Below are 50,620 nucleotides of genomic sequence, written 5' to 3' on the forward strand. Positions count from 1 at the left end.
TCCCCATTCAACAGACTTAATGCTTACAAGACTTTACACCAGTAAGTCAAATGAGAGAAATAAATGCTGGCAGAAATAGCAATTGAGAGGGGACTGTCTGTATTTCACACATCACAGGGCACCTTTTGTGCAGGAAGGAAAGGGCTTGTGACGCCTCACTCACCACAATCCATCTCACTGCAGATGGGCCAGGTGCTGTCTGCGATACCTCCTTCCTCACAGAAATCAAACGTGGCTCCAGTTTGTGACAGCTCACACTCACCAGCAGCTCTGTCCCCTGCCCGCCAAGCCTGCAGCAAGCAAATAACCGCAGGCTCGGGCTGTGGATGCTGCAGCACTAATGCCCCACTACAGGAACCAAAGCCTCCTTCCTTTTCCCTTTCACCCTTCAGTGTGCCCCCAGAGGCAGTGCCCCCATTGCTCTCTCATTTTATCTCCTGTGGAGGAGCTTGGATGTGGGTTTCCTCCTGTTCCTTCCCCTTGCTTGCTCCTCCTGTTGGCTTCCCCCTGAGCAGTCATGCACGTTACTGCAGCCATCAAGGAGGAGATGATGCTGTAGAAGTCAGAACATAATCCCATGTACCTTTTAGCTTTGCAGATAAGCATTTTCATTCCACCTTGAAGGGGAAAACTCTGCCAGGATGTCCTGAACAAGGAAGCCTAACTCATCTGAAAATAAATCTAAATCTCTTTAGTCATGGAAGAGCAAAATCCCTCCCTCCAATGGATTTGTTCCCCCTGAGGAGCTGACGGTGCTCAAGGCAGAGCCCACAGTACTGCAGAGCAGGCTGGCAGTGAGGTCCTGTGAGCTCCAGGGCTACAAGTCCGCTTGGGGCCATGGCCATGTGGGGAAGCTCAGCCTTATGTGATGGGCACCATGGAGGAATGGGCTGAACTACTGCAGATTCCACAGTTCATGGGGGCTTCCCAGATTGCTTCACTCACTAGCAGACCAGTCCCAAAAAAATGCTGTAACATTCGTGCCCATGGCTGTGACTTGCACCCTCCTGTCCCTGGCTGCAGGCTCTCACTCCTTCCCTACCACACAGCTATAGTTTTCTCCACCAGCTTTCCCCATCAGCTCTCCATGGATAAGAATGCAAACCAGAAGACCCACATGAGAGTTGGGAAGGATGGGGATGAGCAGAGGTGTCTCCCAACTGGGATGAACATGTTCCATCAGGTCTTCAGGACGCAGGGAGCCAGCAGCAGCAAGTGCTCCTGGCCCATCACCCCTGCAGCAGCAGCACTCCAGGCAATGCCAAGTGGATACACTGGATCAGCACTGATTGGGAAGGTAATTTCTCATGAATCCAGTCCTCACATCTATCCCTTCCCTGCAGTTTCTCATGCTGCTTCAGGAACTCTTCCTCAAGCTATTTTTAGTACCTGGTTACATCACTGCCAGCTTTTGCTGCTTTGAAACAGGCAGCGGCTGCAAACATCCAGGCATCAGCAACCATGAGCTGTAAGGCTGTAAGGATGGGAGCTTCATCACTCAGCCAGCAGACAACAAGGCTGCCCTCACCAGCTGCTGGATGGAGCCTGGTTTGGGAGAGCAAACACAGGGCATCTCAATCGTGTCCAATAGGGAGGAGGAGCACCCTGCTGCAAGAGCCTCAGCTTCCCCCGGGATCGGGGCATGCTTTCTGACAGCACTGCCATTGCCTAGCTGTGCAATACCAAGCAAGTTAATTAATCCTCTGTGCTTCTTGTCTTTCCAAAGAGAGAGTTTATGCTGACCTAGTTCTTATAGAGAAATTTGCAAAGGGTTTCAATGCCCATGATGAGCAAGTCGCACCAAAGGCACTAATTATGCCAGCTGTTCCCAGAACCCAGAGACCACTGCCGAGCCAAAACAAGAACATCACAGCTCTGGAGCAAGTAAAAGAGAGAGCTGCTACTGCAGGGAAGTCATGATTTCCAGCCTGGCAACTGGCTCCTGCTTTTGGGCAAGAGCAATTCACGTGCTGACTGGCCACGTGGAAAGGTGGCTCAGCTTGTAAGGTGGCACAAGCAGCCACGTGGCAAAGAGGAAGCTTTGCCTGGCACCTCTTTGCAAAGAGGACATGGGGGGCCCTGCAGCCCCTGGGTGGACTGCTGTGGGCAGCTTGCCCAGGGCAAGCTATACAGGCCTGGGGCAGCAAGGAGAAGCAGGGGATCTCCATCGAGCCCTCAGCATGCCAGAGAGGCTGCAAATGCTTGGCATGCCTCCCCAGGCATGCTGACACTGTCACCGTGTCTACCAGCACCTCTGGGGCCCCGCAGGGGCTGCCTAAGCCACAACAGGTTTTAACCTCTCTCCTCCCCACCTCTCCATCTCAGAACTTCCCTGGTAGCCAGCTACAGAAACCTATGCCAGAGCCATTGGCAGAAATTAGGAAATAAGGGGATCCAAGCTCGCAGCACCCTTGCCCAGGGGCATCCCATCCCTAAAGCCACCCTGTGCCCTCTTCCTGCAACCCAGCTGGACAAAATCCCTCTCCCAGAAGCATCTGGCCAGAACAAGGGCTGGAGCTCTTAAGGAGGAAATTCTAAGTTAAATTCCTTCCTCCCGAGTCATTCGCAGAAGGGAACAGCATGTTCTCCCAGCACAGAGATGACGTCTTGCTGGCCTCCTGCTGCTCTCCAGCTGCCTGTCACCACGGGGCTAAGGCTCTCCCAGCAAGGCAGCAGGAGGGGTTGGCTTATGGAGAAGGACTGGAGGGTGCATCATGGTGCCTCTGCCCAGGGAAGGGCTGGCAGGGGGTGCATTGTCAGCGGCATGGGGCAAACACCTCACCAGAAAAGCTCAGCATCCCCCAAAGGGGAGAGGATATAGAAAGTCATCAGAGAATTGCAAAGATCCTCTCCATCTCTCAAGGGAAAAGGAATAACAGGAGATTGCGGATTATGTGTGAGCCCAGCATAAAGCAATTATCACAAAATCATAGAATAATAGAATTTCCCTGAGGAAGGGACCCACAAGGATCATCGAGTCCAACTCCTGACCCTGCACAGGAAAGTCACACCATGTGCCCGAGAGCATTGTCCTAACACTTTGTTATCTCTGGCAGCTTTGGTGCCATTACTACTTCCCTTGGAAGCCTGTTTCAGTGCCCAACCACCCTCTGGGTGAAGCACCTTTTCCTAATATCCAACCTAAACCTCACCTGACACAGTTCCATGCCATTCCCTTGGGTTCTGTCACTGGTCATGATAGAGAAGACATCAGTGCCTGCCCCTCTGCTTCCCGTCGAGAGGCAGCTGTAGATCACAATGAAGTCCCCCCAGTCTCCTCTTCAGTTAATAGTGAGGGCTCAATAATCAAACCCAGAATTAAGCAGAACTGAAGCCTCATCTGGTGCAAACAGCTACAGCCATATGAAGGCTGTGAGCCCCATCCCAATTCGTACCGAATTCTTCTGCAGGAATACTGAAATGGTTAAAGCAGCCCAAGGAATCTTTTAGTTCTGTATTTACACTGAGCTGCTTAAAAAGTAAACACGGCGTAAGGGTGTGCAGGCTTGCCAGCAGCTGTCACTGACCTCAAAATCAAAGATGTTGTGGGCTGATCCAAAGTAGGGCAGGCTTCAAAAGCTGAGTGAGTGCAGCAGCCGTGCCGGAGATGGGAGGAACGTGAGCTGTGTCTGGCATGGAGTAGGGCAGCTGCCCCCCTTCCTAGGCCAATCTGTCAGATGGGTCATGGAGATTATGAAGTTTTCTGAAAAAAATATTCCTGATGATTTTCTCTGTCTCTCATCTCAGAGATGAGGCAAATGCTGCCCTGATCTGGGCAATCTGTGTAGGGATTATTAAACCAAACTGTATCTGGGCCAAGGTTAATGAAAGAGTCTGCAAAATCCTCCTGGCTGCTGTGTTTTGGTTCCCTCATTGCAAGCGCCTTGGCTCTGTGCTGGTGGGGAGGCACAAGGCCGGTAGCATGCACCATGTGTCTGGGAGCCGAGGGGGCTGGCCCTGGCTTTCCCATCCTTGGGAAGCTGACAAGAGGCTCGCTTCATGCTTGCTTGTGAAGCCCGTGGCACACCTCTGCTGACAACTGGCAGGGACTGTTGTCACCTGTTATCACCGTCACCCCACAGGGACACAGTTCGTGTGGCTCAGCCAGGACTGCAGCCCTCTCAAAGCAGCTCCAGTCCTGCTTGCCCTATCCCCAGGCTTTTGGAGCACAGCTTGTGCCACCCTGCCATGGCCAGTGCCACAGAAGCAATCCACAGCCAATCAACTTCACAGACAGGGCACCTGTGTCACGTGCAGGTATCCATCCAGGAGAGTTTTCCTTACCCCCTGCAGAGTCCCAAATCCTCCATCTCTACTTGGGCAGCTTCAAGACAGCCTCACTCCTGTGGGCTGTCCTGGGGAGGATGGGGAAACATGCTCATGCTCTTTCCCCTCTTATTTTAGGTGAACAGAAGTTCTTCAAAGTGTGAATTTGTGGTTCTTCATTTTCCTGCTTTTCTTATCACTGAGGGCTTTGGAAAGGGCAAAGTGGGGACATCACAACATGAGCTCACACATCCCTGCCCTGACGACTCCTTATCACTGAAGCAGTTTCCAGCATCTCAGTTAAAACAAGTAAGTCTCTGAGCATCAATGCAAAGCAAAACTAGAAACAATGGCACAGCAGTCACAAAAGCAATAAGGTTTTCTGCTTCTACCAGCTTGAGGCTGCCCAGATCCTGCTGCCTAAATCTGCCAGGAAACTCAGGCTCTCCAGTCACAACCACTTCCCCAGGGCTCTCACCAGGGCGCTTCCCTTCCAGAGCCAGCACCTTAATAAATACTGATTGTTCCCATCAAATTTCTCTCACACTGGCTGGTGACGCCAGCCCTGCTGGCAAGTGATCAATTCCCTACTCACTGAGTCATGCAAATTCATCAAAAATCACCCCAGATCCATGGAGACAGGCTCCTCAAAGTGTCGTAGGAGGTTCAAGGCAGAGCTTCAGTGGTGGTCCATGGCCTGGAGATGCAGCCCCATGCTTGGAATATCAGCCACCTACCCTCATCCTGCATGGCAGGACCATGAGGAACTACTGCACTTGAGATAAGCAGAGCCCATACCCCATCTTTTGTCTCTTCAACATCCTCCCTTCAATAAGGCAAAATTATCTGTTTACTTAAGAGCAAGGGTAATTAACCACCCAAATGATGACCGAGGAATGTGAGAGTCACAATAGTCCCTATTATGGAATAGATCCACTAAATGGAGATCATTGTTCTTCATGGCCTTAAAAACCTGGTAGCACACTCCAGAACCTTCACCCACTGTGACGGGCATCAAAAACCCACAGGGAACTGGTATCCCTCAAGGGCAGCACTGGGAAACAAGGCCAGCTGGTCCACGCTCTCTGTGGCAGGACTGGAGCAGGGCAAAGCCACCAGCTTGCCAACATTTCTGTTCAACACAGGAATCGGTGCTCAAGGTTTCCCAACCCGGAACATCACAGTACTAATTTGAATGCTGTAAATATTTGACTTTCATCTGCAATTGAACCTCGCCTGCCTGCAGCTGAGAGTAATTTCTCAGTAAATAGCTGACTTCACTGCGCCTCGGGCTGGGAACTGCATCACCAGCCCCCAAACTCTGCAGAGACTGCTACCAAGCAGACATCCCTGGCACCACAGTACTCACTGTCAAGATCAGCTCAATCCCTGCCATCATTTTCAATGTCCTTAACTTCCCAGGTGTGGATTTGTATGGAGGACAAGGAGGCCAAAGGCCCCATTATCTCTGCTGACTCTGCCATCCTATCAGAGCTGCGGGCTCTGTTCATCCTGCTCCCCACCTCGCAGCCATGCTGAGGATATTTATGTCACTGGGCCACACTTGTGAGATGCTGGTGGTGTCATTGAGCTGCATTTGGCGGACACAGCAGCCACCTGTGTTTACCCATTCCCGTCTCGTGCTGGCATGTACATGATTACAGCTTTCGGTTTGAGCCGCCCATCTATTTATATCAAACGCCTTTGAGCAATGTGCTGATGCTTCCTGGGAGTGTTGCTGTGCCAGGCCAGCCAGCCTGGCACCTACTCGTCAGAGATGGCTGCAGGGTGACTCGGTGCACCTACACGGCAAAAAAAGCTCCTGTGATGGTCTTCCTGCCATCTGTGACACATTTACAGGGCTCTGAAGCCACACTCGGGAAATATGCTGGATTCTGCTAACATGTGACTGAAGCATGGGACACCAAGTGACTGCATTGTCTCTGACTGGGATCTGCCATGCTGCCTAGCTGCTCACAGCTACTGTGGAGCAAGGTCACAGCCTGAATGGTTCTGCTCTGCAGTTCCAGGACAGTGGGAGTCCAGCAGTGGGGCCTGGCACACAGCAGTGGGATTTTGGGGTCAGCACTTGGAAGACAGAAGAGATGTGGTTGCGCAGAAGAAAGGGTTGCTGTGATGAGATTTGGTCAGAGGCACCCTTAGAGCTATTGCCATCAAAACTAAACGGAGGAGACAGCCCCAGACAAGCCCACCCGCCCACTCCCATTTCCAGAGCCATAACAAAATGTTACACAACCATGCCGGGAGGCTCTCTGCTGACGTCACACCTGGGCAAGAAATGGTGAGAGCTGGGCACATGTAATCAGGAGCAAACCCTATTTATAGCACCATATAATAAGCTACATCTGAGAGAGAAGATGAAAGGGAAGATGAGTCAACAGGGTAAACAGGAATGAACTTTCCTCCTAGCGGGGCAGTCAGTTCATGTAATGAGAGACATTACTGGGAGAGCTCTCCCCAGCAGCATTACTTCCAGTGGATAAAGGCTGACAGCCACATCTTGCTCAGGACACATCCAACTGCCACAGAGGCAGCCCTCAATGCGCCCCTGGGGAGGGAGGCAGGGGCTGGGCAGACCCAGCTATTGAGTTATGGTTCTTTAGCTTCATCCTGCTCATCAACTCCTGACTTCCTCCTTGCTGGAGGTGGGGAGAAGCTGGGGGCTTCAGCTCCCCCTGAGTAGCCCTGCCTTGTGCACCCATGCCATTTGCAATGCTCCTGTGGGGATTCTGTGTCCCCATCCAGCCATCAGGAGCTCACACACAGAGGGGGGATGTCTCAGGAGGACCACGTCTCAGGAGAGGGGATGTCCGCCCCTAATGCAGCATAACCAAAGTTAGCTCCAGAGAAAAGCAATCCTGAGCTTGGCCTGTGAACCAGCCATGTGCTCCAGTGAAGCAAGGGTTAGCCATTGGCAAGGGTCTCCTTGGACACAGCCCTGGGGACCACCAGGTCCCCTCCCCAGCTCAGCAAGCAGCGCCTGCCCAGCCCAGTCACTCACGCAGCCAGAGGCTTACACGATGCTATTTTTAGCCTACTCACTCAGCCTTTCATTCTAAAGCCACCCATGAGAAACATTTCCATTTTATCATGAAAACAGCTCTGCTGCAAAAATAAATTATGAGGACATCAAAGTACTAAAATAAAAGGGGAAAAGAAGGGCCTCCTTACACCAGGGAGCAAGGAGAGCAGAGGGGTGGCTCTGCTTCTTCCCAGCAGGATGGACACAAAGCAATCTCCTGAAGTTCTTTCAGAACAAAATAACAGTGTAGCAAATGAGAAAAGCATGTTAAAATGAGGGAGCTGCAGGGTGAGTGGATATGCTGGCAGCGATGCAGGGAGCCCTCACGGGACAGATGGATCTCCTCCATCCAGGCTGGGGTGGCTATGCATGGATTCCACCAGGTTGCATCCCCAGGTAAAGTCTGGCTGCACATCACCCCCGCTCTGGGTCCCCAAGAGCTAATGAGCACCAGCCCTTAGCTCCTTGCACCTTTCCAGGTCATGAGGAAGCTGCTCTAGTTAATGCCAGTACTTTTGCTAGCCCATGGTATCAGGAATGCAATGTTTGTGGGCGGTAAAATAGCTGTAGGTGTGCTGGAATCAGGGAGGGGTTGCAGCCAGCACTGCCATCCTACTGTGCCAACCAACAGCACGTGCCACCTCCCTCACCTGGCAAAAATGGGAACACCCCAAGTATGAGGTGAGGCTGGTGTCACCCCAACCTCCATACAGTCCCCCGTGCCTTGAACTGGAATGCTGGGGTATGTCCTGGAGACCCTCTGTGTTCTTTCCCCATCCACGAGACCCCAGGGAGCAGCTGCTGCACCACAAACCATGCAAGCCGGTCCCAGGCCCCAACTCCTGCCTGTACCACACACAGGGCAGGCAACAGAGATGCTCTTCTGCCCTCACAGCAGCCACAGGCAGCATAACCCTTAAATGAGGGCAGGGGACGAGCCAGGAGTCGGACCTCCATTTGACACCACAGTGTGTGAAACCCAAACCTCAACCCACAGTGTCCATTACCTAATTAATGGGTAATAATATGCCAGAGGAAATAAACCTTTCCCAGCTCAGTGGCAAAGGCTCTTGCAGGGCAGAGGAGGCAACTGCCCATGTCCCCCCGCACCACTATTCTCTTGTGCATACAACTGGGCAGGAGCAAGTTCTGGGTTCAACTGTGCTGGTTTCAGCAATTCAAAGCCTTCAGCCCTCCGCAAAAACCACAGGGGAATAAATCCCTAGAGGAGCAAAGCCCACTGCCTGGGCCCCCAGGACATCTACCACCACCCTCACAGCACCCAGGGCACAGCAGGGAGGGTGGACAGACAAAATTGGCTCTCAACTGCCAATGTTCTGGGGAGAAACCACAGAGAAGTCACTCCCCTGGGCTGGTGACGCACAGAGCAAAACCCAAACCCTCTGTCCCAGCACACTCACGACTCCTCCCGGCGTGGGGTCCTGCATGCCCTGAGCTAAGCAGGGACCATATAATTGTGGTTTATGAGACATCCCACTGTGCTGATGCTGGGGGAGGCGATGGTGTCCCACACAGGCTCGTGATCCCAGCAGATGTGAAATCACCTCCCTGCTGTGCAGCTCAATGGGGACCAGGCTGTGCTTGCTTCTGTCAGGGTGACTTAAGTCAAACATGTAATGATTTTCCAGGAAAAAGCTCTGTACTGCTCTCCCTCCACAGCCATCCGATGCTGGAGCCAGCCAATGGCTTCCCAAAGGAACTCACCTGCTCCAGGGTCCTCTATCCTGGGCAGCCAGGTAGAGGTGAGTCACTTATTTTTGGAAAATGTTGCAAATTTACCTGGATGGGAAGGGAATACCGAGTTACCCTGGCCCCCTCCTTCCCTCCCTCCCTTCCTTTATGCATCAGGGCTGGCACCCCTCAACTCTCTGCTCCTGTTAGCAATTAACTGTACTTGGTGGAAGGTCACTCCTCCGTCCAATTTTTCAAAGAAATGCCCTTAGGGGAAAATGCCCATGTGTCATGTTACTAACAATGACATCAGCCTATAGTCACTCCAGAGGAGTAGGCTGCAGTGACACAGGCATGGGCAGCCATCAGAGCAGCGTATGTAGTTCAGCCTTGCAAAATGTCTGTCTATGATGAGATGGTGAGGTGCTGCTGCAGCTTGGCTGGTATGTCTGCACAGCTCTCCTGGAGCCCTCTGCTTCGGGACTGTGCCCAAGAGAAACTGCCTTGGTTTTACTCTTCTTGCACTAAACAGACTTGGTATCTGGTTATCTTGAGAAGTTGGCATAGCCAGATGTACATGTGCTTTCTTTGGAGTACTGACCTGTACCAGTCGCCCGCAGAGCCATCCAGCCCTGTCATTGGCAGAGGTGCAGATCTGGGGATTGCGGGCAGCTCTGTTTGCTTTGGGTGTTGCACATGCTCCTGTATTCCTTGGTATCTGCTCCTGCAGCTCCAGCTGGATGCTTATGGGCGCAGCTCAACCAGCTACTCCTGAGGTCCTCACCTCCCCGGTGCCACATTCCCTTTTGCTCCAGTTTCAGATTATTTCAGACTATACTGGCTAAAAATATAGACAAGCAATTAATCCCTTTCCGCAAGGTGGGACACTCCCCCCTCTGCAGAAAACAGGTGAGGATGTGAAGCTGAACCATGCCAATGTAAAAAATTCTGAGCAAGTAAGGTCTGACTGGCAAGTCCTGACTGTCAAGGCAGCACATTTCTGCTAGTAAACACAGGGCTGAAGTTCACCCCTTCCCAAGATATGTCCTTGTTAGCTCAAAACCCTTTCAGCAGCTGGACCCCTGTCCTGCACAGCCAAGGCTCAGCTCCACCATTAACTCAGAAACAACAGTTTCTAGTACTTTATGACATGGGGCTTCTGTGGCACTTGGTGCTGGTACCCTGGTGTCCCACCATGCAAAGTTATTTCATCCTGTTGACAGTCATGTTATTAAGTGCTGACCTCAGAGGCAAAATTTCAGTTGGTTTTGACCACGGGAAAGCTGCAATGGGGCTGGAGCTGAGCGAGATCGAGCACCATCCCTAATGGGGAATGTCCCAGCAGCCACACAGAAGCAGCCCCAGAAAACCTGCTGGCTGGTCCCCCGTCCCTGTCCTGCCCCAGCAGACTCGATTGGGTCCCATCCTCTTCAACACGCTGCAGGGGCTTCCGTAAGTGTTTTGCGGCACCGAGAAGTCCCTCAGCTCCTGCTAGAGTTGACACTGGGGGCATTTCCCAGGTCCCCCTCAGAGCGTACAGAAACGTGCCGGAACAGGTTTGCAGCCCAGGACAGCCCGTGCTGTTCCCACAGCAGGTACGGATGTCACACTCCTCCCCGCTGCCCAAACAAACACATCGCCGCGCTCATTAATGCGGCTGCTTTTCGTATCCGGCTCCCTGCGGTCACACCTCCGTGGGCGGGTGCCAGCGGCACGGTGACACACCCGAGGCCTTTCAGTAGCCTTGTGGTGACGCTCAGCATCAATCGGAGGTGGCACTTTCTGCCACCTCGCATGGCAGCACGGGGAGCTGGAGCCTCCGCTGCAGCTCGGCTGCCTGCTCTGCACCACGGCGGCATTGCCGAGCTCAGGGCTCCCCTGCCTGCCTGGGGCACACAAAGGACCTGCAGCAGAAACACAGTTGAAGGGAATGTCCTGCAGCCGCAGCACCTGGACCCCTCCCCACAGCATGTCTGCTGCCAGGCCAGGGGTACCACCACCCCACATCCTCCTGAAGCCTTTGCAAGGGGGTCCCCAGGGTGTGCCGACCCCCAAGTTACTGCTACCGAGGCTGGTGACAAGTTACCAGTGCCAACATCCATGCTGGGGACAACAACAGCTGTTTAGGATATCATGAGAGACAGAGTGGTGGGAGGTGACACTTTGCTTCCTGCAGTTCTGGCCACACACATCAGTTTCGGGGGGTCTGTGTGTCTCCCCGCATGGCCCATTTGGGTCCCCAGCTGTCGAGCACAGTAGGCAAACACACAGACATATAAACCCCCTGTATAGCACACAAGCACATCCCCTCCCTGCAAGCACCCCAGGCCTGCCCACTCAGGATGCAGGTTGGACCTGGCTGCTGGCTCAGGGCTCAGCATGGAGTGAGGTTATCCTTTATTGCACAATGCTGGAGCACAGCGGGTTTCCTCCCGCCTGCTGCCCTGAATTTCACCCCTCCCTCCCAGGCCTGCCCCAGCTCCTCCAGCTCCAGCTCACTGGCGTCCCCGGCTCTATTTTAGCGCACGAGACCAGTTGTTTCCCTGTCAGACGTTCATGTTTTCATTTAACTCACTTTCAGCTTCCCAGATTAGCACGGACAGGCTCCTGCACTGTTTGCCTTGGAAGAAGATGCATTGCCACAAATTATTTTTGATTCAAGTAAACAAAACCTCTCTTTTTTCAACCCCCCTCCTCTTTGATGTTGGTGGCTAATTTCAGTGCCCAGAGAAGTGAGCGCAAGGGCGCTGGCCAGGGCCCAGCACAAGGCACCGGGGACACCGTGGGCTCCCTGCCCTGCCACTTCTGCAAAGCTAGCAAAGGCTCGGCCCTGCTGCAAAGGGCTGCTTGTGCCCCCAAGCCCCAAAACAGCCCCAAACTGTAGTATCACTCCAACAGCAGCACCTACAGCTCTGGTTTCCGTACCTACTGGCCAGTGGCACAGCAGCTGGTGCAGCACCAGCCTGCTCCGTACCTCCTGTCCTACTGCTGGATGTGCCTGTTGGTGCCAGGACAAGGGCCAGGCTCACCACTGGCACACTGCAGATCACTGCATCATTTCCCTCACCCAGCATGCCATCACAGGCATTTCCCAATCTGGAGCAGCTGGGGAGAGAGACGGGCAGGCAGATACGTGGCTGCCACTGCCACCAGGCATCACACAGCCTGGCCAGGGGAAACCACACCTTGGAACTGGCGTGAAATGTGCCAGCTTGACATTGCTGCCCTGTGATGGGTATGAGCACAGGAGGCCATGCTGTGAGGGGACATCACCTGTTCCCAGCAGGTACATGCAGTTGCAAAAGCAGGGATTTGTCCCAGTTTGGCTGTTACAACTGGCAAAACCAAGAGATTAACCAGTATAACAATTTCTTCCTAACCTGGAGTGAACAGCACAGGTTCCTATTCCAAATCCCCACTTAGTTGTTCACCCTCTTCACCAGCCCTACCCTGTTACCTTCAGACAGTTTCTTTTGCTGCCTCCATCCCAAAGATCCTCTGCATTTGCAGCTGGGAGAACGCACAACTCCCTGGGGATGGGGAAGGTTGGCACAGGGGATCAGCAAAATCTGGGGTGTAGGTATTAAATTATAGGGTGCTGGGAGCCCACGCTTGGCAACCATGGAGCACCACAGGGGCTGCAGCAAGCCCTGGCTGGCACAGCACATCAGTGTGGGTGAGACCATGGGCAGGATGAGGCCGGGTAGGACCCCCACAGCAGCCCCTTGGGGCCAGGCCCTGCAGCTGTAACAGTGCCAGGGGATTTTTGGGTAACACGTTGGGCAAGGCCCCATGTCAGAGAAGGTGCATGGGGTAGTGTTTATCCAGCTGTTTCTGGAAACTGTTTTGCAATGGGACAGAGCCTCTGCACGCATTGGCATGCAGCTGCCTTGGGGGCACAGCCCTTACCAGCATGGCCAGCACGGTGGGGCCAGAGCAGCAGCTTTGCAGCCTGGTGCAGAGACCCACCCCTGCAGTGAGGTCAGCCCCTGACAGGGGACAGTGACCCCACCGTGCTCCACACCCTGCAACCCACCTCAATATAAATAGCATGGCTATTTATAGCTGGGACTGATGTTGATTTGGATCAAGTGGAAGATAACAAGGTTATTTTTAGGTTTATCTCTCAGCTTGTGAAGGGAAATAGGCTTTGCTGGCTCAGACAGGCGCTGCCCAACCTGTCGAGGCACAGACGGATTCCGGGACAAGTGACCCCAACGGCACGGTTGGAGAAGGGACACACTCCGGATACACGGAGGGCACAGAGGATGCAGTAGAAGACGCCTTGAGTCACTGCTCTCCATCGTGCCACCCTGCCTGCCACCTTCATCAAGGGAGCAGCAGCTCAGGCACCCCACAGCTCCAGAATCTCAGGTCTCAAAAAAACCAGAGCCCACCATGTCTGTGCCCCTCAAGCCCCTCCATCCCTCCTGACAGGGTGGGCAGGTGCCTAAAGGGATCCTGTCCCTCCTGGCATGGCCATGCCTCACTGGGACGGGACACTGGTGCCGTGCATACTTCTGCGAAGGAGGTTTCAAACCAAGAGCTCCAGCTTGGCAACATCCAATTGCCAAAACAGTTCCTTTAATTACAGAGTCCTGACACTGGGCTGAGCGGTATCTAAAAATATCAAAAATACTAACTGGCCCCATAAGGTGGCATTTAGCAGAGAGAGCCACCACAAAAACCAAACCAACAGCAAGGGAGGCTTTTCCCATTGGGAAAGCTCCTGGAGTCAACCACATTCTCCTCTAAAATGCTCCAGTGAAACCATAGCTTTGGAGCGGAGGCAGGCAGCTTCTCCATGGCTGCATAAACCCTTTGCTTCAGCTCCCTGCATGAACCCTGGAGACACAGGGTCCCAGCAGGACAAGGTCTGGGAGAAGCAAGAGGATGCCCCAGGTCAGGCCAGACTCACCGCCCAGGGTGCCAATGCCTGTAATGTCATAATATCTTCTATTTGCTTTTAGATTTTATATTTCCTTTCTGATTATGCAGAGGTGATTATATGATTGGGTTTGGCCACATCTAAAATGATTTCAGCAACAACTGCCTCAGGCAGTGACTTGTCTCATAAGCTGCCAGCCCTCCAGCTGAGACAGGGTAAAGCAGCGGGCAATTGCAAATAAAGTTTCAAAAAGGCAATTTCTGGGCAATTGTAACACCACATGGTGCCAGTCAGGCCAGCCTGTGACAACAGGATTGCTTTGCAAGTGCTTGGAGAGGTTTAACGGTCAGAATTTGGTCATGCTAAAGGCACACTGGCAGGGCTGCAGCGGGATGGGTGTCTGGCACCAGGTCTTGGGTGTCCTCAACTCTGGCATGGGACCTGGAATTACTTTGGGCAGATTTCTGAAGGACATGGGGATCATTAAGGATGGCAGGTAGTGCAGAGCCTGGAAATGGGGAACTAGCTCCTGCTGGTGACAAAGCTGGAGGAGTCACTCCAGCTGCAGTAATGGTCCCAGGAGACTGATACCCACCCCCGATGACTAAATCTTACACAAACTGCTCCTGATTTCCCTAAAAGAACTCTGAGAACCTCATTGCTGCTGGTATCTGGGAAGGAAACAGGGAGGCCCCGCTCTCACTACCCACCAACCTTTGTCCCTCCACAAAGGGAAGGGAGCAGGACACGAGCTGTCCTCAGCACAAGGAGAGGTGTGAGTATGGTGGGAGCAAGCTTTGACCATAAACACGCTGCAGAGGAACACCAGTGTCACATCCCTTCTCTGCAGCATGGGACTCAAGGGCACATCCCAGGAGAGATCCTGGTTGTGCTTCAGCTTTTGATTTATGGCAGCACTTATCAAGAAAGCTTGCTGTGCTCTTTAAAATGGGGAAAACACAGATAGGGCTGTACAAAGGTTTCTGCCACTCTTTCAGTCCCTCCCAGCACCACCGTTGAGAGGCTGGCATTTCCCAGTCTCCCTAAGGATTTGTGGTCCCCAGAGCAGTGTGATGTTCCCATCCCAGGAGCTGGCTGATGCCACTGCAGCAGTTTGCTCGCTTTCCTGGGGATGCCTCAGTTTCCTGAAGGAGCATGAATAACTCCAGCTGAACCCACTAGCACAGGCAATAACCTTCCTCGGGGTAGGAGCGACTCACAACTCCAATGCTGACACACAGAGTTTTCAATACATGGTCCCGCCTGTGCAGCCCTGAGCAGGCAGGAGGGTGGTGCCTGGGCACACTGCCTGCCAGCCCTTGGTGGCCTTTTGGACGCCAGCCTCCCTCTGTCAGCAGGGCAAGATATCAGGCTCCCTGCTTCCCTGCCTGGCATGAGATTGCACCCGGGAGATCTGGAACTGACCCCAAGCTGACCTTTGGCAGGCATCTCACTCACTCAATTAAAGGCAAACCGAGAGAGAGCAGTGTCCCAGGACTGTGGTGAAGTCAAGTGACAAGTGTTTGGTTTGTGGCATGCCCAGCACGAGGGCACGGTCACCTGGCTCCTGGGGACTGTGGGAATGACCTAAATAACAGCCTGAAATGGCTGAGGGACTTTTTGCAGGCAGCTACTCACTGCCTCATCTGATCCACCATTCCCAACCCAGCCCTGGACGCCTCTCAGGAGCTGGCTGCCTTTTACTGGTGGGCCACTGCATGGTGGGAAGGGCTGGAGGCAGTGGGAGGAGAGCACTCCTTTCCCATGGCACCCACCCAAAAGCAAGAGGCCAAGGCGAGCACCTGCCCCATCTCACAGCCCCTCAGTGCCAGCCACACACAGGTCACTCTCTGCAGCTGATGATGGCACCAGCTCTTGGTGCCCAGCACATGGAGATGGGGAGAGGGTTGCCCTATGCCACTCTGGTGACAGAGCACCCCAGTCCAGGGACAGCACATGTGTCAATGGCATCATGAGCATGTGGGCTTCATCCCTCACAGGCCAGGACGTCAGGCTCCTGCCAACGTTAGCAGCCTCTCCAGGGGTTGTTTTTCCAAATGCTGCCCATGCCCTGATGCCCTCTAAGCCACGGAAACCATGGACAGCATGTCAGACACACACCTCTTGGTCTGGCCCCTGGGTTTTGCAACTTTTCCCTGCCTTTCCCCCTACACACCACAAACAGTTTCACCTCAGGAAGCTCGATGCCCACACCCTGCATCCCTGTGCCTGCTCTGGAAACCACAAGCAGAAACACAGTGAAATCAGGGGTACACACAGACAAAATGCCTAAAGTCCAGTAAATATGGGTCTTGCTAGAAAGACGCTTGTTAGAACACACAGTGCTGTGCCTTACTCCTGTCCCCAGCTGCACCCCAGGACCAACGAGGAGAGGACCAAACTGGAAGTGGGGAGTAGGGAAGTGGCATTTGGCAGGTTTCAGAGCAGAGAGGAGCCCACATCTCAGTCCTGTCTGGCCAGGAACCTGAAGCTCCATGGGCAGGGTTCATGTGGGGCTCTACACAAGTGGGATGAGCTCAGCTGTCCCTTGCCCCCAGCACAAGGTCTGGAGCAGGGGTGTTGGTACCCAAAGCCCAGGGCCCTGTGTGCGTAGGGGATGGGTGAGTGGGCTCATACCCTGGGCTGAACTATTACATAAGAGCAGAAACACGTGCAGGCTGCCAGGCAAAACTGTAAATAACATTTGTGCCAGAATCCTAGCTCCAGAGCCAGTGGGACCATGGAGTCGTGCTCAGGGGAAGCCAGGGCTGGGCAGGTGAAGGCACAGGGAGCTCCTGGGGCAGGACACAGCACTTCCAGGCAGGCTAGGCAAGGTTTGTGCCCCCTCTCAGCCTGTACTATTTAAATTCCTTGTTTGTGAAAGACCCAAAACAAGCAAATAAATATTAACTGAAAACACAAAAGCCCTGACAAATCTCCCAAAAATTCCCTACGTGGGCTGTGCAGCAGTTGCACAACAGGAAGAAGCTGTTGATCCCATTTTTGTGTGCCGGCACCGCACTGGCCTCCACCCAGAGCCGCCTGCTCGGGCTTCAAACACAGCTAAACCAAAATCAGGCACTGAGACAGAGAACACTGCCAGGTAACCTGTGGCCAGGTGTGTCTCCCACTAACTGAATCCAGATCAGTAGCTCTTCAGCACTGCAGGGAAAATTGCAGGAGCCCTCCTGGCCACAGTGCTCTGGTTGCTCAGATGTGAACTGCTGGCAGGGGAGCGGGTTCTGAAGAGAGACGTAGAGAGGAGAATGCTGCATGGGCTCTCCTGAGCTGTGTGGGATAGGAGGCCTGACATCATTTCTCCAGGGATAAAGGAGGTAGATACATTGCCCCCACCTCCTCCAGCCCCCCTAGAATGGGATGCATGAACTGACACTACTCCCAGCAGTGGTGGCCTGGCTCAGCACCACCTAGTTTTCTCCTTTCACATCCCTCACATCATCCCCCTCTGAGCCAGAACCCGAAACCAACATTTGTGAGCTGGTGACAGCATCCCCAGGAGCACAGAGGGGTTTGCTTGCAGACCAAATTGAGGCTCTTGCAAACCAGGTTAATTATTTAACTCCTTGCAGGGGTGACTTGCCCTTGAACTTCAAAGTCTGGACATCTTACAGAAGGAGAGAATTTGACCCCGAGAGCACCCAGTTCCAAGCATGAAACAGGAATGGTGGGCTTTGCCCTTGGATGGGTGACGCAAGGCTTGGGGCTGTACGCAGGACCCAGCTCCCACAGAGACCAGACCCTGTCTGGACGATCAGCCCCAACGAGCTGGACCCCATCCGGGTGTGGTTTGGAGCAGGGGGTGCAGCATTAGGGCTCTCTCTGCTCCCCTCAGAGTGCCGCAGCAGCTCCCCATGCTGGTCCCTTGCTGCCACCTGGTGCCACCTCGCCACAAGCGCCGGGGAGCAGGGATGTTGAAATTTGGGATGCCGTGGGTGTCGAGGACGGGGACCCTATGGGCACAAAAGCACCTGTGAGGTTCCCATTCTCAACACGCATGGTCCCAAGCAGCCCCACGTCCTCCAGCCTTCACCTGGTTCTGCAAACAAGCCAGTGATCTCTCCTGCCTACAGGGTCAAAGGCAGGACTCCAAATATTTCCCAACCTCATGGACACCACCAAGGGTTATTTACGCTAAGGCAAATATGTTCCAGGCATTGGGTCTGGTCCCCATGGCATCCCCGAACAGCTTGGGACTGGAAGTAAAAAGCACCTAGAAACAGTCAGGATGGTCAATAACAAGAATTATTCTTGTTAATCCAAATCAATTTTCTTTTGCAATAGGGCAACAGACCCCTGAAGCAGGGAGAGCAGCATGGGCTGTATTTCTTTAGCAGGGTTTTTGCTAAGCAAGACTCTGTCATTCCCTCTGGAAAAATAAAGAAACTCAATATTAACTCAACCTGCAAGATGGCTGCAAAACATGCAGCAAAATTATTTTCATTAGTTACCCTTGGTTCCCTGTGGAAGTGGGAGGAGACAGTGGGAGATCCTCCACAGCTCCATCAGTGGCTCAGTAATTGAGCTGGAGGCCAGAGTACTTAGCGAACCCACAGCTGAGACTGCCCCAAGGGGATGTGCTGGAAGGCTGGGGTAGGATACAGATGATCTTGGCAAATAGACAATAAAAGGGGTGGGCAAAGAAGGATGTAGTTTTGGAAAGACTTAGGAGGATTCTGCTTCCAGGTATGAATAACCAGTGTGCAAAAGCTGCTGGGGATCAAGGTTGCAGGAAGGGGTGACTCATGGGCTGAGCCACCTCATTTGGGGTGGGGGGTGGTGGAGGGGTTGTTATTGTTACTATTTATTTATTTTAAGCCAAACTACCTGGAATGTTTGCTCTTAAAACACTGTTGCAAGATACCCGATGTTTGAAGCCAGCAAAGAGTAAGCCCGGATCTTGTGCCCAGCTGCCTGCATGATCCCTCCAGGTACAGGAGCAGCTGGCGAAGCCTGCAGGATTTTATTCTGGACACAGGAGGTCTGTGAACACGTAAGCAGGAGCTTCAGGGAGCTGTGAACACTCTGACAGCATCCAATGGGAATAGGAGAAGTAATAAGCTTAAATTTTAGCTCAGTTTCAGGCTATTCATTAGGATGCCCTCTGAGCCCATCAGCTCCTGGGGAACTCTGGTGGGGTGTCCAAGACAGTGGGAACATTCAGGGCTCATGCAGGAGAGATCTAGGGACGGCCTGGATGGTCTCTCAAGATTTCTCCCAGCCTTACATTACCACTATCCCATAAAATGGCTATGGAGCAGCACAGGCTGCTCCTTCAGTGCACAGACAGGCACTGACCTGGTGCTCGAGCTCTCCCGGACATTCCCAATGCTTGGGTGGCAAAGGCAGAGGCCATAGCAGACCTGAGTGAAGCCTCCCCTGCAGCTGAATGTGTCTGTCCCTGGAGAGGACTTCGTGTTGTCCAGCCAGGAATGCAGGTCACCTGCACGGAGGTGATCCAGAGCCCGGGCCAAGGGAATGCTCTGCAAACCCACGGAGAAGCACAAATCCCAGTGCTGTTACCAGAAACCTGCCCACTCACCCAATGCTCCTGTCCAGCTTTCCCGGAAAACAACAAAACAAACAAAATCAATAGAGCAGCACACGAGGGCTCTGTGTGGGTCCTGCTCTCCAGAGCGAATCGGAGGTTTCTGGGAAAGAGTGGGGTTCTGGGAGGGGTGAGGTGTCACTGTCTGCTGTGTGCCTGACTCCTGGCAACCGCCAGAGCCCTTGTCAGAGCACCCTGCTCACAGCTATTTGCTGGGCACAAAAAAAAAAAGACGGTGACCCTGTCGAGATGCCACTTCAACCTGGCGGCTGAAGTACAACTTCACACCAAGTGAAATTTTATTTCAGCTAACAGGCACACACCAAGTGCCTGGGAGCAGCTGCCACCGGCTCTGTCCCACCACCGACCTGGGTGCTCAGCAGCAAAACAGCTTGCTCAGAGGCAGTATTAGATTTTTTTTTTCAAACACTGTTGTGTTTTGCAGCCTCTCTTCAGAATACAGTGAAGCAGCCTTAGCAAGGCTCATAACAAGCTAGGAACCTGTCTTCTCCGTGTGAAAGGAAAACCGAGGTTTGCTCTCCGTGTCTGGAGCTGCGGGCAGAAGCAGCAGACAGGCAGCGCTGTCGGGCAGGGAACGGCAGGGAGAAGTCACCGAGTACTAGCGGCTCAGCGAGTGCTTAATGAACAGTCCCAAACCGCCCCCAAGAGGCTCCTGTGCGGAAAATGGCCTCCTAGAAGGAAAAGCAACCAAACCCGACCCCCTCGCCGACCCTGTGTGTTTTTTCTTTCATTCACTGCAAGTCTCAGCTGGAGGGTCCTGGCAGGGGTCCCTCGTTGTGTCACAAGGCAGCCACGGGCAGCACTGGGAACACGGGTACGGGCTGCGGTGCCCCCTCTACAGTGGGTGAGGGGGGCCATGCTCCAGGGCACTCTCATCCAGGCTTCCATGGGAAAAAACGTGTCCAAGTGGATTGTGACACACATTGAGTCAGGGGAAGGTTCAGCTGCCTGGTGGCTTACCAGGGTGGGGAGCACCCACGACAGCACCCAAATCATAGTGCCAGATCCCCTGAGCATCACTCTGCCTGTCAGAGGATGTTCTGTGCAGACCTGTGTTGGTGAAATCGTCTCACAAGGCAGGAAATATTAATGAATCTGCTTTGCTGGGGAAAAAAGGGAGAAAGATGCTTTTCTACTGCAGACAAGCACCTGTCTGCAGCTGTGTAGAACAGGACCCAGCCCTGGTTTCCCTGAGGGTCCGTGTTTCAAGGACATCACATTTTCCCTTTCAGCATCAACTGGGCACACACCAAGTACCCAGGTACTTGGCTGCCACCAGCTCTGTCCCTCCTGCTCCCAATGACACTCCAGGAGCAGGTACCACCACAGACTTGGATGCTCAGCAGCAAAACAGCTTGCTCAAAGGCAGTACTGGATTTATTTCAAGCCAGCCCTGTTGTGTTTTGCAGCCTCTTCTCAGGATGCAGTGAAACAGCCTTAGCAAAGCCCACAACAACCAAGGGCCAACTCCTCACTTAGCTTTTGTGTGAACTTTTACCTCCATGAGCCTCATGACGCAGCCCAGCCCCAGTACAGACCTGGTTTAGCCACCTGGTTACAAGGAAAGCAGTACTTATACATGGGGCAACAAACCAAAAGGACACCTCCTCCCTCCTGACTCACCACGATGCTCAGGCTATGTGCAGGTTCCCAGTACCCAAGCTTACCACAACTGGGATCCAGTGCTTTCCTTATGGTTCCATCAGTGCTGCCCCTAAGACACACAAACCCACCAGGAGGAGCTGAAGCCTCTGCCCCCTCCCAAGCCCCATAACCAGCCTAGAGACACACCCTTACCTGGACAGTGACCAGGGCTCACTGGGGGCTCAGTGTCAAGGGGGCAGCAGCCAAAACCAAGGGAGTGTTTGGTGTGGGGCTTTTCTGGCTCCCAGCAGGAAATGAGGGTTAATGGGAGCAGCAGCCAGGTGTGTTTGCAGGTGCAGGCAGCTTACCTCCCTGCCTCTCCAGCAGGCACAGCTGCTGCAGGGCCACTCTGGGCTCCCTCCAATACAGACCTGAGGGTTTTTATTGCTGAACTACAAGAGGCTGCAACACAGGATGTAGATGCCCTGAACCACCTCAGCCCCTGCCTGTGGGGGAGAAGCCCCCTCCCACCTTTGTGCTGTGGTCACCTTGATGCGTGCATCACTGCAGCAGTGGCAGGGCACAGGCAAGGGGATCAGGTGCCAGGAAGATGCTCCTCTGGCAAACAATGCAGCTGCTGGGCCTCAAGAGCCTCCTGGGGAAAGGAGAAATGCAAATACTTTTGCCTGTAAATTGATGTAATGCTATTCCTAGCACAGTGTATGAATTCAGTAAGATTTGCAATAATAGATGAAATTGGTATTTAACATACTTGCAAGGGTTTTAAGAGGAATCTTGGTGCTTAAAACCTAATTTCCTTGCCCCTTGAGGTTTTATTTTTCTTCTTGAGTGTTTGGTGCCACTTCCTCTTAAGAAAATGAAAAAAAGGAAAATTTGTGTGGTCCTTGAAGAGATGAGATGAGCCTTCCTGGTCTTCAGCATCTCTCTTTCCATTACCAAATATTCCTCGAGCCAAAACCTGCATCTCCCAGAAATGTGGGGAGGAAAGAAGCAGTAGAGTAAGACCCCTGTGTCATCCCACACCACAGCCCCCTTCTTCTTCGAAGGAAAAAATAATCAGTGTACCATGGACTCCTTAAATCACTAGATTTTAATAGCCATATAAATCCTTTACATACAGCAGTCTGTGGCATGAGAAACCATATAGATACCCAACAAATTTTTCTGGCCTTTAACACATAAAACTATCAGCAATTTTGTTTTTTAAATCAACTCCTGTAGTAGAAACAATAACCAAGCAATTAACAGCAAATTTCTAATTTTCTAAAAGAACAATGTTTCTTCTCTCAAAAAGAGCCAAGAAGCTGATGGGGAGTTTCAAATGTATGTACAGATTGGGGTACCTCAGGAAGCTGTCAGCACCACAAGCCTGTGTTCCCAGTCGTGGGGGGACACTCTAGCAGCACCCACTGTCACCCCCTGAGGAGGGCTGGGGGTGACAGCCACCTGCTGCTTTGCCTGTGAGGGCACCACACACCACCTACCCTCCAGCAGCATCCACTGGTCCTGCCCGAGACCGGGACCAGCGCTCTGTCCCTGGGACAGGCAGTGAGGGACCACGCCTGGAGAGGTGCAGGATCCATCCCTGGACATCACCTTGCAGGCTGTAAAGTGCAGCTTGCCTGTATTGCCTGTTTCTACCTATAGTTTCACTCGGTCAGGAGTTGTAATCATGGAGAGGCTGTAGAAGCACATTGTACCTTTCCCCACCACCACCCAGCACCTTGCAGGCGAGCTGACCCCTCCTCACCATCCCCTGTGCTGGTCACACACACAGCCCCCTCCCACCCCTCACGCCTGTTCCAGTGGCATTGGCTTTTGCAGAATTCACAGAATTCATTAAGAAAATCATTATTTACATCCAGGTGTTCAGCAGCACAATGTGATAGAGGAGCTGAGACAAAAGTTTGCCCGAGGTGGCTGAGTCACACCCTGACCATGGGCTTATTGCTGACTCGGGCTCAGGGGCCGGATCGCCCCGGGCAGTTCCCATTGCCCCGGTTCCACAGCAGTGGCAAAGCTGCTGCCTGCACCCCGTTGTCACTGGCTGTGTTCACCCGCAGGGAGAACCAACCCTGGGCAAGGTGGGCTGTGCACAGACACCGCACCCTGGGCAACGTTAAGGCATTACAAATACACAGGAGCTATTCAGGGATTTAGAAAAACCCACTCAGAGTGTAAACATTTTTGCACATACAGTCATTGGACTTCCACACATGAAGTTTTCTGTTGTTTTCTGCATAAATCATGAGTTAAGGAGCTACACAAAGAGCACTCAAGCAGACGCCTGGAGCACTTGGGGGTTCTCTTACAGCACAGCAGCATGCAACACGATGGACTCTTAAGTAGTAGAAATATTTTGTAAGTCTCAGTCCAGGATGCTTTCTCCTTCCTACGTTTCATATATAGTTTAGGTAAATGTCATGAACAACTACGTGCTGGTAACCCAGGTAAGATGGGTGGCTGTGTGATGAACACTGGGTGATTTCAGCTCATTTCTACCTTACCTCTAAGTAGAAAAGGGAGATACTCTGCTTCTGTTCCAGTATCTATGGAGGTTGCTCAATGACCCCAGGTCGCTGTGCCAATGGTGCTATAGGTTTAGGTATCAGTGATTCTGCCTTCCTCAGGGACTTTGGCACATTGACCCCGAATCATACAAGATCCCTGAGAACTTATCAAAGCTGCAGTACTTTACAATTTAACCTGGCATGGGCACTTCGCTCCCTGCCATGCTCATGCCTGCTTCTTGTTGTTGTCTATGCTGTGCAGCAGTGCCAGGAACTCCAGGATGAGGTTGGCTGTCTTGCGGGGCCGCTCCACCACCACCGAGTGCCCACAGTTCTCCAGGATGTACACATGGCAGTCTGGAATAGCGCTTGCTAAAACACTGGCACCAGAAACATCCAGGACCTGGATGGCAGTGGAAAAAACAGTCACTGCCACAGTGAGAGATGGGGTTTGCTGGACACTGTAGAAACCCTGTTGGGGTCCAACCGAGATGCAGAGCAAGGGTGCAGACACAGTCCTTGTGATACCATCGCCCTGCCTGGGGACAGGGCAGAGAGGCTGCATGGTGCAGCCTCAGCATGCAGCAGGAAACTCTCTTGTGTGCTTTTTGGCTGCTGTCTCAATGCAAAGGTATTTTGATGCAAGCAAACACTTGCATCTTTGCATTTATAGAGCCCTCTGCATGCCTGCAGCTTGCTTCCTCCCACTTCTTCCCTCCCACTTCTGCCTCTGAAACAAACCCGAAGACTCTGCCTTGAAGCCTGCCCACAATCCTCTTCCCAGTTGCCAGGACAACTCTCTGCTGACACTTTATTCTTCTTCCCAGCCCTTGCCTGCTTCAATGCTGGCACCTACCCCCCAGCTGGCCCCTGGCACTCCTCAGCCCTGGCACTGCCCTCTCCTCCCTCTGGAAAGCTGGCTGTCAGCTTTCTGCCCATCACCCTGCTGAGCCCCTGCGTCTAAATCCACTGGGGACACATGTGCCAGCTCCCTGCAAAGCAGTGCACAGCTCGGCAGCACAGTCCCTACTGTGCCCCCGTGGGTGGGCACAGGCAGAGACAGGTCTGTGGGGGATGTGCAGGGGGCTGCCTACCTGGTCCTGCTTTCCCCAGATGACCTGCGTCGGTGCTTTGATCTTGCTCATGTTCTCGTGGAGAGAGTGCCTGGACTTTTCATCCACGATTTCTAAAAACACTAGTGGGACAAGAGGAGAGTCATTCCTACAGGGAGACATTTTGCCTTCCCTTCTCAAAGAGGGCCCTGTGGGCCAGTCCTGCCAGTATCCCCTCCCTGGGAAACCCATGTAGAGATGACTGGCTGTCCTTGCTCTGCCACCAAGCCCAGCTGCAGAGGGACCCTCAGCCAGACCATCTCCTCATAGGCACTTGTTAACTCAGATGGGAGGGCAAGGGCGAAGCAGCAACCCCGTCAGCCTTGGGGGTGGCAGTGCATTGCTACCAGCGACCAAGGTGTGTCCCCAAATCTGTTAATGACATTGCCTGTTCCCACCCTCAGCAAGACAGCATGGGATGCTGGGGTCCACCCATGTGCTGGGGACATGGGGGCTGGGGACAGCTGGTCCCCACATCCTGGGGATCCTTCTGGAATGCCTGGAGAGGAGGCTGCCACCATGCACTTACATTTCCGGTAAAATTCATTGTGTGGGATGCGAACGTCAACAAGGCCCTGGAGGATCTGCAGGGAGAGCAGAGGAGAGCTGCTGGAGGGGACCCATGCCCTGCACAGGTCTGAGCATGCCCAAGAGCACTCAACAGCAGCCCCTGCCACCCCAGCAACTGTGGCCCCAGCACGAGCTTCTTTCCTAAATGTGTGGGGCTGTTGAAACCACACTTAAGCAACATATATTTCAGCAACAAGTAATACTGTCTTTTATGATGCAGACCCGATTTCTGCCCCTGGCTAGCAGCCACCTCAGCCATGACTGCACTTTTCTTCCTTCTTGTATTCTTTTGCCAAAAACACAAAAAGTCTTGGCATTACCTTACATTTTTTTCTTAGTCTCCAATCTACTCACTCCAGACTTCCTAAGGAAAACTAGTTTAATAGCCAGCCCCTCGCCAAGTTCCTCTCGCTCGAAAATGACGCAATTAATTTCCATCACTTTCATTTAAGAAGCAGCGAACAATCCCCCTCCACGTCACACAACAGCTGCCTTAGTTATTTAATGCTTCCTGCCAGCCATATTTACTAAAAACCCCTTCCACATCCCAGCCTGCTGCCAAAAACTTAATGGGAGGAGGAATTCCAGCAGGCACTGCCAGAGGGAGCTTGGAAAAGAGGCTTTGGAGGGAAGGTGCTGGACAGATGCAGGGAGTGGGACTGGGTGTATCTCACCTGGGTGATGGCAGGGTTGGCAGCTCCAGCTCCGCTCCCAGCATTGCCTCTGCTGCCACCATGCAGGCTCAGGGAGAAGCAAACCTGCTCACCACCTCCAAGCCCCCCTCTCCCAGCCGCCACAACCAGCGTTGGCTTCTCACCTGCTGTGGCACCTTGAAGCGAACGTAGGAGCAAAGCTTCAGCATATCCGCCATCTCCTCGGGTGTCGAGGGGATTAAAGGGATCCTGTCAATGTGTTTGGACTCTTGCAGCTCCCGGAGCTGCTTAATGAACTTGCTGTCAGTGGTACTTGGCAGGCCTGGGTGAAATGAGAAGGGGTGAACAAGCTAAAACACAGATGAGATCCCCCCAACAGCCCCAAAAAAAACCATTCTTGTACTGACCTCCCTCATCCCTGCTTCTGGCTTCCTGCCTGCTCACTCTTCAAAAAAATATTTTAAAAGAGGGGAAGAAAACATCTGTACATACAGCCACTTCAGTATGCATCCAGAGATACCCAGCCTCCCTCCTGTTCCAGGGCTTGGCACCACCAACCCTGCAGACTGGCACGGCACGAGGTGTAGACATGCATGACTACTTCAGCAAAAGCTCTAGTGATTATTTTTATGTGGTCAGCGGATGCAAACACTAGTGCGCAGCCTGGCACTGCACAGGTTGGACAGAAAATTTCAGCAGCCCCATCTGCATGCACCACTGAGGAAAAATTCCCCAGCAATTTAATCCCAATCCTTTCTGCAGCCTCCACACAGAGGTTTCATATCCAGAAACAGCCAGAGAGACAGTCGACACCTCTCCCAGAGGGGAGTGGGAACCTGACGCCCCCAGAGCCCGGTAGCTAGGTAACATTCGCTTTGTTTCATTCCTTAGTGCGTACTTGGAAGCCGCTTTCCTTGCGTGGGAGGGGGAAGGAGCTGCTATGACAACTGGGATGCAGCAAAGCCTCCCTGGCAGAGAAGCTCCCTGCCTGCCATGCCTCCTGCAGCATGTCATGCCCAGGCTCCCCTGAGCCCCCTGTCCAGGGATGGAGGGGATAGAGGGGACACCCTGCTGACCTGTGCCCAGCCCTGAAGTGCTCTTCCCACTCAAGGCACCCAAAGGTGGGAGGTCAGAGCTCTCTGGCTCCCATAGCCCCAGCCCCTCAGCACACCAGCGCTTTCAGGAGGCCAGAATGGGGAGGCTATTCCTGTTGCAGTCTTGGTTCCCTCTCCTGAACTGAGAGGCTGCAGACAGGCCATGTGAAATGCCTGCCATCCCTAGGGAAAAGGCATTTTCCTGCAGAGCAGAACTTGTTCCGTTTGCCCTCGTCGCTGACTCTTACCAAAGCACAGTGGGACAAATGCCAAACCCCTGGAGAAGAGTAGTCAGCACAAGGCTGTGGTTTTCTCTTGTGCCTTGCCAGAGATTTTCAGACTGTAAATACAAATTATTTCTAAATGCTTTGCACTACATATCTATGCTACTCCCAGCACTGCCCAGGGCTTTTGCACTGGCTCCTGCTTGCCCTCTCTCTGTCTCTCCCTCTCTCTGTCTCACCTCCCCTGCCTTGCCCACCTGCAGGACAGATGAGGGTCAGGCTGCAAATATCTTCTGGGTACTGAGCAGCATAGACGCCAGCAACATTTCCCCCCATGGAAGTGCCAACCAGATGAAAGGGCTTTCTGTTCAGCTTGATGCACTCCACGAACTGGCAGGGAGCAGAAGGAGCATTGTTAGGAGAGAGGAAACAACAGCATGGTCATTCTTGAGGCTGGTGGCTGTGGCTGCCTGGGAAGGGAGGGAGCAAGGCCACACAAGGCAGACTCATGGGGCTTAGCATCCCTCACGTCCCCACATCCCTCACATCGCCACATCGCTCTGCGGAGGTGATGTGATGCTGGGGCTTTACCTGGTGTATTCTCTTAGCTTGCCCACTAATGGAGTAATCATCCAAGTCCGAGCGGGTCGTGCCCTCGTGCCCAGGCATGTCCACACACACCAAGTGCAGGTTATTTGGCAGGAACTGCGGAAACAAACCAGAGGTGGTTACAGTGCAGGGAAACTGCTGCAAAGCCCAGGGATGGCAAGGGGGGAGCCCGGGTGAAAGCAGCAGGGGGTCACTCTCCTCCTGGCAGCCCTGGTTGCTCATGCACCAGAATAAGTCAGTTCAGGTACCAAGGAAGACATGATGAGAGAGCATGGCCAAGACTTGCATCCCATGGAGGCAGCAAGCGTGTACTGCTCTTCCCCTGCAGCTCTGCGTGTTATAGGGGTGAAAGGATGCAACAAGCAATGAGCATGGAGCTAAGGAGCGTGTTCCTAGCATGTTACAGCAGTCAGCCCATCCCATGCATGTGACCACTGGGCCCCCACACTGCCCCAAGCCCAGGACCATCAATTCTCAGTAAGGAGCAACATGATAGAAACGGAATCCCACCTTGACTATGGACAGCCACATGTCTTTGTGGGCAGAGAACCCATGTAACATGAGGATGGACGGTCGGTGTCCAGGTCTCCCTCTATAGGAATAACAAAACTGATAGTCATCGTAGTTTGCATATCTAACCTGCATGCCCAGGGCTCGGCGCCAGTACCTGGAAACAAGGAGAAAACACCAGTGAGCAAGACAAGACCAGGGCCCAGCCATGGTATAAGCCAGGTGACAAATCCAAGGGCAGCCACAGATTTGCTGGCTCACTAAGGCCAGTTAGGTTGGGCTCTCACTGGTGCCATAATGCGCCTACTGGGATTAACTCTGCGCCTCTGGTCCCTGGACAGGTGTAGCACTGGTGGCTGGCTGCACTGCAGATGGTTTGTGGAGACACTCTATTAAGAAATTTTTTAAAAAACCCTAAATAACTCATTTAGAAATGGAAATGGGCCAAAATAACAATGGTAAAACAGAAAATGCCCAAAGGCAGGTATGAGGACAGAGACTCAAGAGAGAGGGGCAGCACACGCGGCAAGGCAGCGTGCAGGGTGGGCAGGCCAAGGGAGACAGTTCTCCCAGGTGGATAAGGTGGGTTTGTGACAGGGTTATCTGGACACAATCCTGTGGGGAGTACATCACCCCACAGACAAACACATCAGTTCCCAGCCAAAACAACCATGTCACCCTGGAGCACCACAGAAACCCGGTTCCCATGGACCAACTAGACAGCCTTTGAAAATGTATTTTATATTTTATATATATAAAATATATATATTTTATACACACACAAAGGACCAGAGGGGACCATCCTTACACCGGGTTTAGCACCCCAGAAGATAGCAGGCTAAGCCCAAGGCTGTTCCTCTGAAAAGCAGAGGCAGACAGCTCCTGCCAGCATATGCTTGCAGCCTGCTCAGAGGATGCAGCAAACTGCTGGCCAGAAAGACCTGGACAGAGATTATCGGTGACACTTTGGACACATGATGTGTACGTGCAGCCCAAGGCAGACAGCAGACAGCAGGGTCGCTTTCTCTGCCTTTCCCCTGAGCTCAGATATAACCCTTGTCAGGACAACTACTGGGCTACTCCTGGTGGCCAAGACACTGGCAAATACTTTTATATGCCGTATCAGAGTTTATTTAAGATACAAGAGCAAGGTCACCAACACTTCTGGACTGTCCTACCTCTCTGCCCACTCAAAGCTTATGCATAGTGGAATCCTCTTTTAGCATAATCTCTTTTTCGAGGGAGTTAATGGGACTTAAGCAGCATCTCAGTTCTGTGCTGGTCCTACAAGGAGAGGTGAATTTTTCCTTAATAAGTGTCTTAAGAGTCCTTGCCTCAAAGGCACTGGTGTGAACTACCGATGGGCAAGATGATAACATTTTTAGCAACTGATCCTAATGGATCAATTCTGCAGAAGGCAAAATAATCTGTGCAAAGCTGAACTGATCCCTCACAAGGTGTTAACTCACTTAGTGGCAGCAGCAAGAGTGATAAACTGATTAACCCCTGTCACAGCACAGGCAGAGCAGCTCCAGGGCCAGAGTCAGCGGGACAGCCCTGGATGTCCTGCCGGGCAGGAAGGCGCATTAGTGGCAGGGAAAGCAGAGAGGCCACGGGTGAGGGGGGCCCAGCATGACCCTTGACTGTGCCAGCTGAGGACACACTGACTGGCAGTGAGGAGAAGGAGCAGGCAGGGAATTATGGAAGAAGGGAGAAGGGAGAAGGTTCCCCCAGGACCTCCCAGGAGCAGTGCTGCAAAGCTGGAGCTGCACAGGGCTGAAAGGGGAGGGCAGCATGTCTGCAGCTGCCTGCACCTCTCCTGCCTCCATTTCACCCCTGAAAAAAATCCAACTTGTAAAGAAGCCAGTAGAAAAGGAAGAATAAGGGCAAACCCACACTTCTCATCCACTGTCCCTAACAAAAGAAACAGGGCATCGCAGGGCACACAGGGCATCGCAGTTACTCCTGCAGGAAGCCCATACTGCCAGAAATGCTGGAAGAGAGAGATGGGGGGAGCACACCCTTCAAAAGAATACAGTCCTGATCCCTGCTCACATGCTCCCTCCCTCACCCAGACACAGACCAACCTGCCCACAGTGCATTTTCACTCAGCCCCTTATCTGCAACCCCAAAAGAACAAAGGCAGCAAGGCATTCTCTACCTTCTACTCAGCCTGGCTCCTCCAAGCTCCTGGCATCAGACCCTGCACCTCCTTTGCCCTGTCCTGCCACCCCTGCCTGTGGCTGCGGAAGGCTTCAGCCTGACCACACTCACTCAGCAGTGTTTTGCAGGGATGCTCCTCAGAACCTCAGTCCATCAGGGTCCTCCCTGGCTTCCACCAGCCACTCATATATCCAAAGAAGTAAACCACTTTGACTGCCAAACCCTGTACCACCATGGAGCAGCAGAAGGCTGTGACACTGCCTCCTCTCCTTTGCAGGGTGATGATCCCATCATTGGGGTTTTCATCCCATGCTCTTCCTCTCTCAGATGCCGTGAATAAAAGGCTGCTAATTAAAGTGCCTTTAGAAACAGGCTTCATCCTGTTACTACACTGGAGTGCTGCAGCGGGCAGCTTCCTCTCACAGGAGGTCACTTGGATTTGGAAACACCCCATGAGGTGAAATGCAGGAGCCACCATCTGCCAGCAGCATGTGAGGGCAGCCTGACATGCTGCCTGCTCTGCCCGTGCTGTCTGCTGCTGCCTGCTCCATGCTGGGGGATGAGACTCTGCCCCAACTTCTGAAGGGAGTTATTCCAGCTTTTCCTTGCAATAAACCCAGAGAGGAAAGCTGCCAGTGGGCTTATCACTGATTTCCAGGGACAAAGGAGGACTGAAGGATGTAGTGCTTGCCTCCCAGTATCGGAAAGGACAACATTCAAGGAGATAAGGAAAAGCATCCCTCCATCTTCTCTGATGCTTCATTCCAGAAGAAAAAGAGAGGATGAGAAAAGCCTCATCCATAACTACTAATGAAGGAGAAGTCCCTGCCTGCTGGGCAGGCTGTCAGCTGGGATGGAGTGTGTGAGCCTGGGGACACCCACACCACAGCCACATTGATGAGGTGGGAGATCACCAGACTGCCACAGCTGCCGGGCTGGTGGACAGGCTGCAACGGCAGTGCTTTTCCCAGTCTCAGTCCTGTCCTTGGGGAAAGCAACCCAAACAGGTTTGGAGAGATCTTGCAAGCTGGCACTGCAGTGGCAGCCTGGCCAACAGCCCCTTGGCACAGCAAGGGGCCTGACAGATACATGCCTCAGCAGCCAAAATGCAATAGGAAAATGCCATTTTCTTCTCCCAGACATGCTTAAAGCTGCACACAGCTGGCACGGCCCTGGAGGACCTCAGCTCACCTGCTGCCATCGCTGTCAGGGGCAGGAGCACCCAGCTCTGTTGCAGCACTGCGACCTCTGTGTGGGGGGGCCTGCTGGGCACGCGTTCCACCCCTGCCACACTGAGAGCAGCGGGGCTCGTGCACTCACCAGTAATAGATGCGGATAAGCGCCGAGGGCCAGAGGAGGAATGAGGCCACGAAGGCCAGGATGGGGATAGCCAGGGTGCCGCCGGCGATGACAAACATGTTCAGTACATCCAGGTCCATGCTGCTCTTCAGTAATCAGCCTCACCTGCCTGCATTTAGGGAAAGTTCTGAGGTTAACCACCAGAAATTATGACAAGTCATTGCTAAATAAGAACTGCTGCCAGGTGAGGAGGAAAGCGGATCTGCAAGAGGCAGATATCACTCAGGAGCACAGCAAAGTCTCCTTCAGTTTAAAAACCCAATTATTTCTTCTGATTCCTTAATGGATCTCATTATTGCAATGTTATCCTCTCAGGAGAGCACATCTCAAACGGGCAGTGAGCCTCCTAACAGGCACGGAACGTGTCCGGGGTGACAGGACACAACATGGCCCTTGGGACACTTTGCAGACACAGGAAGCACAGCCCCCTGAGGGGTGCAGGCAGCCTTTCCCCCCACCATGAGTACAGACAGCCGTTCCCCCCATGGGTGCAGGCAGCGCCAGCTTCAGGCAGGCTCCATGCTTCTTTTTGGAGGCAGGTGTCCAGCTCTGACTCCCTTCCCTCCCCCTGCCTGATCCCAAATCCCCAGCACACAACCACTGACCTAGAATTGATGGGTTGAGCCCAGCTCTCATTACTGCTCTGCACAGGCACCAACTAATCAAGGAAGCAGAGTCTATTAATGGACTCGGGAACAGAAGAAAACAACTTGGCAGGGCACTCTTTGGTGTCCAGCCCTTACCAGAGACAAATTTATCCCCACCCCCACATCCTCACTTCTGCCCCACATTTTGCACTTGGATCACAGATTCCCATCCCTGCTCCCCATCATCATTTGGACAAATCCCAGGGACAGCAGGTGGAGGACACTGGGAACAAGGGCAAGCTCTCACACAATGTCATGTTTGTCCCTGAACTCTCCCCACCACAGACAGCTGGGATATATTTTTCTCATTAAGAGATTAAATGCTGCCACGCACACATCTCCTCTAATTCCCCCTGCTAACCAACTCATGGCTCCCCCTTTCCTCAGCACGAGCAGTTTTGTCCCACATTTGTAAAATGAAACATCCTCAATGCCTGCTCTCCCACCAGCCACTCACCCCCCATCACCACCTCCAGATTTCTCCGTGCCAGGACAGTCAGATTTTTTCCAGCTTCCTGCAAGACTCCCAGTGGTGTGTGTGTGGTATGTTGATGCCATGAAACAGGAAGACAATCACCACAGTCACAGCCTCCCGCCCCCAGACACCATCACATTGGATCACACTGGACCCCCCCACTTGGTTACACACAACCAAGAGAAACGGTTTACAGAACCCCTGAAGCATCAGCCAGATTTGCCCTCTTCCCCCAGGGAAAATAGGAATAACTGAAATTTGAGGAATACTGTAAATACTTCCACCAGGCACCTCCTTAACAAAGCTAAACCTCATTTCCTCCTTCAAGCCTCAACAACACGTCGTTACTCATTTAATTAACATTTTGTAGAAAGATCTTTGATCTCGGCATGGCTTGTTCATAGATAAACACTTTATGCAACCGATAAACCTTATCCATGGGAGCAGGGCTGCAAGGGAGCCCACCCCCAGAGCACTCGCTGTCTTTCCCTATGTCACTAAAACAGGGCAAACATTAAGCACAGAAAATCGCCATTGTTCCCATTGGTGACCCGTAACGAGAGAAGGCTGCAGGAAGGAAAAAGCGTGGGATGGTGGGAGCCCTTGTGCTCCCTGGCACAGGGTCACCACCTCTGCCTCCACCTCCACACCGCTTTTAGAAAACTAAACGAGGAGAAAGCCTTTAAAAAGCCTGGCTTACCTTGCAGAATTCCCCTTCTCCTCTCGGCACAAGTCCTGCTCGCTGTGGGCAGCGGCGATGTCTGAAAACACTGTCAGAAGAGGAAAAAAACAAGGTCAAAATCGCAGTCCTGCTTTTACTCCTCCCTTCAGGCTCCGCAGCCCGGTGAGTTTGGGGTATTGAAGCCACCAGCTTCCCTTTAAGACGTCTCATATTCACCTTCTGACCAACCTTTCCCCTGTTTATCTAAATATGGTCTTTGGTACAATAAAGCCCGCTTTGTTCCAAGCAGCAGCAAAGTGCAAGCTGCCATCGGAGAGGGAACGAGAGCCGCGGCGGGGAGAGCCGAGCCCAGCAGCCCCAGGCAGGGCTGCGCGGACCCAGCGCCGCGGGCTCATGCTTGCCCTTCAGGTGATTACTGCTATTAGAACAAAGCCAGCTAAGCTGCTTCTCGTCCCCTTCCTCTTTGTCTTAAAGGTACTTTTCCAGGCCCCCCCTCCGAGCCTTCCCTGTGTGACACAGGCTGAAGCGAAGCGCAGCCGCAGGAAATGACTGGGGAGGCAGCAAAATGCTGCCCTGAACTCGCTGGCAGATTTTGGCTGTGAAATTCACAGGGGACGATCAACAGGAGCACCGGAGCCACCCGGCATGAATTCTGGGGGCTGCTTCAAGCCAGAAAATCCCTGAGAGCCCCCCCTTGCCACGGCCGGGGGATGCTGTCCCCATCAGGCCGGAGCATTTCGGCAGGGCCGTGGCAGCCCCCGCTCACCACGTGAGCCCCGGCGCCCAATGCCGGCCGTGCGCGCCCGGCAAGCCCCGCTCAGGGCCCCGCTGGCCACGGGTGCCTGGGGGGGAGGATGCTCGGGGAGCCCCGTGGCGCTTCCGAACCTCCTTCTGCGTGGGCAGAGCACCGCCACTATTTCCATGGCTACCTCCGATGGAGGAAAATGTCAGCAGGCTCAGCTGTGCAGTCAGGGCCAGACACCGTCACCACAGTCCCCAGCACCCCCTGCCCCACGAAGCCACCCCTGCACCCAGCAGTGCTGCAGGGACAGCGGCTCCCCAAAGCCTCGTGGGAGCACCCACAGTGGCAATGCCCTGCGATGGTGCTCTGCCGAGGGAACGATAACCCCTCCCTGCTGCAGTGGGACCAGGCAGCATCACGGCAGGCCCCGGCACAGTCCTTCGCTACCAGCTAGAGTAGCTTTTTAAGCTACTGTGGGTTTAAAAATAAAACAAGCCCTCTGGTAACAGCCATAAGTCTTCATACCACAGCTCATCCATCACTCTGGAGTGCCCTGTGACCGAGAGTCACAGCAAGTGGCCCCAAGTGTTGCTACTGCTTCTCGGAAGGATCTCCATATACTTCATAAATTAACTTGCAAACATCAATTAGGCAACTCTGATAAATGGTGTGTGATAAATGATGTGGTGATAACGCCAAGCGCACTGCACACATGGCAGGGCACGGGATGCCAAACCAGGAGCACTCGTTCCTGTACTGGCAACAAGCACTAATCACCACAGCCTGCATCCCGCATCGGAGGATCCCCAAAACAAGGCACCCCAGGTAATGGGATAGTCCCAGGACAGATGCTAAGGGGAGGCTCCACATCTTCATTTGTTTGCTACTTCCTCCCCTGTGTTAGATTCAAGTAAAGGTTTCAACACCTGCAGAGAGAGGGGCCAGCAGGTGGAAGGGGTCTGTGGGTCACTACAGAGGACAGCATGTTGGGGACAGTCCCAAGGCCGTAGGACAAAGGTATTTTTCCTCTTTCAAGCTCAGTGTGTCACTCCTGGGAGGCTGGGGAAGACCCAGCTCAGTGTGTATCTGTCATTTTTTTCCAAGACCCACAGAGAGGCAGCAGCAGCACAAAACCTACCCCAAGGCAGAAGGGCCTTGGGTTGGAAGAGGGAACTGGCAGCTGATGCACTGGGCAGCCCTGAGGAAGGCCAGGCAGGGATTTCACAAAACAAGAATCACATGTATGCCCTCACTGCCAACATTCAGGCACAAAGGCTGTCCTGGGCTGTGCTCGTTGGGACTGGGCTGCACAACTGCTACTGCACCCAGCGTTTTGCTCAGCCCACCTGCACCCAGCGCAGCCCATGTCTGACTGATCACTGTACAGCTGAAAGCTAAGCAGCACATTTAGGCATATGTTAATTTGGTTTATTTTTAAGATCTGAAAAGGAAAAAGCATCAACCAATTTTAAGATCCCACTGCAGAAACAGGGGGCTTTGAGGGACCTCAGCGGCTGAGGTGGGGCCCCCCAAAAGCCCCAGCTCACACCACTAACCATGTAAAAAGAAAAATCTAAAACATGCAAGTGACCCTTTCCCTTGGAAACTCCCTCACCCTTGCATCCTCTGGAGCCAGAAAAATAATATTGACTATAAATGACAACATAACTACTGTTACGACTCCCCAGTGGTGTAGTTTGCTATGTGATCCTTTAGGTGCTAATCACAGTGAAGTTGTGATTTAATACCTATTAATATTTGAAAGATGACTGTCTGTCAGTCAGCCAGCTCTCAATCCAGCCTCCCGTGAGCTGAGAGTAGGAAATGTGCCCTTTCACCTTCATTTATTTATAGATGGCAGAAATGAGATCATTATGTCTGCAGCAGCATTTCTCAAAACGTACATCTCTGAGCCATTTGTATCTGTGCAACACGGCTCCAACACGAGCCAGAGAGCCTGAGCTGCTCTGTGACCCTCCTGCTGTACCCCAGGCTGGGAACAGGCAGGGACAAGCCATCAGCATCACTGCCAGCCAGCTTGGGGACAAGGTGGATGAAAAGCATGATCCAAGCAGGCTGTGCTGCCAGTCAGCTGCTGGTTTAGAAATTCATAACGTGCCCATCCTCCTTCCGGACCCCACTGCCATCCTCATCCCGCCGCACACGCACGCAGCAGAGCACGCACGGCACATCAGATGTCACGAGTGCGCTCGGACTCAGCCGCCTCCTGGGGAGGGGGTAGGAAAGAGTTGGGCAGGGATGAGGTAGGAGTATCCAGGGTCCACATCCTGGCCCCTACTCTCAGCACAAAGGCCCCCCCGCCAAAGCATTCTCCTTCGGCAAAATGACAGCATCCTCCGAACAGCAGCAGCTGAGACCATAGAATCCTTTAGAGTCATAAAACGGTTTGCATTGGAAGCAACCTTAAAGATCATCTTGTTCCAACCCCCTCGCCACCAAATGATTAATTGTTGGGGGAGGGGAGGCATTTAAAGGCAAATTAATTAAATCTTTGAATATATATGTTAATGTTTTTCTTGGATTTCGTCTTTGCTCACGATCTTCTACCCACCCCCAGCGATGCCAGGGTTGGGACCGGGGAGACCCGGACGCCGGAACGGCCCCCCCTCCGCTCACTTTCCCCCCGGTCCTGTCATTGCCACCGTCAGCCCCGCATCCCGCCCCCCCCCCCCCGCCTCTCACCGGTCCGATCCGATCCGAGCCGCGCCGGGCCGTAATGGCAGCGCCGGGCGGCGGAACGCGGCGGCTCCGCTGCGCCCTCCCCCCGCGCCGGTGCGGCTCCACGGGGCGCAGCGGAGAGGCGGGGATGCGGCTCCACGGGGCGGGATGCCAGGGGGTATAGGCGGGACACAGGTGGGGTGAAAGGGGGATGAGGTAGGGGCGAAAACGGGGGTTACAACGGGCTGCAAGGGGGGATGCGATAGGGCTGCTTTGCCGATGCGACGGGGGGCCGCAAGGGCTGCAAGGTGGAAACAGTGGGGGGAGGTAGAGCGACGTCAACGGAGGTGCAAGGGGGGGATGCAATCAAGCTGCAAAAGGAATGCAGGGGACAAGTAATGGGGCTTCCATGGGGATCGCAACAGGGGTGGGAAGGGGCATGCAATGGGGGGGTTCAGTGGAGCTGTGATGGGAATTTTGTGGGGTTGAAGTGGGCGATGCAACTGGGCTGCAGTGGAAGTGCAAGTGGTATATAACAGGGATGCAAGGGGGACAATGTGGAGGTGCAAGAGGGGATGCAGAGTGGCAACAGAGGGATGTGATGTGACTGTAGTGGGGGTGTGAGGGAGGGATGCAAGTGGGCTGCAGGGGGTGGGCAGTTACAACAGGGTTGGGTTTACAACAGAAATGTAAAGGGGGTGTGCAAGGGACGCACAGCAGGGCACCAAAGAGGATGCTATGAGGCTGCAGAACTCATACAATGGGGTTGCCATGGGGATGCAACAGGGATAAAAAAGGGAATGTCGTACGGCAGCAACAGGGTTTCAAGGAGACACAGGGGTGGATACAACAGGGGTTACAACAGGGATGTAAAGGGGATGTGGTACAATTGCCACAGAGATACAAAGGAGAGCGCAGTGCTACACCCCACAGAGAAACCTCACAGTCCCCTCGAATGAGGCCTGGGAGCAGGCTTGGGGTGGGGGACAGCTGTTCCCAGCGCTTGGGGAGGGCTGTGATCAGGCATGTTCCCATGGAAAGGGCATAAAGGTTGATATCAGAGCATCCCACTTATAAAAATCCTATTTCAGGTGTAAAAGTAAGTCTGTCACTTAGTTTACAAATCTTTTACCTTCCCAACAGATGACACTGTTTGCTCTCAGGAGCTGCATTTCAACTTGCATTTTAAAATCTGCTCCGATTTTTCTCAAAACTGCCACCTGAATCCTTTTGCTATAAGCAAATTTACTTTCATTCCCCCTGGGTCACATATCAGGCTGGTGTGTATCTTCAAGACGTGCCAAAAAATTATGAGAAAACTTAATTAAATTGGAAATGAGATCAGCTCCAGAGTAAATGCAAATTGGGTCAAATCCTCACCCCACCTGTACTTTGATAAAGGATGTCCCTTTGGACAGGCTGGGGGAGGTGACATAATTGGTGTAAAGGGCTTTCCAGGTCAGAGTTTACTACAATAATCTAAGCTTTTGATAACATGAACTGTCAGAACAGATTTATGACTAAAATCAAGGGGTTTAGGTGGCCTGGTGAAGTTGAGGCTCAGCCTGTTTTGGGTTTTCTTTCTCAGTCAAGCTGAGCTAAACAAAGCTGAGCTTCTGCTGAGGTGACCTAAGTGGACATGGGAGGTATTTCACAAGCCTTCAAACGTTGTTTGTTCAGCTTCCTCATGCAGGGCCCCAGGCTCCCGTGGGACACGTGCAGGGCAGTGCTGACTCAGTGCAGGGATGGATTACCCACCCGATGGTTACTCCAGGCCACCTGGTGGGAATGCCCCTGGATACAGTCACAGCAAATGATGGTGCTTAAAATAGAGAAGCTGAAGCAGAGACCTGCAGTGGTTTTATGTCGAAACAGGACATGAGCTAAGCGGGGAACCCACTCCTACAAGCTCCGTGTGCAGCCACAGGGAAGAGTCATTGAGAGTCTCCTTTGGTGGTGACGGGCTCCTCTGATCCAGCCAGTGCCAGGACAAGGCCACAGCTCCAACAGGTCACAGCCCTGCTGAGGGAGGTGGTTTGCAGTGCTGCGATCACTTTGCTGGGCAGGGGCTGAGGCTGCTCCTCTGTCCCAGCACAGTGGAGGAGAACTTGGGCACTCCAGATGGCACAGGGGAGGCAAAGAGGAGAGTGCAGGGCACGGCTGGGCTCCCTGTGCCCACAGAGAGCAGATGAGCCTCAGGCTTCAGAGGAAACCCCAGCAGCTCCCTGGGCACCTCCTTAGGCCCCTGCAAGGCCACGTTTGGGGTGGTTGCAGTGTGGCAAGCCCGAATTAAAAGCCAGCGCCTGCTCTGACCTGCCCCATGAGTTTTGTTTCTTTTCTCAGCCTGCAGACAACTCATCCTGCAAGCTGTGGCAGCTGGCGAGGACCGAGTCACCCCTGCGTCACCCTCCAAGGCTGCTGGCACTTCGGAGCCCAGCTATGCTGGCCCTCAGCCAAAAATTACTCATTCCTAATGCCAGTGTTAGGAGCTGGGCTTCCCACCCGCACAGGGGCACAGCTTTGGTGCTATGAGCAGGACAGACAATGACCACAACAATAACTTATGATTCAGTGGGAAACAAAATGTCTCTAAGTCAGACCAACCACATGATAAAAAAACATTAAAAATAATCAGAATTAGCTGTCCCATGGCCCCAGAAACCAGGCAACGAGACATTTATGTAAACAGTCTTGTTTTCCATAGGAAGGTGGAAGCTCTGGCTGGATTCAGTCCAGTGTGGCTGTGGAAAACTCCAGCTTCTGCCTCACCGAACCGAGAAGCAGCATTGCTCCACTAGGTGAAAGGTTTCCATGTTATTTTCCACTGCTGGGTGATGGATCTCCAGGGCACACGGTGAGGCTGTTTGCAATCGTAACAAGTGACAGCACGTTGCCTTGGCGGGTGAATCATCTTCCCAGGGTGACTTGTCCCCATTATTCCCACTGGTGCAGTGCTGGCCCTGTGGCACAATCCGTGACAATGCCCAGGTCACTGTGGGCATGGGAGAGCGCCGGGGCAGGCGGGTGCCCAGAGCCCACAACGGGAGCTGCTGCTGAGGAAGGCATTGCCATGCCCTGAGCAGTGCCTCTTTAATAACACACAGCTACCACAATTCACCCCCCAGGACAGGGATAAGATCTCGGCTCACCTCGGTTTGCAAACAGCAGCTCTGGGTGAGCACAGGGATAAATAACTCCTCTGGGCACCACCTGGAGCAGCCGCCCTGTCGCTCTTCAGGGGCTTCATTGCACAGCCTGGGACAAACACAGGAACAATGCTCCTGCCTTTTAAAACATTATAAAGCAAGACCTACTTGCCTAATAACAGCTTTCAATAATACTTTATTAACTCTACTCAAAGTTAATGCATATATTATGCGCATTTTAATTACATCTTTAACTGTTAACAATAGGGGTGTACTTATTGGCACAAAACCTTATTTGGTGGCTGCAATATCTTTATGGCGGATTAACTTCAAAGCCTCATCTTGTTGTCATGCATCAAAGCCTGTATTTCAGATTACCTCCTGCTCCTCTACAGCTCAGCTAAGCAGCCTCCTTCAAGAAACTGAAAGCATGATGTGGCTTTTTTCCTTCAACTGCCTTGTAGTGGGCAGGCTGTCATGCTTCAAACCACTAGTTGAACAATACTGACATATTAAATTGAAAAAGAAAACCCTATCAGAGTCCTGGACCAGCAAAGGAGTTGTGCTTTGATGGTAATTAGTTAAGTAGAACACTTACCTTCCAGAATTATACATAAAAATTAAGTATCAAAGATTTGATTCAAAACATTCCGCATATCTTGCACACCAAATACTTTTACCCTGCATTGCACCAAAATGCCAGAGGGTAACACCAAGACAATTACTGCCATTATATTGGCACTGAAACCGCTTCCCAAATCACCATATATGGCCTGAAGCCCAGCTATGAACTTCAGCAATACAAAATGGCCCAAGTGTTTTGCTACTTATTAACTTGAAAGTCCGGGAGACTGCGATAAAATACTCTGCCTGATGGTTGTGATAAGGTCACCAAGAGCCCAAAGGTCATTTCATTTGCCCAAAGGAACCTACTTTTATGGTGATGACATCTTTGGGGCTGGCCCTTCCTGGACCTGCCCCTGCCACAGTGGATGTTTACAGAGTGGCAATTTGTGTAGAAATGGTAAAAATTAAGAAAAATGTAACACCTTGAAGCCTGGTATGTGAAAGGGGAGTCCCCTTGTCCAGAAAACAGAGCTGTGGTGGCACCTGAGGAGCACCAGCCTGGGGGTGTTGGTCCCCACACTGCCCCTCACACCCAACACCACCTCTGCCCATGCTGCCCCTGGTTCCCTGAAGCCAATCTCCTCTTTGTGGGAACAGGCTAACGGGGATGTTGAGTGGGGAAGCAGGGACACCCCAATGGGCTGGGGCTCAGGCAAACCAGGCCAGCCTTTACACCCTTTGTTGAAAGGGCACAGCAGCACTGGTGCCAAACCCCTGACCAGCACAGACACCACATCTTTCCTACAGAGAAGAAATGAAGCTTCAGCCAAGCCCCAAGCACCCCCTGGGTGCTCTCCCCTCATGGAGCATCCCGTGAGTCACGCTGCCCTTCAAGCCCAGAATAGGCTTCCTCTGCCAGAGCAGAAAGGGATGTGGGCTGACCCCTCAGTGCCTCCCTCCAGCCCTCCCAGGGAGGCACAGGAAACCTCAGAGATCCTCTCAGTCCAATTCTGCCAACAAAAACAATTCTCTGGGTTCCCTACAGGCAGCCAGGTCTGCAGCCAAAAGGAAGCAGCTGTGCCCGAAGGGAGAGGAGAAACCCCCACATGGCTGCAGAACCCTCACACCCCGCTGCCCCACAGGGCAGGCGTGTGATACAGGGACACATCTCACCCCATCCATCCCACAGCACCTTCTTGGGAGTGGGAAGAAGATGGAGGGCTGAGTTGCTGCTCCAGATGTAGCAACACACCAGCCACAGCCCCCATGCACCCAGGACCGGCTGTCAGCAAAGCCTCGCCCAAGGGCCCCAGGCAGCACCTTCTCACTGCTCCGAGCTCTTGCCCAAACCGGCTCCTGCATTGCCCTCAGCTGCCTCTTCTCCCCTGGGATCAGGGAGAGGCTGAGGAGGGGCTTTATTAAGGAATGTTCCACAGGTACTGCTCAGCTGGAGAGGGTGTCCCTCACCTGGCATTAGTCCAAGTGGGAACAAGAACCCCAAACTGTGTTGATTTCATCAGCAGCTTCTTGTGCAAGAGCAGGGCAGCCCTGAACTGTCGGTGTTCATGCATCCACATGGAGCATGTTTTATGACCTGATAAGGAGCAAAGAGGACATGCACAGAAAGTGAAGTAAACAGGGAGTAAAGTGGTGCAGAAAGGAACATGAACTCCCTGTGTCACTCCCCACAGGTCGACTGGCTGCAGTTTGTCCTGGTGATAATGCCTGGGGTGGAAGAGAAAGGGGTAACTGACAAGCCAGGAGCCCTGAAGATAAACACAGCACTGACAGCCATGGTTCAGGGTCAGAGCCTTCATGGGCACCACAACAAGCACTTGCTCTTTGATGCCAGGGCAGCCAAAACAAGCCTGATTTGGGGGAGAGCTCTGGGTTTTGATGACTCTGACCCTGAGGCTGCAGCTGCTGTCACAAGCGTTTGGCTCAGGCTGTGCTTTTAGAAGGTTAAGCTGTAGATTTACACCCCTCTAAGGCTGTCACTTTCCCTCCCCTCTCTATTAGTTTCTTCCAGAGCCTGTCCTGCCTGGGAACACCTCACTGGAGAGCCAGAGGAGAGGAAGCACCATCTAAGCCCTGTTATTTTGGAGGATCACCTGCCCACTCCCCAAGTAGCTCTGTTGGTTGGCAACACCGAGGTAATGTGGTGACATGTCCCTTGCTGGCAGCCAGCGCTCCAAATTTCTGTAATGCCAAAAGGGATTTGTGTGCCTATTCCAACACCTGCAGCCCATTCCCTGGAGAACTTGCCTCCCCAGCAAGGCCTACATCCCACTGCTTTCAGCTGTGCCATGACTTTGGGAGCCCCTCCCTGTGCTGTGCTTTGCGCTGTCTCCATCTGAGCCTGTTCAGTTGGTTCAGTGTTGGCAGCCATGCCCTGGTGCCTCTGGATCTAGACCTGCTCGGGTAGCAGGGTGCAGGCAGGCTGGATGTTCCCAGAGAAAGGAAGGAGGATGTGAAAGCACCCCATAAGCACAGGGGGAAAAATTCAAGACACTTAAAGATGTCATTTAGCTTGACCTCTTGTTACACGTCCTGCCATTATAACCTGGTTGAGAACCAACAAATGTGTCTCTGGCTGAGGGCTGACATGTGGTAGAGGATTGAGGGAGGGTAGGGGGTGGTTTCCCTGCAAAGGCCACCACTTCCCTGCAAGCCATCCCACCTGCAGCATCCTCACTCAGGTGTTTTAGCCAAACTCCTGTGTCCTCTTCCACTGCACAGCACAAGCCAGACTCACATGCACAAACCAAGACTCCTGTGCTGGGGACATTTGGCCAGGAGATTGACGACAGTGCTGGGACATCATGTATCTTCCCATGGCTGCCTGTCCATTCCAATGGGCTTCTGGTGCCCTCCAGAAATCCCAGTCTTCCCTCCTGCTGCTTCCCAGATCTGAAAGGCCACCCACCCCATCCTCTGCCTGGTCTTGACTGCTGGCCTGGAATGGCCCAAGGGAGCCTGGTCCTGGTCCAGCACTGCCCAGAGTGGTCCCAGCTGGTGCCCAGTCATGGCAAGCATCCCACAGCTGGTGTCTCGCTGTGGGGAGGGATGCTGTGTTCTGGCAGAGCGGTTGCTCTGCCAGGATTCAGAGGTTGGCTCAGAAGAGCCTGTTTTCCCCCCAGGCAGAAGTTCAAAGTCTCCATGTTGCTTTGTGCTGGGAGATGGAAGTGAGGGAAAGGAGGAAATGGTGATTCCTGTTCATGATTGACACAGCTGACTGCTCAGTTTGACCTCCCAACCAGCCACAGGGGGACGGATGCATAAACACACACACTCATACATATTTACAGGCACGCTCACAGCAACGCATTTTGCCCAGATCCATGAAGATGTTGCTCTTCTTCTTACTTTCACTCTTCCATTTCACCCCATCTCTGAGCCTAAAAATCTGCTCCTTCAATGTGAAGTCTTTTGGAGAAACTAAAATAGCCAAACCTGAAGTTGTCGATGTCGTGGTAAAGGTACGTTCGTTTGCCGGGACGAGACAGACACTGAGCTTTCCAAGGGTTTCTTAGATGCAGAATCTTGCACTTTATTTGTCTTTCACAGTTAAATATCAAGTAAAAAAAAAAGAGCGAATTATTTAAAAAACATAATATGCTTAAAGTAAAGGTCAGCCTGTGTTTGAACAGAATGTATGTTGTTATTTTAGCCTTTATGGGAATATAACAGAAACAATATTTGCTGTTTCCTTTGCAAATTGAGTTAGGAAAGGAGGAAAACCTCAATGCACAGTAAAAATAATTTTCACTTTGAATCCACAAAGCTTTGTTTTGTGATACATTATTTACCTTCCTTATGTGCTAGTTATTATCAAATATTCTTGTCTAATTAAACCTATTCTCAGGACACCAAATAGTATCTGTCATATTAGAGTCTGGTAGAAATCTGAAAAGCCCAATTACTAATTTCAGTAAGTAAACCCTCACCATCAGGCTGCCTCTGCAGAAACTGAAGATAACCTTGCTTCTAAAAAGAACCACCTTTTAGACTTGTAGCTTTGAAAATGCCCTCCAAGATGCCACAGTGAGGGAGGACGTGGGGCTGGGCGTTAGTGCATGCATGGGGTGGCTGTGCATGCAGAATGGCACCAATGAGCAGTGGCACCATAGCTGCATTTATTTTAGTTCCTTTTATTGCTGACTGGCAGAGAAGGGTAGTTTGCTTGGCTTTGCCATTCCCAGACCACTCTTCCTATACAGCCATCACTGTGGGCGACATATACTAACTTACGGGGTAACTTAGATAATTGTGGGTAGGTTTCAGAGGGCAAAAAGGGGCTTTTTTTCCTGACAAAAATCACCCACAAAGTTTAAAGAACAATGAAACTAGAGGCAGGAGGAAGCTCCTGAGAGTGTTTGGCTTTGTGTGATCTGGGCTTTCCCACAGGGAATCCCACCAGTAGCTGTGGGAGCTGAGCCTGCAGTCCCTCTGAGGTGTGCAGTCCGCTGGTGTCGGGACCCCATTTTCAGACAGGGCATTTCTTTGGGCTCCAGGGGCTATTTCAGAGGAGTCTGCAACAAACTGAGACAGGTGAATGCTGACCGTGGGGAAGGAGTGGGGCAGGGCAGAGGCAGCACCCCAGCAGTTGTGGTGATGGTGGAATCAGGCTCATAGCAGGGGCTTTTGCTGCTCCTTCCCTTCCACACTTCCTCCTCAGGGTCAGGTGCTGAAGTTTTCCACTAAATCTGAAACCATTCTGCTCCCGGCTTCTCTCTCCCAGCTCCTGCTGGGGCGTGCAGCAGCTCTGAAAGCAGAAGAGCATTGTTCCAGCCCCTGCTCCCCTCCCACGATCCCGGGCTGGGTGCCACTTCTTCCACAAAGGACTTCCTCCATGCCTGTAACCACTTCTTTCTAACCCCTTCCTAATCCTCTAAGACCAGCCATGTGCAAACTTCCTCCTGCTCCTTCCCCTTGCAGATCGTTTCCCGCTGTGACATCATGTTGCTGATGGAAATAAAGGACAGCAAGAACCGTGTTTGTCCTCTCCTGGTGGAGAAGCTCACCAGGTAGGGTGGCCATGGGCAAATGGACAAATATTGGGAAGAGCCTGTGCTCAGCTCAGTGCCACCTTCCTGGGGCAAAATCTTAGGATCTGGGCTCTGTCCCAGTGTCAAGGAAGGACCAGGGTCTGGCAGTCTTGCTGAGGGACAGGAGCAAAGCCAGTTCCAGACCACTGCAGAACACATTTTAGAATGAGTATAACCAAGTTAAATTCAATTTGGTACGGAGAAGTTCCCGAAGGAGAAAAAAAGGAAGGGGAAATGCCCTCACTGGGCTGGCATCAGGCTGCAGCAGAACAGCCACCTTCCTGCAGGGCTCGGAACTGCTTTAGATTAGGGATTGCCTGCCTGGAATGACAATCCGGAAGAAACAGCAGCGTTCGGCTGGCTGGACATGAGACCCAGCTGAAAGAGAGACAGAGGCTGCAATGAGCAGGGAGAGGGTGGACTGGAGAGCCGGTGATGGAGCAGGGGTCCAGCTCCTGAGAAGGGTTTAGTGTCTGTACCCACCTCCCTCTGAGGTCAGGCAGGCAACACCCAGACCCTTGGGCACACGCAAAATTATCTCTCTCTCAGTCCCCTGTGAGTGCAGAAACAAACTCAGGAACACCACTTTCCTTCCAGCCAGCTGACGGGGCCAAAGGAGGAGTACAGGTGCGTGGCCAGCGAGAGGCTGGGAAGGAACAGCTACAAGGAGCAGTACGTCTTCATCTACAGGTGGGTGAGCCCCCTTTGCCAACAAGCCAGCCCTCCCCCTGCCCTCTGGGGCACAGCCCCTGGAGATGGGCTGGACATGGTGGTGGCTTTGCTCTGAGGGAGCCGGAGAGGCTCTGCAGGTGGCTTGTGCTGTGCCTGGATGTGGGGATCATCCCAGCACAGCCACCAGTGTGGCTGTATCCATCCCAGACTACGGCCTGGGGGCCAAGTCAGAGCACGGAGTCAGTGTTAGACATGGCCCGTTCATTCTGCTGCAGGCAAAATCAGGTATCGGTGAAACAAACTTACCAGTACCCTGACACCCAGCCTGGGGACGAGGATGTCTTCTCCAGAGAGCCCTTCGCCATCTGGTGGCAGTCTCCCAAAACCGGTGAGGTGTTTCAGAAACAAGTCTTTGTCCCCCTGTGAGTCAGCAGGGCAGCGCCGGCTGCACCCGAGCACGTCGAGGGCAGGCTCAAGGGGCTGCATCCAGACCCCACACTGCTTTTCCTTCCGAGAGCAGCATTCTCCCTTCGGGGCCGCTGCCTCTGGGAAAGCCCACAGCCCTGCACATGCCCTGCTGGGAAAGCCTCTGCTGCTGCCGTGGGCAGTGGGTTGGTGGATGCATTCCGTGCTTCTGGCATAGCCTGGGAGCAGTTTCTGTGTGGGTGCTGGGTCAGGGTTTGCCTGCACTGGCACAGCTCAGGCCCAGCTGAGCACCTGGAAGGGGACACTGTGCAACCACAGAGATCACCCTGGTCCAAAGTCACAGCAGAAGCTGTTTCTTCCTCAGAAAAACCCCCTTGCTCACAAGTCAGTCTCTGTTTCCTTGTGACTCATTCTCTGTTTAACCATTACGTTTTTCTTGTTGTTCTGCCTTGTTTTGAAGCTGTCAGTGAGTTTGCTATTATCCCTCTGCACACCACACCAGACACAGCAGTGCGGGAGATTGATGAGCTCTATGATGTGTACTTAGATGTCAAACAGCGCTGGAAAACCGAGGTTGGTTGCCACATCTGTGTCACTAACAGGGCTTTGGTACCGAGGCACTGGCCAAGTTATTTGCTATTCGGAGCTGAAAACCTTAAACCCATTGATAATGAGCCCCAGGGTTTGAGTATCTCTTTGATGTATTTTCATTGAGTTCTCCACATTTTATACAGTAAACCTGATCACCTAATAAAACTATTATCAGCATGCCCTGGTGTGCCCAGCAGAAAGGAAAAGCCCCACTGCATCCATGTACCATAGTAATCCTCCTTGGTCTTCTTCTGAAAATCTGTCCTCATGATTACATTTGGAAACTCTCCTACCTTCCAGAACTTCATCTTCATGGGGGACTTCAATGCTGGGTGTAGCTATGTTCCCCAAAAGCAGTGGAAGAACATCCGTCTGAGGACTTACTCCGAATTCCTCTGGCTAATTGGTGACAAAAATGACACAACGGTGAAGAACAGCACAAGATGCGCATACGACAGGTAAAGGGCTCTCTGCCAAACCACCCACTGGTTATGACTGTCTGAGAGAAAAATTGTATCAAAAGGTGCCAGTGACCAACAGAGAAAACAAATGTACGAGGCCATCAAAGATAAAACAGTGCCCAGGGAAAACGTGATCCAAATGCTTCTAGTCAGGAGCACAAAGCCCTTTGCAGAGCAGCCTGGGCAGGATTTACACAGAACCAGCCACTGCTGCGGCTCAAGTGGGGACGGATGACAGGACAGCCAGCAGCACTTCTCATCTGCAGAGAGCCCTGCAGACACCTGGCAGGAGGTGCTGCTGCCTTCTCCATGCCAGCTTTGCACCATGGCTTTTGCTCTTACATTTGTAATTTGGATTGACAGATGCACAGCAAGGTTCTGCTCAGGGAGGGGACACCTCACCTTACCCTGGACATGTGGCAAGTCCTGCTGCCACTGCAGTTCCCTCGGCAGGGACAAGAATACATCAGCTATCAGAGCCCAGAGTCCTCTTGAAGAACAAGTTTCTGGGTCTGAGCAGGACTTCACTGATACTCCAGTCATTGTTGTCCTGTGATTTTTGTATCCAGAGCCGGGCTTTGAAATTTGCAGCATTGTTGGGTGGGTTTAGACAGAAGTCATTTAATGTTGGTTCCAAGGCCAGTGCACACCAAGATATTTATGTGCCTTGCTGCCAAGGAGGCACCTAAAGGAGCTGACATCCCGGGGGGGCAGCCCATGGGTAACAACAAACCACACATAGCTGTGACTTCATCAGAGCTACCTCTCTGGTCACCAGCTCAGTGCAGAGTGGCTGCCACAGGTCAGGCACCCCATCACAGCACCGCTTTCCCTTGCTCCTTGCAGGATTGTGGTCAGTGGACAGAAGCTCATCCAGGCTGTGGTGCCACATTCTGCCAATATCTTTGATTTCCTGGAGGAGTTTCATATGACTGAGGAGCAGGTAGGCACAGCACAGCCTCTCCAGCAGCAGGGAAGGGCTGTCACGGGAGCACAGAGCCAGCAGTGTCCAGGCAGTGCTGAACACAGACCTGGCTGTAAAACCAGGTCACTGGTGATCATCCCTCCCAAAATGATGCAATGCTCACGTGCCACCTCCCCACATCCAAGCACTGCACATCCACTTTCCACCCAGGCAGGGCTTGGAGAGAGTACAGGTGACTCCCAACCCTCTGTGCCGTTGTCTTGCAGGCGCTGGGGGTGAGTGACCATTTCCCAGTAGAATTTGAGTTAAAAGCAAAAAGTGGCTTCTTCAACTGGCTGAGATCGAAGTTTTCAAAGAAGAGGAGACCAAAGAAGAGCCACCGATCGAGGTCATGAATGTGCTGAGTCCTCGTACAGGGCATGGAAATACACAGATGCCAACAGATCTCGTAGAAGACCGGTGCAGATAAACTCATAGCAAGTGCAATATTTAGTGGGGAAAAAACCCCAAATATCTTGTTAGATATATATTTCAAATATTTTGAGTGAGAAGGCAAATTAAACCTTCAGGATGCTTTTTCTTCATTGTGTACAAAAATAAATCAGCTAGAAGCAGCACACTGTACTGATCACAAATGTAAGGAGCTACTGCAGGGCTAAAATACTTCTGTGTACTTAACCTGAACACCTGAAGGGCAGGGAGCCATGTTCCCATGGGCTCTGGAGCCCTGCCATTCCTCTGCAGGGGCAGAAGGATTAAAAGGACCTTTTTGCATCGTATGTGTGTCTGTGTGTGTGTGTTTATGCTTCAGAGCTGCAACCAGCGGGACATGAGTCTGTACCTGGTGGTTTGCAATGTAGAATGTTGCTGAATTTAGAGTATTTCTCAGTGAGGGGTTTAAATTGCTCTCAGCATCCAGGGATTGGGGAAAGACAGAAAGAAAAGACAGAGGGACAGGCAGTGAGAGCCCCTTTTCTGCACTGCCGCAGCTCGGGGCGGCAGGAAGCTGGTGGTTCTCACCCCTGCCCACCTGCAAACCTCAGGTGAGAAGTCCTAGGAATCCCAGGTGACACTGCTGCCAACAGAGTGTCATAAAATTCACATTAAAATCTGATTTCAGCATCCTGACATGGAAGTGAACTGCATCCCTCCCTCCAAAAAAAAAAAAAATCTCCATGGCAGCTCACAGTCCTCTGATGAACCAGACTTTAATGACAACTATTTAATGTAATGGTGCAGCAATCTGTTTTCCTAGCTCAGCCCACAGGCTGTATTTAGTGCAAACCAAACCCTTCACACAGATGGCATCTGGGGAGTGGGAATAATCCAACTGTTAGTAGAGACAAATATTCATCTCCCTTCATCAATGCACCCCAGGTTGCCTGCTGAAGGGGCAGGGAGGGCAGGCAAGTGAGAGAGGCTTTGTGGGGAGGAAAACAGTTTGGCCTTTGTGAAACCCACTCTTCAGGGAGAAGAATTTGAGGAAAGAAACTAAATCAAGAGAAAATTATCCCTGGGGGGTGTGTGCAAGGCAGACAAGAAATCCTCCAACTTTCAGTAGCAATTAGATTTGAAATGATCCAGCATTTCATATGCTCCCTCACTTATACTGCTGTCAATGCACAGGAAAAAGCCTGATTTAGAACAAATATTTACATTGGGATTTTTATAGAG

General features: G+C 52.6%; 2 protein-coding genes across 5 annotated transcripts; one reads left to right on the plus strand and one right to left on the minus strand.

Moving 5' to 3' along the window:
• Positions 1–22,152: 22,152 nt before the first annotated feature.
• On the minus strand, positions 22,153–37,237 carry ABHD6 (abhydrolase domain containing 6, acylglycerol lipase). 4 transcript variants are annotated; one of them, XM_032120902.1, is made up of 10 exons: positions 37,135–37,237; positions 33,708–33,777; positions 31,847–31,994; positions 28,364–28,520; positions 27,836–27,949; positions 27,502–27,634; positions 26,091–26,248; positions 25,233–25,287; positions 24,686–24,786; positions 22,153–23,994 (listed from the first exon to the last, which is right to left on the minus strand). In XM_032120902.1, exons 3-10 carry the CDS (start codon positions 31,963–31,965, stop codon positions 23,818–23,820), a joined length of 1,014 nt encoding a protein of 337 aa, XP_031976793.1. In that variant the 5' UTR covers positions 31,966–31,994; positions 33,708–33,777; positions 37,135–37,237; the 3' UTR covers positions 22,153–23,817. The 4 variants fall into 4 exon arrangements, with proteins under 4 accessions (XP_031976793.1, XP_031976795.1, XP_031976794.1 ...); XM_032120904.1 differs by lacking the exon at positions 37,135–37,237 and adding an exon at positions 34,456–34,476; XM_032120903.1 differs by lacking the exon at positions 37,135–37,237 and adding an exon at positions 33,906–34,173.
• Positions 37,238–44,101: 6,864 nt separating this feature from the next.
• On the plus strand, positions 44,102–49,725 carry DNASE1L3 (deoxyribonuclease 1 like 3). Its single transcript, XM_032121202.1, has 8 exons — positions 44,102–44,302; positions 45,762–45,850; positions 46,469–46,561; positions 46,819–46,931; positions 47,430–47,542; positions 47,861–48,018; positions 48,868–48,964; positions 49,213–49,725. Exons 1-8 carry the CDS (start codon positions 44,165–44,167, stop codon positions 49,339–49,341), a joined length of 930 nt encoding a protein of 309 aa, XP_031977093.1. The 5' UTR covers positions 44,102–44,164; the 3' UTR covers positions 49,342–49,725.
• Positions 49,726–50,620: the final 895 nt, after the last annotated feature.

Source organism: Corvus moneduloides, chromosome 11, assembly GCF_009650955.1.
Source record: "Corvus moneduloides isolate bCorMon1 chromosome 11, bCorMon1.pri, whole genome shotgun sequence".
Classification (NCBI taxonomy): Eukaryota; Metazoa; Chordata; class Aves; order Passeriformes; family Corvidae; genus Corvus; species Corvus moneduloides.

Bases quoted from the DNA above. Each gene is read 5' to 3' on its own strand.
- ABHD6 (XM_032120902.1), bottom strand. From the start codon at position 31,965: ATGGACCTGGATGTACTGAACATGTTTGTCATCGCCGGCGGCACCCTG. The intron at 28,521-31,846 runs GTGAGTGCACGA...CCTTGTTTCCAG, and splicing joins CTTATCCGCATCTATTACTG to GTACTGGCGCCGAGCCCTGG. The intron at 24,787-25,232 runs GTAAGTGCATGG...TTGTCCCACTAG, and splicing joins CAATGAATTTTACCGGAAAT to TGTTTTTAGAAATCGTGGAT.
- DNASE1L3 (XM_032121202.1), top strand. From the start codon at position 44,165: ATGAAGATGTTGCTCTTCTTCTTACTTTCACTCTTCCATTTCACCCCA. The intron at 45,851-46,468 runs GTAGGGTGGCCA...CTTTCCTTCCAG, and splicing joins CTGGTGGAGAAGCTCACCAG to CCAGCTGACGGGGCCAAAGG. The intron at 46,932-47,429 runs GTGAGGTGTTTC...CTTGTTTTGAAG, and splicing joins GTGGCAGTCTCCCAAAACCG to CTGTCAGTGAGTTTGCTATT.